At 43.5% G+C, this 60,948-nt stretch overlaps 2 protein-coding genes across 2 annotated transcripts; one reads left to right on the forward strand and one right to left on the reverse strand.

The window, feature by feature from the left end:
* Nucleotides 1–10,457: 10,457 nt before the first annotated feature.
* Nucleotides 10,458–23,595, reverse strand: PRPF6 (pre-mRNA processing factor 6). The gene is made up of 21 exons (XM_063459456.1): nucleotides 23,369–23,595; nucleotides 20,460–20,625; nucleotides 20,146–20,264; nucleotides 19,980–20,058; nucleotides 19,493–19,669; nucleotides 18,843–18,998; nucleotides 18,604–18,698; nucleotides 18,191–18,347; nucleotides 17,820–17,982; nucleotides 17,470–17,588; nucleotides 16,975–17,193; nucleotides 15,824–15,946; nucleotides 15,108–15,229; nucleotides 14,717–14,855; nucleotides 14,031–14,150; nucleotides 13,574–13,750; nucleotides 13,055–13,188; nucleotides 12,811–12,902; nucleotides 12,429–12,543; nucleotides 11,531–11,657; nucleotides 10,458–11,221 (listed from the first exon to the last, which is right to left on the reverse strand). The coding sequence occupies exons 1-21, from the start codon at nucleotides 23,533–23,535 to the stop codon at nucleotides 11,069–11,071; spliced, it is 2,919 nt and encodes a 972-aa protein (XP_063315526.1). The 5' UTR covers nucleotides 23,536–23,595; the 3' UTR covers nucleotides 10,458–11,068.
* An 18,923-nt stretch (nucleotides 23,596–42,518) lies between these two features.
* Nucleotides 42,519–60,598, forward strand: SAMD10 (sterile alpha motif domain containing 10). Its single transcript, XM_063459457.1, has 6 exons — nucleotides 42,519–42,545; nucleotides 42,806–43,076; nucleotides 48,391–48,572; nucleotides 49,968–50,136; nucleotides 59,336–59,476; nucleotides 59,556–60,598. Exons 2-6 carry the CDS (start codon nucleotides 42,992–42,994, stop codon nucleotides 59,576–59,578), a joined length of 600 nt encoding a protein of 199 aa, XP_063315527.1. The 5' UTR covers nucleotides 42,519–42,545; nucleotides 42,806–42,991; the 3' UTR covers nucleotides 59,579–60,598.
* The last annotated feature ends 350 nt before the right edge of the window (nucleotides 60,599–60,948 follow it).

The raw sequence follows: 60,948 nt of genomic DNA on the forward strand, positions 1-60,948 counted from the left end.
GTGAGGATAGAGGTGGCCACATTCTTGTGGACTGCTGTGTAGAGGGAGGCTGACGGAACTCGGACCGGTGTCAGTTGTTTTCCGTGGCCGCTGGTAGTGAGACTTACGAAAGTCGTTCTCCGAGCAGAGACACTACGGGGTTGAGGGAGGTGACTTTGGAGTAAGCACACGAGTAAAGGAAAGGGATTATTGTTGATTTCATTTGAACTGTGATGCATGCACTGTATTTCAATTGTATTGTTGTCTTGTTTGTCTAATTAGGAGTCTCATGAACTCCTGTGTCTGTCTCTAAGGATTTTCCTTGCCTTTCATCTTTTCTATACTTCCTATATTATTATACTATCCACTCCCATTCCTCTTAAAAGAGAAGTGATTGGTCACACACTTCTCACCTCGCTCCAATCCGTGTCTACCACCCCGGGTAGGCGGATTCAGTGACTAGTCTACGTTTTGGGAAGACGCACCTGAGAAAGTCCCACGGTTCTCGGGTGGCAGTCGAGCATTGTAGACGTTCTTGTTCAGTCTTCTCTCTCTCTCTCTATATCCAGGACGCTGGTATAGGGGTAAAGGGATTATGGGACAGGATTTAAGCAAGCCCAGTAAGGGCTGGTTAGCATGTGATTTGGTAGAAAACAGAGAGGGTGAGGAGATGGTTAAAGGTGTTGAAAAGATTGCAAAAGTATGTAAAATTACTGTACCAACGGGTGGAAGATTGCAACCAGAAAGTTGGCGCAAGTTACTGGCAGAAATGAAAGGCAAGCTTACAGATAATGGTTTATTAAAGACTGCTGAAGCATGGTACAGAGTAGCGAAGGCTATTCAGCTAGAAGGTTGGGTTGAGGAAGAGATAAATCACAAAGGTGTGAAATTGTTTGTGTATCATAATAACTGTGTTGCTGGGGTTTACCCTCAGCCAGCGCCCCAAAGTGGCGCCCAGGGGACGTCTATCCCCAAGGTTCAGTCAGCAGTAGGTGATAGCCAGCTGACTATGTTCCCCACTCCCAATCCTCCTAACACCCATCCCGTCACCTCCCCTGTCTGCCCGGTCCTGAATTCTGATGGATCTTTCTTTTCCCCCTCCCCGTCTCTAACATTCCCATCATCCTCATCCATCCCTACGCTACCTGCTGTACCTCCCCCTAAAATTTCACCTGCCATTCCTTCCCTACACTCTCTCTCCGTTAATGATCCCCTCCCCTCTTCCTCCGCCCAACTAACCACCTCCTCCACCCTTGCCCCGGCTCCTCCCTCTACACCCACCCCTACCAATCCCTCTCCGTTCCCTCCCATCTCCACCCCAGTTCAATACCCCACCTCCTTCCCCTCCCCAGCCTGGCCCTACCCCTTCCCATATCCCATGGCCCTGCCCTATCCCGGATATCCACTACCCATTCCCCAAGCCACTCCCCAGGTTCCGGTCATGCCCAGTCCGGCACAGTCTGCCCCGGATGTGCCCACATCCAACATGGCCGCCACTTCTTCCCTCAACCCTACTACAGTACCCTTTCCAGCCACCAGTATGGCGGCCCCCAGTACAGCCCTGATGCCAGTAATTCCCGGTGACTACCTATCTAGTTATGATCCACTAGCCACCCCTGCATCTGGGACCCCCTCTCATCCCCCGGTCCTGTCACCTTACTCGGGCCCTGCCCGAAAGAGAGCTCAGATCATAGAATTAGATGAGGGAGAAGAGGATAGGTTATCCCAGGACTCGTTGGAGGCCGCAGGAGCCGCTGCAGGAGCCTCCACTCATCGTTCTATCGATGATCCCTTTGGACACAAGGGTCGGGGAGAGCGGGCCCCTCCTAAGTATGTTGCTTTTAACCCTACCCAAGCTAGCGCGTTAATGAAATCACTCCCTGACCCAGAAAAACAGCCTATGCCTTTTTACCGAGGGATAGTTCAAATTCAAAAGACTTATTCCGCCGCATGGCGTGACTTACTGAGCATTTGTGCTATTAAAGCGGGGGATGCATATTGGCCGAGCATGGCCCGTCACCTCAGTACAGATCTGCTTTCCAGTGATGTTGATTACCCTTCCGGGGTAACCTTTTGCACCCAATTAAGAGAATGGGCTAAGGATAAACTTGCAGATCAGGCTGCTGGCCTTACTGATGTTATTCAAGATAAAGGAGAATCAGTGGAAAGGTTTCATGCAAGACTGTATCAAATGTTCACAGACTTGGGATTTGATCTTACTGACAAAATTCATTCACAAATGCTGTCAGGTGCGTTTGTCCAAGGCGTTAAAGACTCTATACGCAAGGGAATCATTGCCGCACGCCCTGAATATAAGGTTGTTCCCCTGGATACCCTGCTTTTAGTTGCTAGAGGTTTGGAATCTGTTCAGACCCCAAGAAGACCTACTTCAGCTCCTCTCATGGTATCCCGCTCCGCTCCAGCCCCAAGAGGTCCCAGACCGGAGGAGGGGGGACATTGCTTTAATTGTGGAGCAAAGGGACACTTTAGAAATGACTGTCCAGAACCTAAAAGTGAGCAAAGGGAACCCAGAAAACCACCCAAGCCTGCCCCGGCTCCCAAAGCCACCAAACAGGTTCCAATAGTTGAGGAACCCGATGAATAGGAAATTGGCAAGCCTGTGTCTGTGACCCCTGTCATGGCAGTGTCTACAGGGGACAAAGGGGGGCCACTTGCCACAGTGACTTTACCCATTGAAGGCCACCCCACCACATTTCTAGTTGACACAGGTGCAGCCCGTAGTGTTCTGCGAGAACAAGACCTGCCAGACCCATCCTTCCTGTCCAATATTGATGTCTCTTGCGTTGGAGTGGATGGTCAGCCAAGACATAGCCCTTTAACAACTCCACTACGAGTTGGCTCTAGCCTGCTTGCTCGCTTTGTGGTATCCTCCACATGCCCAATTAACCTATTAGGTGCTGATGTCCTCTCACGCCTGCAAGCATCCATCACCTTCACCCCAGACGGGCAAGTAGAAATGTTCACACCTCTATCTGTATCAGATACCTCAGCCCTGTGCTCCTTGCCTCTGATGCTGCATTTAGAAAAGCCCCGTGAGGAAGCAGCAGAATTAAGGTCCAATTTCCCAGAGGAATTAAAAACACAGGTGCCCGCCAAGTTATGGTCCTCAGGCCCAGAGGACATAGGTCACCTAAATGTTCCCCCTGTGGTGGTAAAGCTTATTCCAGGAGCTAAGTTACCAAGAAAACCACAATATCCGTTAAAACCAGCCCAGTCTGCTGCTATTTCTGTCCACATCAAGGCACTCTTGGAGAAGGGTGCCCTAGTGAAATGTAAATCTGAATGCAACACCCCATTATTTCCTGTGAAAAAGAAAACTCCAAAGGGTGAGCCAGAGAAGTACAGGATGGTTCAGGATCTCCGTGCTGTTAATGAAGCTACCGTCCTGGACACCCCTCTTGTACCAAATCCCCATACTCTGCTCTCTGGAGTCCCACCATCTGCAAAATTCTTCACAGTTATTGACCTGGCCAATGCCTTTTTTAGTGTCCCACTGGACCCATCCTGTCAATACCTGTTTGCTTTCACTCATGAGATGCAACAGTATACCTGGACTGTCATGCCCCAAGGGGCACAAAATTCTCCAAGTCAATTTGCAAAGGCCATGGGTACCATCCTTGACCCATGGCAAGCTGAGCACCCAGAAGTTGTCCTGCTTCAGTATGTGGATGATCTACTGCTGTGTGGAGATGATATTCCCACTACTGAAAGGTGTTCAATCAGTCTTCTTTCCTATTTGGCAGAACAGGGATGCAAAGCTTCACTCATCAAGCTACAATTCTGTCAATCTTCAGTGATCTTCCTTGGACATTGCCTATCTCAAGGTACCAGACATCTTACTCGGGACCGGGTAAGAGCTGTTCTGGACATTCCACCTCCAAGGACTTCAAAGTCTCTTCATGCCTTCCTAGGCCTCATTTCCTACTGCAGAGCATGGATCCCAGAAGCCTCTCTGCTTATGCAACCTCTCTATGACGCTCTTAAGTCTGACCCGTTTTGTCTGACCAATGAAGCCCTGGACAATTTCGATGCTTTAAAACGTGCCATTGCTTCAGCTCCTGCCTTGGGCCTACCTGACTACTCCAAACCTTTCAAATTATTTGTCTCTGAAAGACAAGGCCATGCAACAGGAGTTCTCACCCAAACTAATGACTTAAGAGGCCGTCAGAGGCCTATTGGATATTTCTCATGTCAACTGGACATTGTGGCCAGAGGGACCCCTTCCTGTCTCAGGGCTGTTTTTGCTGCTAGAGAGCTCATAGAAAGAACCTCGGACCTGGTCCTTGGCCACCCTCTGGTTGTTCTAGCCCCTCATGACATTTCTGCTATTATCAACCAAGTCCAGCTCAAGCACGTGTCTCCGGCCAGACACCTGCGCCTACAGTGTCATCTTCTTTTGCCTGACAACATTTCCATCCAAAGATGTCAAGTGCTTAATCCATCCACTCTTCTTCCACTCCCTGAGGGGGGTATCTATTATGGATTTATCACAGATGAAACCTACATTTATCTGCTCTGTGGATGTATCAAGAAAGTCATGCATCCACATTTGACATTTTATGAAGATGAGACACCTCTTTGTGAAGGCCCGGATTACGCCTTCTGTACCATGTGGTACAAGCCAAACATTACTCCCGAACCTTGCTATGAAGATGAGCTTTACCACTGGACCGATGTAAAGCTCACTGCACAAGACTTCTATTGTGACTCTGAAGGTAATAGCATGGTCTTGGTCCAGCTACCTCAACAACTCAACTACCTCTACCGCCATTGGGATACCGCTATCCCACATATTCCTGTTACCAAGTTGAAGACAAGGTCATGGAATGATCTTGGGCCCATGGCAAAACTATGGGCCACCATGAATGAAGAACAGCTACAGGAAAATGGTATTGCCAAATACCCAACAACTGACCTTCTAGAAGCATGGCCACGCCATTTCCTGGAAAAGGAATTTCAAGACCTGGTCATAAAGAATGATTATGACCCAGAAACACCTCATGACTGTTTTGAACAGATGAAAATGGAAACAGTGCACTTACCAACTGTGCATGAGAATCCATTACCAGATCCGGATTTTACCCTGTTTGTGGACGGATCAAGATATGCCGATGAAGGAGGAACATATCACACAGGATATGCCGTAACCACAACAGACGAAGTCATCAAATCATCATCCTTACCGCCAGCAATGTCTGCGCAAGAAGCTGAATTACAGGCTCTGACTTCAGCATGCAAAATTTCCGAAGGAAAACGTGCCAACATCTATACAGATTCAAGATATGCTCTGGGAGTGGCACATGACTTCGGCCTAATTTGGAAGACAAGAGGATTTCTTACCACCGCCGGTACACCAGTCAAACACAGCACTGCAATCAAGGAGCTAATGGATGCCCTCCTACTTCCCAAGGAAGTGGCCGTTTTGAAAGTCAAGGCCCATGGGAAATTGGATACAGATGAAGCAAAAGGCAACCATCTAGCTGATCAGGCTGCTAAGCTAGCGGCCAGGGATCTGCAGGAAGTGGATGAAGAAGTGTCCGGACAAGAAGAAGAAGAAGTTCCTATTTTTGCTCTGCAAACTCTTCCTACTGATTTACGAATTTTACAAGAACAGCAAGCTGCAGTCACTCCTGAAGAAATCCAGAAATGGAAAAAGAAAGGAGCTGTCCAAAAGGACGGAATATATTACAACAACTTCAAATTTTGTCTTCCCAGAAATTTGTATCCAGCAGTTGTCCAATGGGCACATGGGCCTGCACACCTGTCAAAAGAATTGATGGCCGCCCTCATACAGAAGTATTATGAAGCACCTGGAATCACAACATTGATCAACATCTTCTGCAAGGCCTGTGTCATTTGTGCAAAATGCAATCCAGGTAGACCAATTAAGGTACCTACGAAACACCTGGCAAAGCCCATGTACCCCTTCCAGCGAATTCAAATTGACCACATCCAAATGCCCAAGAGTGGGCCCCATGAATATGCACTAGTAATAGTGGATATGTTCTCAGGCTGGCCAGAAGCCTACCCAGTGGCCAATATCACTGCAAAAACAACCGCAAAGCGCCTACTTACAGATATTGTATGTAGATTCGGACTCCCAGAAGTCATTGAGAGTGATCAAGGCCCAGCCTTTACAGCAACTGTGACTAAAGAAATTTGGACTGCTCTAGGGGTGACTCTAGCCTTCCATACCCCTTACCACCCACAAAGTAGTGGTAAAGTGGAGCGCATGAATGGCACTCTAAAAACCAGAATGTTAAAAATGTCACAAGAAACAAAGATGCCCTGGCCAGAAAGCCTACCAATAGCTTTATTTAGTGTTAGGCACACACCTAGAGGGAAGCATTCACTGTCCCCATATGAGGTTCTATTTGGGACAGCACCCAGACTAGGTTGTTATTATCCACAGCAGTTGCAACTCCAATCAGATGTTTTAGTAGACTATGTAACTGAACTTGCAAGTGTCCTAAACAAAATACATGCCCAAGTTTTCTCTTCAATTCCAGATCCCGAATTGGATACAGGTTCCCATAGCCTACTTCCCGGAGATTGGGTCCTGGTCAAGAAGTTTGTGCGGAAAAATACCCTGGAACCAAGATTTGACGGTCCATTCCAAGTTCTCCTGATTACCGCAACCTCCGTCAAATTGGCCGGTAGGCCAAATTGGATCCACGCTTCCCACTGCAAGAAATCTCCTGCCCCAGAGGAAGCGAATATCGCACAAACATGTATCTCTGGTACTTCTTCTCCTTAATTAGCCTCATGGAGGCCCAGCAAGTAGCCATTACCAAAGACATTAGTGGGTACACCTTCTGGTATAATTCATCGTGCACCCAGGTGGCTACTTATACCTTTGACTACTGTGATATTGTAGAATGCCCATTTCCCACACCACAAATCCAGAGCATCTATAGAGATATCCCTCATTCGAAAGACCCATATGTTTGTGTAGTTGACAAGCAATGGGGGCACAATTGTGACCATTGGGGGGCGGCGGGATGGAATGCCGGGCCTGCCTGGGGTTACAAACCAAAAAGTGCCGTATCTAAAGTAGATGATCATGGTAGATCCCTCCTCCAGAGGATGACTTTGAGAAAGCCTGGGGGGAGTACACCAATGAAATTAATTCTTAACATTGAGCATCCAAGCCCAACAGATGCAGACCAGTATGTGATGGGAATGTATTGGAAAAAGGGTTCCTATAAAAAGTTAGGGCATTTTTACCTTAAAGACATGTGCAACTCTTCTGAGTGGCAAGGGGCCACCCATATGGTCCCTAACCCATTAAAACCTCATATCCAGACCTTTCAAGACATGATGGCCATTGCTAACCCCACTTTTGAAGATACCATGGCCGCTGAAACAGGTTTTAATGATGTAAATCTATGGTTAGAATGGATGAAATATAATGCCAATAAGCATAATAGAACTGCATGTTATGTGTGTGGCGGTGCCCGGCCTCACCTGGGTACCGTGCCTTTAATCCTACCAGTAGACATAGAGGAATGTGTTTTAAGCCTTTTTGCCTATCACTATAATTTTAACAGGTCCATATGTATTGCATGGACAAAGGAGTATCCTCTCCTAACCCAGGATGTCAAACCCCCAGATGGTATTACAATATATAAAGGTAATTACACTTGCTATGCCATGAACGATGGGATTGGTAAATTTGTGGGTAGATTTCCCGAAGGACATTGTGCTACATATCGAACTGTTCCTGTACGTTTACTGCAACATCACACTAGGTCATTAGGAGATATTTACTGGTTGTGTGGGGATTTACAGTTAAGATCCAGAATGGACACAGCGTGGTGGGGGGAGTGTACTTTGACTAAGGCCATTATGCCTATACACATTATCTCTGACACACACCTCAACACCCATGGGCCCAGCCACACTAAGGTTAAACGTGAAGCCCCAGTAAAAGGAAGTTTTGACCCTCACATTTACATTGATGCCATTGGGGTGCCTAGGGGGGTACCCAATGAGTTTAAAGCAAGAGATGAGGTTGCTGCAGGATTTGAATCAATTTTTACCATAGTTACCGCAAACAAGAATTTAAACTGGATAAATTATATCTATTACAACCAACAGCGTTTTGTTAATTACACCAGAGACGCCCTCCAGGGGTTGGCCGAACAGCTGCAGGCCACATCCCAAATGACTTTCCAGAATAGAATGGCCCTAGATATGATCTTAGCCGAGAAAGGAGGGGTTTGTAAAATTTTGCCCGACACCATGACATGTTGTACATATATCCCAGAAAACACAGGCCCTAATGGTAAAGTTACATTAGCCATAGAAAAATTAAATGACCTGTCTGAAGAGTTAAAAAGGAATTCTGGGATAAAAGATCCCTGGGAAAGATGGTTTGGTTGGATGACAGGATGGCAAAAGGCTTTAATGCAGATTGGTATGGCTATACTAATTTTTCTTTTTATTTTTGCTCTTCTCTTTTGTTGTGTCCTCCCATGTCTGAGAAAATCCCTCATGAAGACTGTTGACCAAACGGCACCCACTTTCACCCATCTCGAAGTTGATGACCAAGACTTCCAAGACGTCAACTCACCCTGTCTGCCGCTGCAAACAATCCCTTTCGTTGATAAAGTGCAGGAATTCTAGGAAGGGACTAGCTTAGGGACAGCATCTGTCAGTGAATGGTAAAGGCCCCGTGCGGAGAAGTGGTGGGTTAGCTACCATGGGATACCCATGGGTGTGAAGTGTTCGAGAGCCATACTGATGGATGGGTTAGCCTATTAGGGTCAGCTCTAGGGACAGACTTGCACTTTGCATTAACACCTAGCTAGCGGCCACGGGGTTTCTGTGCCTTTGGGTTAACACGTCTTCTGATACTAACATAATAAAGTTTTTATCTCTTAGAATCTAACATTTCATAGGGGGGACTGATGTGGGATTATTAAAAATCCTTATTGTACTTGTATTGAATTATTGTACTAACTCCATTTTAACTTTATACTGTGACGATCCTCCATTTTGTCCTCCTAACCTGACTTCCTCAATCCTCCATTTTGTCCTCATGACTTAACTTATTCATTTTAAAACTACATTACGTGACTGAACTTCTCAACCCAATTAGTACAGTAGACAAAGACTGTGTTTTCCTGCAAGGACAAATACCAGGAGGTGCTGGTTACTCCTTAAGACTTGCCGGCTACTCCTTAGAATTTGTAAGATAGTATAGTTTGAAGGCCACAGAACACAGTAGTAATGAAATGTTCTATTCATAAGAGACCTTGCACCTGGACATAAAGCCTGATATCATTGACCGTGTAAAATGACGCTTAGGACCCCCTTATCCCCACCCGTGTCCAGAATAATCCCACCTCTGGTGGGTGGACACGGGACTAACCTCTTAATTTTTGAACCAATAGGTAAGACACTAACACCGACACTTAACAATTAATCCAATTGATGATGTTTATTTGCTGATATTCTAATAATCAATGATGACGCAAAATGCCTCTTAAAAGGGCCTGCGCGCCCGCTTTTTCTTCACTTGCCAATAAACTTTCTCGAAGTTATTTTAACCTGAACCTTGCGTGTCAGACTTAATTACTTCAGCGTATATACGCAATTTAATTTTATTGATTTGGACAGGAACAGATAGACATTTGAACATTTTGGTTTACTTTCAAAAAGTACCATAACACACCAAGCAACTGCTGTAAGGACTATCAGTACCTGTGATACTGAGCTCCCAGTATCAGCAACAACAGATGCAATAATGCATAGTTAACACTTGAGAAATCTAGGTCTTTCACAATAGATGATAGTCTTGACAAGTGCCCTGTGCTTGGTCAGCCTAATGCCATGTCTCTCAATTGCCTAATATGTCACAGGGGTAAAGCACTAGTATACCTAGTTTGCCAAGTTATAATTCTCGCTCATGTAGCCAACACAACGTAGGATTTATTAACCGCAGGGGTAACGCATCTTTGATCATCACCTTGTTTAAACCCAAGATGAGTGTTTTATACTAATTGATACCAGCATGTTCTGCAAATATGATCTTTTCTTGACTACTATCCAGGTCATTATCATAAAAACAAAATGTGCGGTGTTTATCCATGTTATGCCTTACCGAATTAATGATTGTTCAAACGTGTGTATATGCTGTTCAGGCATTACAGACACATTTGTAACTGCTTATTCTTTGCACGCAAAAATAAAGAATTATGTTTATTAATCCCGGTATTTAACAAAGATGTATTTGTGAGGTGCGAAAATAAACTTAAAAGTAGAAATGAAACCCCTCTTAATCGTGCAGCCGGGTAGCTCCATTTTAGCTCTATCAATATAAGCTCTGTTCTTTGCGCCTGGCAGTCAGCAAAATAAAAGCACACAGAGAAGAGGCAAACAATTAAAGTTCTATTTCATTTATATAAAAGAAACCAGAGCAGGTGATAAAAAATAACAAGGTATATATAGGCGATTTTCAATGTTTTATTAAATGGTGTAAGTTACAGAGAAGTGACAGTCTCCCATAAATTACTTGTTAAAACATTGCTAAACCTTCTGTAGGTAATCTCAAGACCTTTGCAATAATGTTGCTCACAGTTTGTCATTTGCCAGAAGTCAAAGTTGTTCGTCGTCAAATTACAAGTATAAAGAAACGGTTCTTAAATGCATCATAACTTGCACTGTGCAGTGATAGAGTCCCCTTGCCGCCCCCAGGTGGCAGGCTTATGGTATTACATGAAATGACCTACACCACATCATACTTCTGTATATAGCCTGTTAGCAATTGATTGTATTGACAATGTTTTGTGCACACACGGCATTCTATGCGGTGCAGAATTTTCACAGAAAATAACATTATCTGGGCTCTGTAACAATGCACAGAACTATTACCCCTCTCTACTCAGATTTATCCAGAGCCTAAAAGACACAGATTGATGAGGACAAGAGAAGCAATCACACCATTAAAAACTATTTATAGAAACTTAAATACATGGACGTGTGGCATCTCAAGACGAGGAAGGCTTCACGACGAATAGCTTTCTCTGCAGATGGTACAATTATATATAAAAAAAAAAAAGTCTCAAAAGGTATTCTTTATCTTGGCTGCCACAAGGATGAGAATCTCGCCAATCTTTTGCTGCCAGTTTTCTATATCCTTTGATTCTTTGCACCAGAGTTCCCCGTGACGCGGTTCTGCGTTTTCACACCTTTTTTTGATTTCCTCCTGCTGTTCCTAAATGGGTGAATAGACATGTGATGGATTACGGCTAACAGACCAGACTTGGAAATCATTTTAAAAATGGTGCAATCACTCAGAAACTTGACATGCCACTCCAAATTAAGCTAAAGAAGTTTCCCCTACCCCAATATATTAAAAAAAAAATTATAATAATATACAACTGTGTTTTTTTTTTTATAGATTATCTTAATAGCAATGTACAGATCATAAACATTCCAATGGTAGTCTACAAAAAAATAAAATAACCCCACACACTACTTTTAAAGAAGTCAAATGAATGAAAATAAATTCAGTATCCTCTACCTCTGTTCCGTGCTGCAGTTCGAACTTGTAGAAGGTTGCCCAGGCATCTCCGAGATCAGAATCAATCTTTACAGTTCGGTGAAACCATTCCCGTGCCTTCGTAATTTTACGCTCACTCCAAAAAAGTCTATGTGGAAAAAAATAGGTTAGGCTAGACTAAAAATTCTGATGGGCTACACCTTCCATGGTGCTCTGTTACACATGCTGACCACTCATCACAACAATTTCGTTTGAGGATAAAAATTACCATTAAGACAAAGACTGCCTAAATACAAATAATATCAGACTAACCAATACAGCTAAATGATAAGCCTGTGCAAGGCATGTGCTCTGGGCAATTGCTGCCTCTAAAGTAAAGTTTCACAGAGCTAAACAAACCAGGAAGTAACAGGACCACTTATCTGATTGACAGTAGGAGGGGTGTAACAAGGTTAATTTATGAAGTGCCCTCAGTCCTTCCAATTTCAAGAAGTTTCCTAGAGGTATGTATGCATTTACACTATAAATTGTTGTGAAATAGAAACCAGCTAAAATAGCCAAAGCTGCAGCAGAGATTAATAGATTTCCCAACTCTGATGTTTAGAGCTGAATTTTGGAGTTTAGTAAATAAGCCCTATGGAGCATTCCAACAATAAATGAGTCCATTTAGAGCAGGGGTGGGGGACCTTCGGCCCTCCAGATGTTTTGGGCTACATCTCCCTTGATGCTTTGCAACCATTATGGCTGTAAGAGCATTATGGGAAATGTAGTCCAAAACATCTGGAGGGCTGCAGGTTTCCCACCCCTGATTTAGAGGAACACTGTGTCGACTCAAATCTTACACCACTGTAAAGAAATCAGCTGCTGAAAGTCCTGAAAAGCTAATTAAACATGGTGAACAGTTTCTGTGTAAACTTACTTGGCCACAGCCAGCAATACGTGTGGGTCGTGTTCACACTTTTTCAGGGCGTCCACACTCTTTGTCTTCCGTTGTGGCCTCGCCTCCAGAAACACTGCTTCGGCCCAGAGGATACCTGAACAAAGTAAATTGAGAGATAGGACGATTATCTCTGGAATGTTACTCAGCCAGAACTGGACACATTTTGCAGACCAGAGAGTGGCCAACCGGTAGCTCCCCTAATGACTGGCAAAGCATCATCAAAGCATAATGGCAATTATAGTTCTGCAACAGTCTTAAAGGCCGGCAAGTGTTTACTTGGCTGGCCAGGTGGACTCGACCAATCTGAGCAAGTGACAAAACCCATTGTCACTCAGATCTTTATATCAAATACTCCACTCACCTGAGTTGGGGCACTCCTGCAGAGCTTTAGCCATTAACGTGTTAGCGATGTTCTTCAGTCCAGCTCTGAATTCCAGACGCACAGACTCCAACCTGAAAACCAATGGTTTCATAACAAATTTAGTGGTGATAAAAATCACAATACCCATGAATTAATTGAAAGATAAGTAACTAAAGAGTTAAATATGGCAGGGGGTGGAGGGCAGAGGCAAAAAGATTTTGGGAAGGGAGAACAGAACACTCACCACAGCTCAGCGGTTTTGGGGTTTTTCAGACGAGATTTCTCCAAGATGGCTCTGGCCCTTGTTAGTTGCCCCACCTTTTCCTCCAGTCTGGATAACAGTAGCCACAGTGGGGTAGAATGGGGGCATTTCTTCAGCTGTTCCAAGGAAATAAGACTGATTAGAGATGAAGCAATTTCAATGCTCAACAAGAGAAACCTTACAGGATTGCGAACAAGGAAAGATGCACAAAAGCAGGGGAATATATATAAAAGTGATGGTAAGATGGCACTTCAAGTGATAGCACCAGTACTTCCTCAGTATCAGGAGCAGTTTGACTTTTTCTCTATACCACTGGTTTTACACAGTGACCTACCACCATCTAGAGAATCTGTTTTTTAAAATATTCTTCATGACATACTTAAAATATACAAGGAAAAGATAAGACATGCCAGTAGTGGTAATTGCAATTAGATACTCTCAAAAAAAAAATAATGAAGGGGGGGAGGGGAGGGGAAGAGTACAGAAGGTGCGTAGTCTTACCCCCTGATTATAAGCCTCCCGTGCATTTTCAATAAGTTCCTGCTGCTCTTCAATTTGTCCCTTCATCATCCAGAGCTTGGGGAAGTCCTCATAGTGATGTAGCGCCTCTTCACACAACTCCTGGGCTGCCTCGATATTACCCAGAACCCACTCCAGCTTCACGGATTTCATGAACACCTACAGGGCAGAGCAAAGGTTGGAAAGGTGTAGGCAGGTGGCTATAGTAACAGCAAAGTCAAAAGAGTCTCACAGGAATAACCATGCTCCGTACTCATCCTTCCTCCTCCATTGTACATCTTACTGAATGCTGCACTGTCTCCTAATTTCCACCCGCATTTTGTACTGAAGTGCGCCGCACTCTCTCCCTGCTTTGTATATTTTACTGAGCATTCCTCATTTTCTCCAACTTTAACATCGGAAAGGTTCCTAAATTAACAGATCTATAATGGCTACTTACCCTTGCCGTAGATGCGCTACTTCTTGCCTTAGCCAGCAGCCTTCTCGCTCTCTCGTATTCGTTGTTCTCAGACTCCAGTTTGACGGCAGCCAGCCAGATCTCCTCGCTGTTTGGATTGGCCTGAGTACAAAGACAGGAGAAATCCAGGTTCACACAATAAATCAAACACTGTTATTACATTATGGTTATTATTCCCACTAGCCTAACGATAACGAATGGAGTTGCAGTATATACACACAAAACTTTGAATGTACCATTTGCCATAGTTCCCTGTAGGGTTCCTTTAAAGTAGGGGTATTTTAAGTATTTTACACAAGACGTAAACTAATATTATTACGATGTTTACAATGAGCAATACATCATCTGGTTGTTTAGTTGCTGTGCAATTGCGCACAGCACACTGACCATTCGAATTGCACAGTAATGAGACGTCATGATTAACACTGTGGGTGGATGTGGATGTGCATCCAATCCACGGCAGAGACGCAGATGCACACTTCCGGTTAGTAGAACATCTAGCCTATGAGGGTTATTCACCAACATTAGAACTGTTGGGAATTCAAAGGGAATATAGTAAATGGAAAAATTCTCCAAGCAAGTTATGCCTTCAGTTCCAGTGTATGGTTTCTGCATCAGTCAAGAATGCAAGTGATTTTAATTTTGGGAGAAACTCGAGATCCTCTTACCTGGAAGGCCAATGCAAGAATACTTCTGGCCGCTGGCACATCGCCAGCCAGCCATTTTGACTTGGCTCCCATCAACCACAAAACCTCTGCTTTAGGACAATGGGCAACAGCTCGCTGCAGCAGTGTCTCCAGAGATTCCCTGAGAGTAGAAAGACCCAGTATTTAAAAACAAGTGTAGTACAAGTATATAAAACAAAAGAAAGCAAGAAAAAACAACAACTTTTTTTTTTTTTTTTTTTTTTTTTAATGTGTCTGGAAGGAAATATAAAAACCTCCCCAAACTTAAACAAGCTTAATTAATTATCTTGATGCACAAACAAAAAGGTAAGGCATCAATATTTTGTTCATAGTTCTCCCCACTTGCAGAATCTTTTTACAATCCATCACATACCTAGTTCCATGGTTCTTCTCAAAATAGGCAGCCCGGAGCCAGACACTTTTTTTGCTGGGAAAGACTTGTAGAGCGTGGGCATAAATGGCACGTGCGCACTCTAGAGCGCCGTGGGAGACACACTGCAAGATAAAAGGAAAGACCATGTAAAAATTGTCAGACACATACTGCATCTAATTCTCGGGCCAAACTCTAATTTATGGGTTTTTATTCATCAGTCATACCCAAAAGACCAGTCTAAAACACATTTCCCAACCCTTTAAAAATCATCACAACTCTACATAAATTGCTAAAGAAATGGTGCATAGGGCACCCTCTGCACTTGGAGCTCTGAAAGCGACTTAGAACTGCAGAGATTCTAAAAATAGCTGGAAACTAAATTTGCCTCTCGGCACTGTCAACCAGTACTCATATAGTCCACAACGTGGACTGAGACAGAGATAGCAACCAGGCAATGTTAAAACTGATAAAAGTATACAGACCAGTTCAACTGATATGCATAGCAGAACTGCACTTGGGATAAATTGCCTAACCCATTAATACCTGTTGGACACAGATTTATTGGACAAGGAGAGAACGACCTGCATATAACTACAGGTACACCCAGGAAACAGAGCATCAAGGGAAAGTTTGAAGTTCTTTTTTAACCCCACATTTTCCCTTTAAAAAGTTCGAGCCCACCAACAGCAGGAGGAAACCAGTCCACGCATACTCACACTTTCTGAATCTTCCATCCACGTATGTTTTCGATCCTCTTCTTCGATTCCAATGCCAATGACGGCTCTGATCACAGCATGACACGTCACCACGCTTCCTGCCTTATCACACTCTTCTGCATCCTGCACATAAAGAAAGACGAAATACAACATATAACATTTGCATAGAACAAGCTGCTCTTTTTGTGAATCATGCTCTGTGCAATGACTCTAACCCACCCACCACGTGACTCAGAAATCATTAGACTGGAAACTACATGGTTTAAATGATTTGGGCTTTAAAAAGAAAACTCAGATACTGCTTAGATAAAGCATTACTTGACTGCATTCATGGTCCATCTATATTTAGTGTAAGGGGGGGGGAATAGACACCCAGATATTAACCAGTGCAACAGACTGGGGGATATGATAGAAACATTTAAATACATAAAGGGAATCAACACAGTAAAGGAGGAGACTATATTTAAAAGAAGAAAAACTACCACAACAAAAGGACATAGTCTTAAATTAGAGGTGCAAAGGTTTAAAAATAATACCAGGAAGTATTACTTTACTGAGAGGGTAGTGGATGCATGGAATAGCCTTCCAGCTGAAGTGGTAGAGGTTAACACAGTGAGGGAGTTTAAGCATGCGTGTGATAGGCATAAAGGCTATCCTAACTATAAGATAAGGCCAGGGACTAATGAGAGTATTTCAAAAATTGGACAGACTAGATGGGCGGAATGGTTCTTATCTGCCGTCACATTCTGTTCCTACATTGATAAGAGTTGCAGTCCTACAACATTTAGGAAACCAGTGTTTGACAACCCTGCTATAACCTGACATCCATCTCCATTATACAGATACTGTGTCTCTGTTTAAACTCAAATAAATAATCTGATGCCATTAACAAAGCTTCAGGATGTCTTCCTGCAGGACTTCCAGGTGAGATCGTCTCTGCAGATCCTCCCAATGGCTCACCCGCTCTACTTTGCATTTATTGGCCACTGCATACAACCCTCCGAAACTAGCGGTCATCCACTCACAAGTGCATGACAACTCTAACTGTATTTGTTTTTCCCACAACTCAAACTAAATACAACCAAGCTCCTCTACAAGATGTTCTACAAATAAACTGAGAAAGAAGGCCATTCAAGGGATGTCGCACTCACCTGTATCCACTGCTCGCGGTTTATTTCCACCCCGTTGGCTCTCAAAGAAGTAATGGCTCTGTCAACGATCTTCTCCACCATCTGTGTGTTTCCATTGGCTTCCTCCAGCTTGGCAGCTGTGATCCAGATGTGTCTGTCTGTGGGGATGTTTTCTCGCGCTTTATTCAGGACTTTTCTGGCATTTTCATAGGTCTCCAGCCTAGCCAGGGCTAGCCACAGCTAATAAATAAAACGGCAACGTTTCAGATCTCTGTATGAAACAGTCACGACAGACTGCTAACATAATGGTTTTATACTCTACAAACAGATATCTAAAGATTTTGCTAAAGATTTACACACAAGATATTTAAACTCAGATATTAATTAAAATAGTTTTACAGCTGTCATTATTTGACACGGTGCAATATTACATTATTAGCTTCTGGGTAATGCTCTGCCACACACCATTAATAAGTTTTTACGGTTTTCTAATATTTTCCTCCACCTAGTACTCACCTCCACACTGGTTGGACAGCACTCCACAGCACGACTCAACATGATCCTGGCATCCTCTGGCTCCTCCAACTCCACGGCTGCCTTCCACAAGCGCACAGAGTTTGGAACATGCTCCAGAGCTGCCAAAAGGGAGAAGAGTTCATTTAACATTTATTCTTATCCGTAGCCTGCTATATATTGTGAAATGTCATCACCATGGAAGAACAGTTTCCCCCGTACAAAGGTTAGCAATGGGATACAGGTATCGATAAATTTGTTCACAACAGCTACTCTAGTCCCCAGTGATGGCACAATTTGTGATGTCAGGATCACTCAATGTACAGCTCTCTGTACTACTATAGGAGGTTTACCTTTCCGGAGGACTCGTTTCTTAGCTCTGAGATCTGTCTCCAGCTCTGCTGCACGGATGTAAATCCGGACAGACTGTGGGAGGTGACGAACAGCTTGAGCGACCACAGCTTTTGCAGTGTCCCCTGGCTGCAGGCGGGCAGCTTCCAGCCACACATCTTCACTCTACAAGACAAAGCAGACATTGACATGTATTTTAAAGGACTTTAGAAATGCAGGAAGGAATAAAAGAAAGGGGGGGTGGGGGGGAAACCAACCTAAATAAGATAATATATACATATATTACTATAACAGCATAGTATGCTAAATGAGTTCTCTAGGACTTTATTAGCAATGGCACTGAAAGAGCAAGTCCGCATTCTGTACTCCTTACCTTGGGACACATCTCTGTGCCTTTCATAATGAGATTTCGGGCCACCTGCAGCTTGCCAGTAACTTCCTCAAGACGAGCGGACGCGATCCAGGCAGGAGGATGATGGGGGTTCGTTTCTCGCACAGACTTCAATAGCAAACGAGCTTTCTTAATATCACTATTAAGAATGAGATACAATGAGAGAGAATTCGAATTTAGAATGATTGTGGTTTGAAGTTACCTTTTTAAGCTATATGCTGAACTAAAAGTTGAGACGAGACACAAACTTAGATAGGACATCGACAACTGAGATTGGAACGGTGGAGTTAGTGATATCAGCTTATTTGTTAAAATTGTAGTCGAGAACTGAGAAAGGCATTTTAAAGGGTGGGAGGGAGAGAGAAGAGCGGAGAGAAAAAAAACAAAAAACTCACTTTATGTCTCCTCCATGTGTTGGGATCATAGAGTTCAGATCTGTCAGGTATCCTTTAGGGTCAACCACTGTCTGGCCGCTCACAGAGTCAGAAACCTAAGCAGATAATCAAATTAGCAACTATAGCCTAAATATCATATCTAAAGGAAAATTACAACAGCAAAGTATAGAATTGCAGTATATATCTTTAAACATTATGGAAGTTGAGGATACTTTTTGATTCTTGACTTTCAGCCTCACCTGACTCAGTCTCATGTCCATCAATGTGTTTCTAGCCTGTCCAATCTTCCTCATGTCCAGTTCGCCACTGCCAGGAGTCATCAAGCCAGGAGTCATTCCTCCAGGGTATGGGGAATTGAGTCCTCCAGGAAATGGGGAGTTCAAACCTCCAAATTGCTATAAATAAAAGTGTAAAGTAGATCTATTAGTGTTAAATATAAGGCCGGAATCTAGACCACTAATTAGGGGAATAAAAAAAATCCCAGAGAGAACAATCTTCATTATAATTACACGAAACCGCGTGATGAGAATGCTGTATGACCCCAATTTAGTAAAAACACATTATATTGTGAACATTTTACAGCTGCAACTTCCCACCATTTAAAATGGGTTATTTTTCACCCCAGCTGTAATAGACTTTTTTAAAACGAAAAAAGAAGGATGAGTGAAAAAGGTGCCTGTCCGTATTGTATAAATAAAATAAAAAATTACAACCCATCCCCAGCAGGGCCATCCAACTTGTGACAGCTTGGTGCACACTAAGATATACCCTTACATAGCAAGGGTAATTTAAACATTAATATGAAAACCCTAGCCTATGTGCATTATACTATACTGTGAACATTATCTGCCCTTGTCATGTGCAATAGAAAACAATCTCGCTAACGTACCGCCTGGCGTGGGTCGACACTTGTATGGCTGTCTCCGGTCTGCAAGTGCTTGGCAAAGAAACTGTCTGGAACAGGCGTTAGCTTTTCATGACGTGGGTTTCTCTGGCGTTTATTACGTGCATCACCCACCTCAGGGATGCTCATCCATTCTTCTTCTGTTACTTCGGCCAGTTTCCTCTGACAAACCAAGAATGAGGGTTTCAGTAAAATCACTCACCACCACAGCACTAAAAACCAGCAAACAGATTTGAAATGCTATGCATTTATAACAAAGATGGTGCAAGCTGCAGAGATCAATGCTCAACGTGAGCAGCATCAGAGCAGGGTGCACAATGTATTTATTTCCACTTTAAGATCAGCTTTTACAGTACATTTAAACTGGACCGTCTACATGCACTCATTCTGCCTTTATCCATTCCTCAGTGATTGCGAATTCCGAGGGACTTCTCAATTAAACTCTGTGGCTGCACAAGCCTAACTCTCTTACCTTCAAATCTGAAAACTGCTGCTGGATTTTTGGGCGCTCCATACGATATTTCTCAATTTCTTCTTTCTCTCTCTGCTCTCTAAATAAAACAAATTCACAAATAATCATTTAATTTAAAGCAAAAATAGATTGAGTTGCGACTGATAGATTGAATGCGTCCAATCACCTTCTTTCTTTCCTCCTTTCATCCATTCGCTTATCCAGTGCAGCATATATTGCATCTGCCTCCTCGTCATCTTTCTCGTAAGGGCCACTCGAGAACAAGCTTCCAGCATAACCATTAAACTAGAGACAAGCAATGTTACAATAAAGGTAGAAGAAACATTCATATAACTAAATACTTCAACAAACATTAACCGAGCTAAGGAAATGAGACTAATTTCAGCGAAGCGTCCGTTTCACTTTAAGCTTCTCGTTATAACGTCAGTGTGGATTTTGGTTTATTTTTTTATTCAGTTGTGGATTTTGGTTTATAAGTACCTCATCATAATTGGTGTCATTCAAATCTTCATCATCATCATCCGCCTGATTTTTCTTCATCTGGTCACCAACAGTCCTCTTCCCTGGGGGAGCATGGCGATCATCAACAGGATCGTTTGCATCACGAGCAGGACCAATATCAGAACGGGTGGTGAAACCTGTGGCACTGAACAGTAACATGATATGATTTAACAGAAGTCATCAGGATTTTCTATTTAATTGCCAAGTTCCTCAATAGATGAAAGGGTCAATTCAAGCAAACAGTGCAAAAAGGTCTCCACTCCCTTTCTAAAAGATATACGCCCCTATTGGCACCTCTATCAGCTCAATAACACCACAACAAGATATATGTCCCCCTGTTCCAACACTATTACACACTGAAAGACATCTAACTTTAAAAGGGGTATTTTCACATGCCTGGAAATTACACCACTGAATAAAAAACAAACAAAATATCTCAAATGTGGGTTAACCTTTATATATTAACTGGCCATTTTCTTTTCAATGTACATATAAAAAAAATATGCCTACCATATAACCTGTCAATCTAAATACAGTCAAAATAAATAGTCAAATGTCCATTAGTTAGAAATGGAAACGTTTTCATCTGCAATGCTGTAGGAGCAGTATCTAGGCCCCAATATCACTTCATTAAGACAATGTGATTATATATATTCATGTTATAACAAACCTACAACAACCATTGAACATTCACTGCCCATTTTCACTTTTACGGCTTTTATCAGACAGCCAAAGAATTAGCCTTGGACTGAGGGGTTCAAGCCTCAAATGGGAATAATCCCAGTAGTCGACATGATGGGTAATAGCTATCAAAGATAAAATCCTGTGAAGCACAGGGAATGGAGTTAGCAACAGCCTAATTTTAAGGTTAGCCTTAGGCATGATGCAGATCAGGGTTCCTCTATCTTTTAATATGTTACCCTCTCAAGCCTATTGGAAAATAAATATTTTGTCATAGGGAATTAAACAATCAAAAATACTAAATATAATATTCTCAACGTTCCCTCTTTTTGTATTTCTATATCCCTTTCTAGCTAACTATTTGTATTGGGGGGGGTGGAAATAAAATATTGTTACTGAAATATAAATAAACTTCTGATAAATCCCCCTCCCCAGCCCCACTAATTTCCCATTTTCCTCCTTTATATTATATCTCCCCCCCCCACTTTCCTCCTTTATATTATATCCCCCCCCCCACTTTCCTCCTTTATATTATATCTCCCCCCCCCCACTTTCCTCCTTTATATTATATCTCCCCCCCCACGTTCCTCCTTTATATTATATCTCCCCCCCCCACGTTCCTCCTTTATATTATATCTCCCCCCCCCACGTTCCTCCTTTATATTATATCTCCCCCCCCACTTTCCTCCTTTATATTATATCTCCCCCCCCACTTTCCTCCTTTATATTATATCTCCCCCCCCCCACTTTCCTCCTTTATATTATATCTCCCCCCCCACTTTCCTCCTTTATATTATATCTCCCCCCCCCACTTTCCTCCTTTATATTATATCTCCCCCCCCCACTTTCCTCCTTTATATTATATCTCCCCCCCCACTTTCCTCCTTTATATTATATCTCCCCCCCCACTTTTCTCCTTTATATTATATCTCCCCCCCCACTTTCCTCCTTTATATTATATCTCCCCCCCCACTTTCCTCCTTTATATTATATCTCCCCCCCCACTTTCCTCCTTTATATTATATCTCCCCCCCCCACTTTCCTCCTTTATATTATATCTCCCCCCCCCACTTTCCTCCTTTATATTATATCTCCCCCCCCCACTTTCCTCCTTTATATTATATCTCCCCCCCCCACTTTCCTCCTTTATATTATATCCCCCCCCCCACTTTCCTCCTTTATATTATATCCCCCCCCCCACTTTCCTCCTTTATATTATATCTCCCCCCCCACTTTCCTCCTTTATATTATATCTCCCCCCCCCCCATTTCCTCCTTTATATTATATTCTCCCCCCCCCCATTTCCTCCTTTATATTATATTCTCCCCCCCCCATTTCCTCCTTTATATTATATTCTCCCCCCCATCTCCTCCTTTATATTATATTCTCCCCCCCCCATTTTCCTCCATTATATTCTCCCCCCCATTTTCCTCCTTTATATTATATTCTCCCCCCCCCCATTTCCTCCTTTATATTATATTCTCCCCCCCCCATTTCCTCCTTTATATTATATTCTCCCCCCCCCCATTTCCTCCTTTATATTATATTCTCCCCCCCATTTCCTCCTTTATATTATATTCTCCCCCCATTTCCTCCTTTATATTATATTCTCCCCCCCCCCATTTCCTCCTTTATATTATATTCTCCCCCCCCATTTCCTCCTTTATATTATATTCTCCCCCCCATCTCCTCCTTTATATTATATTCTCCCCCCCCCCATTTTCCTCCTTTATATTATATTCTCCCCCCCCCCATTTTCCTCCTTTATATTATATTCTCCCCCCCCATTTTCCTCCTTTATATTATATTCTCCCCCCCATTTTCCTCCTTTATATTATATTCTCCCCCCCCATTTTCCTCCTTTATATTATATTCGCCCCCCCCCCATTTTCCTCCTTTATATTATATTCGCCCCCCCCCCATTTTCCTCCTTTATATTATATTCGCCCCCCCCCATTTTCCTCCTTTATATTATATTCGCCCCCCCCCCCATTTTCCTCCTTTATATTATATTCTCCCCCCCCCCCATTTTCCTCCTTTATATTATATTCTCCCCCCCCCGCTTTCCTCCTTTATATTATATCCCCCCCCCAATTATATTATATCCCCCCCTCCCCCTCCCCCCATTTTCCTCCTTTAAACCCCCCCCCCCCCCGGAACACCCCCCACTTTCCTCCTTTATATTATACCCCCCACTCCTCTCTTACCCTCTGCCCAGGCCAGGTACATAGCCCAGCGGGGCAGGCATGCCCAGGAACGGCTTCTTCTTCTTGTTCATGGTGCCGGTAATGGCCGCAGTCAGACCTGAGGCTCCCGTGGGGTTCCCGGTACCGGGGCCCCCGGGGCCGCCTCCCGAGGACGAGGAAGCCGCCATGTTCGGAATAACGCAAAATGCAGCACAGATCTGGCACACACACAGCGCACACACTGACAACTTCCGGCGCACAGTAATACGTCACTGGGAGAAAAAGAAAATAATAATAAAAAAATAAAAATTAGCTTCCCAGCCGCCAGGGGGCGCGCGCTGCATCATGGCTCGATTTCAAGATTTGTCGTCGGCTGTGGAGGGTGGCAGCCATTTTGTTGGTTTCATGAGCTACATAAGGAATTTGCATATAAACTTTTTTTTTTTTTTTTTTTTAAATGGACAAAGAGGAACGCTTTAATTTTAGGGGTGTGAGTGGAAGTGTAGTTATGGGCCCTTACTAAAAATTTATGTTACTAAAATGTAATTTAGAACAAGACCTTTCTCATCGCTAAGAATTTTTAAAGTGAGTTTTCGAATTTAAAGGGACACTCAGGTCACCCTAACAACGTCAGCTAAATTAAGTTGTTATGGTGTCCGGAGGCCCTGGGCCTTCAGCACTGAACTGGCTTTGGAATCTCAGTTTCAGGAAGCGTGGATTGTCGCTGGGTATGTGCAGCGCTGACTGGCTTAGAGCGGTCAGCCGACGTTATAAGCCAATCAGTAATTCCCCGTTGATAAAAAAAGAAACGTACTTTAAAATACCTAATGTAGTAGTGTGTCTGGGGGCCTCCCAGCACCATAATAACTTCATTTAGGTGATGTTGTTATGGTGACGGGAGTGTCCCTTTAAGGGGAAAAAAAAAGCTGAACTGGAAAAATTCTCTAAGTCCACTATGCTTTTAGTTCAGCTATTTTGGTCTAGAATTTTAAATTTCACTTTCACTTTAGAGACTGACTTGTTCATGTAATGTACACTGACTTACTTTTCCAAATACATTTATTATTGTCTAAAAACAGACAGAGTATAAAGTGAGAATTCAAAGTGAATTTCAAGTTTAAGGCCAAACTGAAAGGGACACTATAAGCACCCAGACCACTTCATCTCATGGAAGTGGTCTGGGTGCAATGTCCCCGTCCCCGTAACCGTGCTTCATGGAGTTTAATTCCGTAAAACGATGCTGGATGTCCTCACGCTTTGAGGAAGGCCTAATATGTGCGTGGCACTAGCCTGAGCATGTGCAATAGGTTCCAGTTCTCATTGAGGTTGGAAGAGAAAGGCTATCACCTTTTTCTCTTTCACTAAATAGGGACTGCCCCTCCTAAATAGGGAAACATGGTAGGTATGTGATTGGCAGTCCTATAACAATACAGGAGTTTGAACACCTGGAATTTAAAAAAGTGTACACAACATCATTCGTATTCACTAAAGTACAGACTGTAGCAAACTGAAATTAGAATAGCTAAATTTTTTCAAAACCAGTCGAGATGTAGCTATTTTTTTTTCAAATTCCCTATTTTTGCCTAAATTTTGCCATTTGGATTCACTTCACACTAGGTCAGGGATAGGCAACCTTCGGCTCTCCAGATGTTGTGGACTACATCCCCCATAATGCTCTTACACACATAATGCTGGCAAAGCATCATGGGAGGTGTAGTCCAAAGCATCTGGAGAGCCGAAGGTTCCCCACCCCTGCACTAGGTTGGTGTATAACTAATTTGAGGTTTGGTGAAAAAAAAAACGATGTCTATCTCAGACACTAGGTGGCGCTAGGTGTCAGTAGGAGGCCTTCATGCTTTGTGGTCCTCATCTGTATGTGGAGTTATGACTATGCATCCATAATGTATTAAAGAAACACTATAGTGTATTCCTAACACTACAGTGTCCCTCTGCCACCGCCATCACCCCTTGCGGAAATGAAAGGGTTAAAAATCCTTTAAAAACACATTATTCCAGGGCCGAGTTCTCTCGGCACTACCTCCGTCTTTGCCTCCTTCTATGTCAGCACGAGGAGGAACCTAATGCTCATAAGCAGCGAGCGCCGCACATGCATTATGCCTTCCTCATAGGAAATTATTGAATCAATGCTTTCCTATGGGGTTTCCTAAGAAACTAGACGTCCTCATGCAAAGCGTAAGGATGTCCGCGGTCATTTTGCGGAGTTAAACTCCATGACACAGAAGGCAACTACTAAAATGTGTACATGTACATTTTTTTGCATTGTTTAGTTGCCACTAATTGTAATGAAGTGGCCGGAGGCCGGTGAGCGAGGTCTTTCATCTCTCGACCAGCCCGAGAATGCAAACAGCAAGGCTGGCTCTGCATGGGCCAGCAGGGGAGATGAAAGCATCTCCCCTGTCGTCCTCGCCCCATGGGCAACGTGGTGGGGCTCTTATGCGTGTGGGGCCACCGGGCAACTTCTCAGCATGCCCATGGGGAAAGACGGTCTTGAGCCAACAGCTTGGATTTCTTCAGTGAAGGGAGATAGATCTCTCCTTCTTGTATGTACATATACCACAAGTTGTGTAAAATTGACAAAACAAAGCAGGAAGTAACGAGTCCCTCCTTGCAACGTTAGACCTGTGGGGTTGGCTTATAGCTGGGTGATTGCGGGTCCTCTGCACCCCAATGATTAATGAGAATGTAGATGAGAACTATGTTTTCGATATTTTTTGTTTAATATTTAGAGTGCATAGTCAATCTTTTTTTTTCTGATCCTTGATCCTTTCATTTAAAAGAAACAGTATTCTTTTTTCTGTCAAACAAACCATCAGTTCGTATCACTTCTTATTTAAAGGAACATTCTTACATTACAAATAAATATATTTATTAATAATATAAGAGATATAAAACATACCCGTAATCCAGTGTCCTGTCACGACTGTTTTCCTCTCTGCACCCGCTCCATTTCCAGCTCGACAAGCGCCTCCGTGCAGGCCAAAACGTTGCTCCTTCGTTCCAAAAAATCTGCTTTTTGCAATATCCCAAGTGCCTGGACCTGACTCTCTTCCCATCTCCAGTGAAGTCATCAGTAAGGAGCGATGAATCGATGATGTTTGGCCAATTTAATGCTTATTATAGAGAAGCATTTGGAACACACGGTGCATGTTCGGTAATCTCCACACTCCATCCATCAAAGTTTTCTCCTGTTGTGCAGAATGACACCGAATTTAAAGACCTTTGATTTTCAAAATTTTTAAACTGGCTCTGTAACCTTCTGAGGTCTTTTCATATTTTGCAGTATTTTGCTATGGTGACTTTGATGCCAGCAGTGCAGTGGTCCAGGGGAGCAGGGGTAGGTAAGTTTTACTCCATGACCATCGAATGGATTCTCCTCACCTTTTGTGCTTCATCCGCCAGTGTCACAGCTAAATGCTGCACTCTTGTACATACGCAAGAGGGCAACACTGATATCTTTAAATACAATGCCTTTTTCCTCAAAGCCGTCACTAGCAATGGCTGAGGGAAATGGCAAAACCTGACAGTGGTAGATTATCTTTTTTGTCATGTGTATGAAAAATGCATTAGAAAAAGTAGTCCCTATCTTTTCACTGTGTTGAAACTTCAGTCATTGTAAGTATTTCCTAAAGATTTTACAAAATACTAATTTTTTTAGGGGACTGAGTAAAGGCATGTTCTCTGACAAATAAAACATGGCAGTTTGTCAGAAATGGCAATGTTTTACTTTCTTCAAAACAAAGGGACATCATCGATGCACCAACACTTCTACATTAATGGGACACTATAGTCACCCAGACCACTTCGGCTCAATGAAGTGGTCTAGGTTCCAGGTCCCTCAGGTTTCAACCCTTCAGATGCAAACATAGCAGTTTCAGAGAAACTGCTATGTTTATCTGGGGTTAAGCCAGCCTCTAGTGGCTGTCTTCCGGACAGCCACTAGACGCGCATCTGCGATGCTGAAGGCATATTATGCCTCCATCACGCAGAGTGTCCATAGGAAAGCATTGAGAAATGCTTTCCTATGGACACTTTGAATGCGCGCGCGGCACTGCCGCGCATGCGCATTCCGCTCCGCTGACGTCAGACGGGGGAGCTGACGGCGGGGGAGGAGAGGCAAGGGAGCCCGGCGCTGGATTAAGGTAAGTGGCTGCGGGGGTTTTACCCCTTCAGTGCCACGGGAGGGGGACCCTGAGGGTGGGGGCACCCTCAGGGTACTATAGTGTCAGGAAAACTGATTTGTTTTCATGATTAATATATTCTTTTTTATTATGTAAAGACTAAACTCACCTGTAGGAGTCACTGTTTATCCACAGTCTTCTAATTTTAGACATTTTTAAACTTTCCTAGCCATTTCGAACAATTCACTTTTAAGCAGCTCTGTCACTTCTGATAATTTCATAATGAGATAAAACATGCTGACTGCATTGGGATTTAGTTTGAATTCCAATGCAATAAAAATATATAAGACTAAGTAGGGATTGCTTTGCCCCATAGACAAAGCCAAAGTTGAAAAAACTTGACAAAAGTTATATCAAATCCTGTCATTTTGTTGACCATTATTTGTGTAGTTCTATTGAGGGTACCACAGTCTTGTGTGCTGTAGACCTCTGTAGACCTCTGTGTTGCAAAGTGAGTAAAGCAGTGATGAGGACTCCAGGCCAAAGGCAGATCCAGAACCTTAATGTTTGGAGGGGCACCACTGAATTTTGTGTACATCTTTTTTCTTTAGAAAATAGAAATATACATTTGCACAAAAACAGATATACACACTTGCAAACATAGATACTGTGAAAGATACCGTGAAAAATGCAACTACATGCACACAGATTCATATGACCAAACACAAATATCTCTACCCACATACAGACACACAGACATATGCAACCACATAGACAGATATGCAGATACCTACATACAACATGGCCACAGGTATTTGGAGGGGAGTGTTCATTAATCCAGACCAACCTGCTAGCTAGACAAAAATGCCTCTGATTTCTTAGAAAGAGGATTTGCCCTGCTGCCCCCCTCCCTGGATCTGCCACTGCTCCTGGTAGGTAAAGGAGTGGAAGGTGGACCCTGTAATGAAGGTTGCGGTGCCGACAGAGGAAGCTTCAGCTATGGGCTTTTCTTGTTCATTCCTTCGACATCAAGCACCCTCAAATCGACCAGTTCCATATGGGGGGTTAACACAGTTGAATTATAAGCTCAGTCATACTAGTACAGCCAGGCACATGAAGCATTTCAAAAGGTTTTTAGCATACCTCACAAGTGTCCCTATTTAGGAGGAACAGTCTCTATGCTGGAACCAAATGTCCCTCTTTTGGACCCAAATGGCTATCTTTTCTAGGAGCTCCATATTGTTGGTGTGTCTGAGTGTATCACAGAGCTCCACAGCAATAATACTCCCAGTAATGTGTCTGAGTGTATAACAGAGCCCCACAGCAATAATACTCCCAGTAATGTGTCTGGGTGTATAACAGAGCTCCACAGCAATAATACTCCCAGTAATGTGTCTGTGTGTATCACAGAGCTCCACAGCAATAATACTCCCAGTAATGTGTCTGAGTGTATAACAGAGCTCCACAGCAATAATACTCCCAGTAATGTGTCTGAGTGTATAACAGAGCTCCACAGCAATAATACTCCCAGTAATGTGTCTGAGTGTATAACAGAGCTCCACAGCAATAATACTCCCAGTAATGTGTCTGAGTGTATAACAGAGCTCCACAGCAATAATACTCCCAGTAATGTGTCTGAGTGTATAACAGAGCTCCACAGCAATAATACTCCCAGTAATGTGTCTGAGTGTATAACAGAGCTCCACAGCAATAATACTCCCAGTAATGTGTCTGAGTGTATAACAGAGCTCCACAGCAATAATACTCCCAGTAATATGTCTGAGTGTATAACAGAGCTCCACAGCAATAATACTCCCAGTAATGTGTCTGAGTGTATAACAGAGCTCCACAGCAATAATACTCCCAGTAATGTGTCTGAGTGTATAACAGAGCTCCACAGTAATAATACTCCCAGTAATGTGTCTGAGTGTATAACAGAGCTCCACAGCAATAATACTCCCAGTAATGTGTCTGAGTGTATAACAGAGCTCCACAGTAATAATACTCCCAGTAATGTGTCTGAGCGTATAACAGAGCTCCACAGCAATAATACTCCCAGTAATGTGTCTGAGTGTATAACAGAGCTCCACAGCAATAATACTCCCAGTAATGTGTCTGAGTGTATAACAGAGCCCCACAGCAATAATACTCCCAGTAATGTGTCTGAGTGTATAACAGAGCTCCACAGCAATAATACTCCCAGTAATGTGTCTGAGTGTATAACAGAGCTCCACAGCAATAATACTCCCAGTAATGTGTCTAAGTATATAACAGAGCTCCACAGCAATAATACTCCCAGTAATGTGTCTGAGTGTATCACAGAGCTCCACAGCAATAATACTCCCAGTAATGTGTCTGAGTGTATAACAGAGCTCCACAGTAATAATACTCCCAGTAATGTGTCTGAGTGTATAACAGAGCTCCACAGCAATAATACTCCCAGTAATGTGTCTGAGTGTATAACAGAGCTCCACAGCAATAATACTCCCAGTAATGTGTCTGAGTGTATAACAGAGCTCCACAGCAATAATACTCCCAGTAATGTGTCTAAGTATATAACAGAGCTCCACAGCAATAATACTCCCAGTAATGTGTCTGAGTGTATCACAGAGCTCCACAGCAATAATACTCCCAGTAATGTGTCTGAGTGTATAACGGAGCTCCACAGCAATAATACTCCCAGTAATGTGTCTGGGTGTGTAACAGAGCTCCACAGCAATAATACTCCCAGTAATGTGTCTGAGCGTATAACAGAGCTCCACAGCAATAATACTCCCAGTAATGTGTCTGAGCGTATAACAGAGCTCCACAGCAATAATACTCCCAGTAATGTGTCTGAGTGTATAACAGAGCTCCACAGCAATAATACTCCCAGTAATGTGTCTGAGTGTATAACGGAGCTCCACAGCAATAATACTCCCAGTAATGTGTCTGGGTGTGTAACAGAGCTCCACAGCAATAATACTCCCAGTAATGTGTCTGAGCGTATAACAGAGCTCCACAGCAATAATACTCCCAGTAATGTGTCTTAGTGTATAACAGAGCTCCACAGCAATAATACTCCCAGTAATGTGTCTTAGTGTATAACAGAGCTCCACAGCAATAATACTCCCAGTAATGTGTCTGAGTGTATAACAGAGCTCCACAGCAATAATACTCCCAGTAATGTGTCTGAGTGTATAACAGAGCTCCACAGCAATAATACTCCCAGTAATGTGTCTGAGTGTATAACAGAGCTCCACAGCAATAATACTCCCAGTAATGTGTCTGAGTTAATAACAGAGCTCCACAGCAATAATACTCCCAGTAATGTGTCTGAGTGTATAACAGAGCTCCACAGCAATAATACTCCCAGTAATGTGTCTGAGTGTATAACAGAGCTCCACAGCAATAATACTCCCAGTAATGTGTCTGAGTGTATAACAGAGCTCCACAGCAATAATACTCCCAGTAATGTGTCTGAGTGTATAACCGAGCCCCACAGCAATGATACTCCCAGTAATGTGTCTGAGTTAATAACAGAGCTCCACGGCAATAATACTCCCAGTAATGTGTCTGAGTGTATAACAGAGCTCCACAGAAAAAATACTCCCAGTAATGTGTCTGAGTGTATAACAGAGCTCCACAGCAATAATACTCCCAGTAACGTGTCTGAATGTATAACAGAGCTCCACAGCAATAATACTCCCAGTAATGTGTCTGAGTGTATAACAGAGCTCCACAGCAATGATACTCCCAGTAATGTGTCTGAGTGTATAACAGAGCTCCACAGCAATAACACTCCCAGTAATGTGTCTGAGTGTATAACAGAGCTCCACAGCAATAATACTCCCAGTAATGTGTCTGAGTGTATAACAGAGCTCCACAGCAATAATACTCCCAGTAATGTGTCTGAGTGTATAACATAGCCCCACAGCAATAATACTCCCAGTAATGTGTCTGAGTGTATAACAGAGCTCAACAGTAATAATACTCCCAGTAATGTGTCTGAGTGTATAGCAGAGCTCCACAGCAATAATACTCCCAGTAATGTGTCTGAGTGTATAACAGAGCTCCACAGAAAAAATACTCCCAGTAATGTGTCTGAGTGTATCACAGAGCTCCACAGCAATAATACTCCCAGTAATGTGTCTGAGTGTATAACAGAGCTCCACAGCAATGATACTCCCAGTAATGTGTCTGAGTGTATAACAGAGCTCCACAGCAATAATACTCCCAGTAATGTGTCTGAGTGTATAACAGAGCTCCACAGCAATGATACTCCCAGTAATGTGTCTGAGTGTATAACAGAGCTCCACAGCAATAACACTCCCAGTAATGTGTCTGAGTGTATCACAGAGCTCCACAGAAAAAATACTCCCAGTAATGTGTCTGAGTGTATAACAGAGCTCCACAGCAATAATACTCCCAGTAATGTGTCTGAGTGTATAACAGAGCTCCACAGCAATAATACTCCCAGTAATGTGTCTGAGTGTATAACAGAGCTCCACAGCAATAATACTCCCAGTAATGTGTCTGAGTGTATAACAGAGCTCCACAGCAATAATACTCCCAGTAATGTGTCTGGGTGTGTAACAGAGCTCCACAGCAATAATACTCCCAGTAATGTGTCTGAGCGTATAACAGAGCTCCACAACAATAATACTCCCAGTAATGTCTGTGTATAACAGAGCTCCACAGCAATAATACTCCCAGTAATGTGTCTGAGTGTATAACAGAGCTCCACAGCAATAACACTCCCAGTAATGTGTCTGAGTGTATAACAGAGCTCCACAGCAATGATACTCCCAGTAATGTGTCTGAGTGTATAACAGAGCTCCACAGCAATAACACTCCCAGTAATGTGTCTGAGTGTATAAAAGAGCTCCACAGCAATAATACTCCCAGTAATGTGTCTGAGTGTATCACAGAGCTCCACAGAAAAAATACTCCCAGTAATGTGTCTGAGTGTATAACAGAGCTCCACAGCAATAATACTCCCAGTAATGTGTCTGAGTGTATAACAGAGCTCCACAGCAATAATACTCCCAGTAATGTGTCTGAGTGTATAACAGAGCTCCACAGCAATAATACTCCCAGTAATGTGTCTGAGTGTATAACAGAGCTCCACAGCAATAATACTCCCAGTAATGTGTCTGGGTGTGTAACAGAGCTCCACAGCAATAATACTCCCAGGAATGTGTCTGAGCGTATAACAGAGCTCCACAACAATAATACTCCCAGTAATGTCTGTGTATAACAGAGCTCCACAGCAATAATACTCCCAGTAATGTGTCTGAGTGTATAACAGAGCTCCACAGCAATAATACTCCCAGTAATGTGTCTGAGTGTATAACAGAGATCCACAGCAATAATACTCCCAGTAATGTGTCTTTAAACTACAATAAATGTGTTTAGAACTCAGGCTGTGTAAATAAGATACATTGTTCTTGTTTTTAAATGCACTCAGTTCAATTAAAGTAACACTTACAAAGAAATGTATCATTTGCAAGCCAGTTTAGAAAATGGGGAGTCACTAATATCAGCAGCGCCCCTGCCCGGCGGCACTCTGCACTTTCTGAATCTGAACATTCGGAAGCCACCAGGGGAGGAGGGGAGATCAGAGCTGTAGGCAACTTAGGGGTTAAACCGTTCAAGAACGGAATAACCCCTTGAAGTAAGAGTGTCCCCCAGAGGCCTCCTGGCACCTTAACTACTTCACTTAGATGAAGTTGTTTTGGTACCTGGAGTGTCCCTTTAAATTTCCCTGATGTTCTCTGTACTGACAGATTGCAGACTGTGAAATGAAATGTGTGACTTTGAAGATAATTTTACACAATCTGGTTTCTATAATAACACCTAGGGTATCTCAGGAAATGTAGCTGGCACATGTTGTACTCTTGTCCTCCAGGACGGTACATTTGTTAACCTCTTGATGTAAAAATATCTCTGTAATTGTTCCATTACTCCTTAGTTGCCCATGTGTGGTAATTCACTATAGGGGACCTGGGCGAATTAACAAGGAAATCTCACATTTTAATCCAAACTAGTCATGCTGGAAAAAGCAAACAAACAGCTGTTTTGGAGAATTTCACAATTTAGTTATGTTGGCTTAAACTTTGCATTCCTTTCTCCGTAATTCCCAATTTGGTGAATAAACCCGGTAAATATATTCCATTTAATAAAGTCTCTATAAAGTCCGTAGGGTAGCCCTCCTATAAACTATGATAGGAGGGCTACCCTATAGGTACCTACAGGAATCTCTACCATTAGAAAAGGAATGACTTAATCCATACGGATACATGCAGGTGTTTCTGTAATTTACTGAACAAGTAACTCGTCTGCACTAAAACAATATCTATCAAGAAACTCTGTCTCAACAGCAGGTCCTAAGGAATGGGTGTCGGACACTGCGCTATGGTATATACCTAGTTACCATGGCAACCCTGTATTGTATGCCCATGCTGTGATCTATAGGATCCTAGTTCTACGAGGATCAGAACTCTCCCCTTGTTTTTAACGGAAATAGCCTTTATAATTAATAAACATGGGAAGACACCATCAGGACTGTCCCTACTGACTTCATCATACTGAATATAAAGACATGGGGCATGTCAGTGATGGCCAAAATGGTGTTCCCACCCAGAAAGGGGGCAGAGCCACCTAGAAGGGAGGTGTGCAAACTGGCGGTCAATGCAGGCCAGACTGACTGACAGTCTCCCGGATAGCCCTGCTCTGCAAAGACCACACAGAGACCATGCTGAAGCAATATGGTACAAAGAAAAAGCAATATGTATATATATATATATATGATACCTCAAATTGTATTACAATGGTATCTAGATATACTTATCTGATATATTCAATATGGTGTCTGGCAGTAAAACCAGGGCTCCAACTGTCCCGCTTTTAGGAAAGAAATTACAATGTCAGGGTCCTGTCTCCCTTTCCTGATTTAGTTCCCTGTTGGACCATGACCGGGGAGCTGTCCCCAGTCCCCAAGCAGCACATTTAATTATTAGATGTACTCACGCTGTGCAGAAGGCACTAACACCATGCAGAGAGCACTTCAGCAGTAATCTCTGCATGGCTCTGTATGTTGGGGGTCAGCTGGGAGGCCATATGTCAGTCTGGTGTGCTTGACACCAGGTCGACACTTCCATTCATTACAGAGTGAGCCTGTCCACTAAGTGTGTCACCAGTGATGCAAGGTAGGTCGTGGGGGTACATACTGTATCCATTTACTTCCTAGGTCAGAGCAGCTTAACTCCCCAAATACAACACAAGAAGAAGACTGACCCCACAGGTCAGAACAGACATGAAAATCTATTCCCTCATGGTTAAAATGGTAAAATTTCATACTTGTTGTATTTAAAGAGTTGGTGAGTTATAGAATGGTTATTCTTCATTTTTGTTCTTCTCGAAAAAGCTTTTATATGATAGTGTAATCATACCCCAAATATGATTAAAAGGGTAAAATGGGTCAGGCCAGTGACGCGAATCATATCACTGCCACCGCCCATAGGGAGCAGACCCACCCGGAAAGGGGGTAGGCCCACCCAGAGTATTGGAAGGTCAGTAAGTGTGAATGCAAGCCAGACTGTCTGCCAATCAAGTAGGCACTGCCCACCAAGAGCAGCCCGCTAAGGGAGAACTGTTTCAATGCTCTCTGCTGGGTCCTAGTGCGTGATCATAGCCGTAATGACACACACACTTTATGCTTTCTGTGGACAGTTCCCTGGTACCTCCAAAAGCGGACACCAGGGAACAAAGTGGGGACGGCAGGACAGATCCCTGAAATCGTGACTGTCCCACCAAAATCAGGAATGTTGGGAGGCATGGTGTAATTGTGTATCTGTATAAACACTTAGCAACATTTCAACCCTACAAGACGTCTTGGTGGAATTAATTAATGAATACAGCTTGCGACTGGTGTTTAAAATGTTTATTTTCTGAGTGCCAATCCAATACTGGGAAGGCATCCCTTCGGACTTACATCCACAACCTGCAACATAGTGCTGTCTTTTTCCATCCCTAAAAATCTGCTGAATTCAGAATTGCTGGCAGGTATGCATGACCAATAATTTAACTTCCCAAAATATGCAATTCCCAGGACATGTCACCGAAATTATTCTCCGCTTCTACAGACACTGTGCCAGTGATCTTTCGAAGACACTCTAAATTAAACAAGGATTTCGATTCCCCTTGACGCGATTGTGTAATTACTGTGCCTGTCTGTATTTAAATAGGTTATTTGGGTTTCCATTGTGTATCAGGCTTAAAGAATCTGCCCACGTGGTCTCGGAAGCTTGCACTCTAATACAATCCAGTTATCCAAGATAAGCATAATCTTCTTTAAGTCAACTCTTTCTCATGTCTCTACGTCCACCACCAAATCTCTGTGTCTTGATTCACTGCCTAGGGGGAGTGTTAGAATCCCCTTATCTTCTATAGAGAAGAAAGGCTTCTACTTAGGATATTTTTTCTGCCTTTGTGTGCGATCTCCTTGATGTATATATGTGTATTTTGGATAGGAGGGGTCTTGTTCTGCGGAGGCCTAATAAGCTCCCTTAATGGTGATTTAGCAGACGTGATTGTTGCAATGTTGGTTTAAAACCTAGCGGAAACACCTCAATAATTTCCATTGAAGTGTTTTAGCGATCTATAAATATGCAGCAGCTGTCTGCTTATTATAAGATGCACTTCAAAGGCAAGATAAGGGCACCTCTCTGAGAAGGGCAGAGGAATTGAATGTAATAGATTTTTTTTTCTCCCCATCGCTTTGTACTCCTTGCTTACGTTTGATAGGTCATTCTGCTACTCTCTTGTTTTCTAGCAATCATGGTAATTAGATGTTTAACCTTTTGAGTTCCCAGGGTGTGCAAACAGCCTAGATAGACATGCACACAAACACAGATCTGTAAGTTAAAGGGACACTGCACTGCCCAATTCCAACAAAAATAAAAACAGCTTTTCAGTAGATATACCCCTTATAAAATAAAGCATGCTTTGAATTATGCATTATTTAATTGAGGCATATCTAAAATAGCTTGCAAAAGCTGCAGATCTCTAGTCTGCAATCTTTGTAAGCCCTCCCCTTCTAACCCCGCCCAGGCTTTCTGTGACTGTCCAATCACAGACTTCCCAATGCAGCTCAATGAGAAGCCTTTTCAAGGCAGGTGCTCTGGGCAATTGCTGCCTCTTGAGTTTAGCTCCACTGAGCTAACCAAACCAAGGAAGTAACAGGACCACTTATCTGATTCACAGCTGTGGGGGTGTGCCAATGTTAATTTATAAAAGTGCCAAATTCTATTGAAATCTGCACTTTTTGTAAAATGAAAAAAAGAGCTAGCACTGAAGTAATTTAGAGGTTTGGAGTTTCTCTTTAAGCATGTGCAGCGACTTAATATTGGTTTGGGTAACTTCAAGTCATGTCTGTGCTGATATTTGACCTAACCCCCAATTATGTCTTCCCTGACATTGGACCTAACTCTCCAGCCATGTCTGCCCTAGCATTAGGCCTACCTCTCTGTCTTGTCTAACCTGAACTAGCTCCAGTCATGCCTACCATGACCTAGCTTCCAGTTATGTCTACCCTGCTCTAGCTCCCAATCATGTCTACCCTGACCTAGCTCCCAATCATGTCTACCCTGACCTAGCTCCCAATCATGTCTACCCTGACCTAGCTCCCAATCATGTCTACCATGACCTAGCTCCCAGTTATGTATACCCTGCTCTAGCTCCCAATCATGTCTACCCTGCTCTAGCTCCCAATCATGTCTACCCTGACCTAGCTCCCAATCATGTCTACCCTGACCTAGCTCCCAGTTATGTCTACCCTGCTCTAGCTCCCAGTCATGTCTACCCTGACCTAGCTCCCAGTTATGTCTACCCTGCTCTAGCTCCCAATCATGTCTACCCTGACCTAGCTCTCAATCATGTCTACCATGACCTAGCTCCCAATCATGTCTACCCTGACCTAGCTCCCAGTTATGTCTACCCTGCTCTAGCTCCCAATCATGTCTACCCTGCTCTAGCTCTCAATCATGTCTACCCTGACCTAGCTCCCAATCATGTCTACCCTGCTCTAGCTCCCAATCATGTCTACCCTGACCTAGCTCCCAATCATGTCTACCCTGACCTAGCTCCCAATCATGTCTACCCTGACCTAGCTCCCAATCATGTCTACCCTGACCTAGCTCCCAATCATGTCTACCATGACCAGGCACCCAGTCATATCTACCCCAATATTAGACCAACCTCCCTATCATGTCTATCCTAATCATTCCAGTGATTGCTTTAGACATCTTTTTAACACCATTGCCTGGTTCTTCACACTGGTTTTGAATGCTATCTATAAAAACCCACTGGACACAAGAGCTATAATGTCTCGAGGGTAGCGATTCACTGTATCTGTGTGAACCAATGACACAATCTCCATTACTTGAAAGAACAGGGCTAGGACTGAGAGCTGGTCAGGTGGCTAATATTGCTAATATTAATATTATCTCCCTTAGTCAGGGTCTCAGACTCGTACGCCACCTCCCTCCTCTCTCACATAGAAACCACTCTGCCCAGCCGCAAATCCTGGCACACAGGGACAGGCAAGGATTATATCCAGTCCCCACACGCAGATTTCTTATTCCTCTAAGTCTCTTTGAAGTGTCTATAAATAACTAAATCTATTTATTCTGCCTTCCAATTGAAATTTTACCGAGGAAATCCAGATGATGGGGATTTGTTTATTAACAGGGGAAATTTGCTAAAGCAAGAATTCAAAGACATGTTTAAATTTAAGGCCTAAATAGGTGAATTGGAAAAAAGCTGTGCTTCTAATTAAACTACTTTCTCCTTAAATTTTAAATATATACTATTTCTATATATATACAAATACGTATTATATCATTAGGATTTTAAAGAACCATTTAGTTGGTTTTATCTGTAATAAACGGTGCAGTGCTTTAAATGTGTGTGTGTGTGTGTGTAATAAATTTTAAGTCATGAGAAATCAGTGTGTGCAGTGTAAGAATTTAGTGTGACACGGTGCAGTGTGAGTTAGTGTGTATGAGTGTCTATGAATCAGCATGATGGTGTTGTGTATGTGAATGCAGAATTTGTGTATATGTGCACTGTGTGTGCGAATGCAATGTGTTTGTGAATTTAATGTGTTGTGTATAAAGGTGCCGTGTGTATAAATGCAATGTGTGTGAATGTAGTGTATGTGTCCCCACTATGTGATTCTGAGGATGCATTCAATATGAGAGAGTGTAGTGTGTGTTTTAATATATAGTGTGTGTCTGTGTATGAGAATGAATGTAATGTACTACTTGAACGTACTTGGTATGTAATTATTTTTAGGGTGCCCTCTACATATAAAGGGGGGGTGTATGCATTGTGTGTTTCGGGGTGCAGTGTGTTTTTGTGTGTGAGTATACTGTATATGAATGTAGTGTATAAGTACCCAATATATCTTTTTGATAGAATTCTTTATATATGAGGGTTTTATGTGTGTATGCAGTTGTAGTGTATGTGTGTGAATGTGCTGTGTAAGTATGCAGCGTGTGTTGCTGAGTGTGCACTGTATATTTGAGGATGTTGAGTGCGAAGGCTAGATGCATTATTCTCTTATTTCCGATTCTTGTCTTTTTACTCAAATTAACATTCCCTCTGGAGACCCAGCAAAGATTTCAGACACAGGGCACAGTGAGAAGGGACAATGCCAGGATTGTGGCCATTCTGCAGAGGTCACTGAGTGTTGTGGGTCTCTGCCAGGCCTAACTCTCACAGACATACCACAGAATTAGCAGGGCTCAATGCCAGGCAGCCTTAACCCACTAGGGGATGGGTAGCCATGCCTATACATTTGTATCTGCAGTTAAGTGTGTAGGTGCAGAGCAATACTTAGCATATCTGTGCAGAGCGTTATGCAGCTGCAGAACGGCATCTCTGATTCTGTACTTTGTATCAGAGCAAGACGTGTGATATAATTCACCTTGTCAGTGGTATGATTGTTGGCGCCAGATGTGAGAGGGCATCTCAGAGACATCCTTTGGATTTGTATGCATTAGTCTTGACTTTGCAGGGAATAGAGCGATAAACAAAAAATATCCAGCGACCAGCAGATCTGGGGACGAAAACACCTGATTAATGAGAAAAGGTTACAGAGCCGGCAGAAAGGCCCAAAATACTCAATCACTCTTTATAGGAGGCGCATGCACTGCAAATGGAAATCTCTAGATGTACAACACATTGAACGCAGAAGCAGATGCAATTCATTTGGTTTTTCAAATTAGTCCCAGCCAAGATCAAGAATATAAAGTTAGAGTGATTCCCAAAACTGTACACCTTAAAAATGACATCACCTGGTCAAACAATCTCCATTTTGTTGTAACATGGTTACTGCGATGAGCATGTATATAGGTATATTGGATAATTAATATCTATTCAAGTACAACAGGTAATACATACCTGTATATGAGTGCATGTGGCAAAGGTGTACCTTGGTATATTGCTACATTGGGTAATACATACCTGTATATGGCTATATTGGGTAGTAAACGCTCGTGGGGGCACTGGGCGATATTGTCAAATATATCAGTTTATGGGTACATTTGGTAATACATACCTGTTGTACATACCTGCATACTACACAGGTATATAAATGTATTTGGTAATACAATATGTATATTGGCACATTGGGTATTACACACCTATAGATGTTTACAATGGGTAATACACATCTATATACATTTACATTGGGCAATACACACCTGTATATGTTTACTTTGAGTAATGCACACCTGTATAGGTTTACATTGGGTAATGCACACCTGTAGATGTTTACATTGGGTAATACACAACTGTATATGTTTACATTGGGCAATACACACCTGTATATGTATACATTGGGTAATGCACACCTGCATATGTTTACATTGGGTAATATACATCTGTATATGTTTACATTGGGTAATGCACACCTGTGTATGTTTACATTGGGTAATATACATATGTATATGTTTACATTGGGTATTGCACACCTGTGTATGTTTACATTGGGTAATATACATCTGTATATGTTTACATTGGGTATTGCACACCTGTGTATGTTTACATTGTGTAATATACATCTGTATATGTTTACATTGGGTATTGCACACCTGTAGATGTTTACATTGGATAATACACACCTGTAGATGTATACAATAGGTAATACGCACCTGTATACGTTTACACTGGGTAATACACACTTGTATATGTTTACACTGGGTTATAAACACCTGTATACGTTTACACTGGGTAATAAACACTGCATATATTATATTTGGTGACACATGCATGATGCAGACGTGTATATGCATGTACTTAATAAAATACACCGGTATATTTGCACTGAGTGATAAACACTGGTATAATGGTAGATGTCATAAACAGCACCTGTGTATAAGTATGTTGGGTGATACACACCTGTGTATAAGTATAATGGGTAATATCATCTGGAAATTGTGTATGGTTGTTTATTTTCATGTAACGTGCGTGCCCTGCCAGATTGTCCTCGACACGTCTCCACTCAGGCCTCAGGGCACAGGGCTAATGCAACAGACGTGACTCCCCTCCCCCAGCCTCAAACATTGAGCCCCCACAGAGCTCTGCATTGACACAGCGATCTGCGAGCAGGGGGCGAATTAACCTCCTGTAGCAAGATCTCTATCAGCACAGGATATGGATTGATCACATATTTTGGAACTGTGCATTTTGGAGCTTGCAGGAGTCATTTGGGCACTCCATAGGATGTGAGTTACTTTAGAGTAAGGGGTATAATGACCTTATGACACTGCAACGAATCCTACTCAAAGTCTGGGACCCTGCAATAAATCCCACTCCACGGTCTCCGCTCAGGAGTGCAACTTACATTCCCTGAACAGAACATACACCCCAGCCTATTAACGCCAATAGTGGTTTTCGATGGAGACTTTAAATTATATAAATAAATCCTAATCATAGATTAATTTTTTGGCTGGTTTGTATATAACCAAAGTCTCCTAAGTGAAAAGTGTACCCCAGACGTGGACCCCTTTCTCCCTGTGCCAAGAAGGGTATTCGCTACACCTCACTGACAAGGCCCAATGAAAGCAAAAATGGCTGTCAGTGGTTCCTGCATCTCTCGTTCTGGCATTTCAAATATGGACTGCTCCTGTAGGTGAGATCAGTCTTATAAGCAAGTTCTATGGGCTCTCTCCGTAATGAGACCTGAGTGGGAACTAACCAATGAGAAAGCTACTTAGTTTTTGGCCATTCTCAGTGTTCTCATAAATTCTGTTTTTTGACTCCATTTAATGTTAATTCCTGGAGCATGGCAAATTGCTCCACATAATGTTAGTCTCACTTAGGCAAGCAAAATGTGGTTCACTCATAAAGGAACCGAATCATCGAGATAAAACAAAACTGGAAAGTTTAATTCTCACTTGAATGAATGAATTTGCTTTTATTTTCAAGATGAATTGGTTAGTTCAGTTGTGGATTAGGAAACTTTCATTCATGCACTGAGCAGTTAATGTAGACAGAAAGACAGAACATGTCACCCATGTGCGAAGCAGAGCATTTCACGTAAAGACACTGAGCAGAGCACTCCATGTAAACACACAGAGAAGAACATTCCATGTAAACAAACAGAGCAGAGCATTTCATGTAAACAAACAGAGCAGAGCATTTCATGTAAACAAACAGAGCAGGGCATTTCATGTAAACAGAGCAGAGCAACCCATGTAAACACACAGAGCAGAGCAACTCATGTAAACACACAGAGCAGAGCAACTCATGTAAACACACAGAGCAGAGCATTCCATGTAAACACGCAAAGCAGAGCATCTCATGTAAACAAACAGAGCAGAGCATTCCATGTAAACACAGAGCAGAGCAACTCATGTAAACACACAGAGCAGAGCATTCCATGTAAACAAAGCAGAGCAAAGCATCTCATTTAAATAGAGGGGCAGCCTCTCATTCATGCACTAAACAGAGCATCTCATCTAGAGAGACCCCCTCAGCCATGAACTGAGCAGAGCATCTGATATAGGCAGGTCATCTCATCTAGAGAGACCCTCTCACCCATGCACTTAGCAGAGCATCTCCTGTAGGCAGAGCAGAGCATCTTCTGTAGACAGAGCATGTCATGTAGGCAGAGCAGAGCATCTGATGTAGGCAGACCATCTAATCTAGAAAGACCCTGTCACCCATGCACTGAGCAGAGCATCTCCTGTAGACAGAGCAGAGAATCTTGTGTAGGCAGAGCAGAGCATTTTGAGTAGACAGAGCAGCACATCTGATATAGGCAAAGCAGAGCATTTTGTGTAGGCAGAGCAGAGCATTTTGTATAGGCAGAGCAGAGCATGTGCCCAGTGGTGTCGGTGGACACAGCCAGAGCCAGCCGGGGCCCCGGAGAGCACTCACAGCCGGTGTCTCCCTCCCTCCCTTTGCCCTCGGTGTGAGCTGGAGGAGGCACCGCGCAGCCTCCCCTCCCTGCCCGATGTTCGCTGACCTTGGAGCCCGAATCAGTGAGAGGGAGCCGGCCAGGAGACCGGACTACAGCCCGGAGAGGGGCACCATGGAGGGTGAGTGTGTATGGCACGGGGTATGGGAGTGTGAGTGTGTATGGCAGGGGGTATGGGAGTGTGAGTGTGTATGGCAGGGGGTATGGGAGTGTGAGCAGAGGGTATGGGAGTGTGTATGGCAGGGGGCATGGGAGTGTGAACAAAGTGTGAGTGTGTACGGCAGGGGGTATGGGAGTGTGAGCAGAGGGTATGGGAGTGTGTATGGCAGGGGGTATGGGAGTGTGAGCAGAGGATGAGTGTGTATGGCAGGGGGTATGGGAGTGTGAGCAGAGGATGAGTGTGTGTCTATGGCATTGTGTGAGTATGAGCAGAGGGTGAGTGCGTGTTTATGGCATTGTGTGAGTGTGAGCAGAGGGTGAGTGTGTGTTTATGGCATTGTGTGAGTATGAGCAGAGGGTGAGTGTGTGTTTATGGCATTGTGTGAGTGTGAGCAGAGGGTGAGTGTGTGTCTATGGCATTGTGTGAGTGTGTGTTTATGGCATTGTGTGAGTGTGAGCAGAGGGTGAGTGTGTCTATGGCTTTGTGTGAGTGTGAGCAGAGGGTGAGTGTGTGTTTATGACATTGTGTGAGTGTGAGCAGGGGGCAAAGTGAGAGCAGGCAAAATTGTGTATATATGGCATAGTGTGAGCAGAGTGTAATTGTGTAGCAGAGGGTAAGTGTGAGCAGGGGGTTGTGTGTGTTTATGGCAGAGGGTGAGTGTGAGCAGGTGGTAGTGTGTTATTTATAGTATTGTGTAAGTGTGAGCAGAGGTAGTGTGTTATTTATAGTATTTTGTAAGTGTGAGCAGAGGTAGTGTGTTATTTATAGTATTGTGTAAGCAGGGGTAGTGTGTTATTTATAGTATTGTGTAAGCAGGGGTAGTGTGTTATTTATAGTATTGTGTAAGTGTGAGCAGGGGTAGTGTGTTTATTATGGTATTGTGTGAGTGTGAGCAGGGGTAATGTGTGTTTATGGCATTGTGTAAGTGTGAGCAGAGGGCATTCTGTGAGTGTGAGCAGTGTGTGATTGTGTGAGCAAGGGGCAGAGTGTGAACAGGTGAAAGCTTGTATTAATGACAGTTTGAGTGTGAGCAGAGTGTGATTGTGTGAGCATAGAGTGAGTGTAACAGTGGTGGTGTGTGTTTGTTGGCATTATGTGAGTGTGAGCTGGTGGTATTATAGGATGGATGTGCACAGGGCAGTGTGTATTTATGGCATTGTGTGAGGAGGAGGTAGTGTGTAAGTGTGAACAGAGGCCAGTGTGTCATTTTAAGCAAGTGGTGGGTAGTGTGTGTTTATGGCATTGTGTGAATGTAAACAGAGATAGTGTGTGTGTGTGTGTTTATAGAAATATATGAGTGTGAGCAGATGGCAGTTTGTGCTATTGCATTGCCTGAGTTTAGTATGTGTTTATGTCAATAGGTGAGTGTAAGCAGGTGGCAGTGTGTTATTTATGTTATTGTGTGAGTGTGAGCAGAGGCAATGTGAGTTTATGGCTGAGTGTGAGCAGAGGGCAGGCTGAGTGTGAGCAGAAGGCAGTGTGGGAGTGTGAGCATTATGTGAGCTGAAAACATCAGGTAACAGTGTGTGAGCTCGGTGTGTAAACTCAGTGTGTGAGCTCGTTGTGTGAGCTCAGTGTGTAAGCTCGGTGTGTGTGTGTGAGCTCAGTGTGTGTGTGAGCTCGGTGTGTGTGTGTGAGCTTGGTGTGTGTGTGTGAGCTCGGTGTGTGTGAGCTCGGTGTTTGTGAGCTTGGTGTTTGTTTGAGCTCAGTGTGTGTGAGCTCGGTGTGTGAGCTCAGTGTGTAAGCTCGGTGTGTGTGTGTGAGCTCGGTGTGTGTGTGTGTGAGCTCGGTGTGTGTGTGTGAGCTCAGTGTGTGTGAGCTCGGTGTTTGTGAGCTTGGTGTTTGTTTGAGCTCAGTGTGTGTGAGCTCGGTGTGTAAACTAAGTGTGTGTGAACTCTGTGTGTGTAAGCAGAGGGTAGTGTGTTTCAGGTGACAATGGTTCAGCGGCCAGTAGCTGTTTGTCACAACACCTCTCATGCTAGCGAATGAGGCCTAGTGCATCTATACAAAAGGTGTGTACTATAGCGTTAATCCAAAAATCGAAAATGTGCTATCACCAAGAGTGTACCTCACTCACTCAGCAATACAGAATACAAAAGCAAACAAAAGCAAATAAGGCTATACAAGCGATATAAGCTAAAAGGGAGGGATAGCACATCAAAGAGAATACAACCTTAAAACGGGCCGGGATCTTTCCAGATCTAAAACATAAATACAGTAAAATATGGTGAAGTATGAATGGACAAGGGGGTGGGTGTCCAGGAGGTAGAGAACTTACAAAAGGTATAGGTTTTCTGCGCTTATCTCCCTTTCGGGTGTTTGTAGCCAATCAATGTGTAGAACAAACGATAGATTTTCCTCCAAAATGGTAAAATCCTCAGTATGGACAGAAAAGAGAGATATACATAGAGTAGTACTGTATAAAAATATCAAAATTTAATCACACTGATTGCACTTACATTCAGGTAACAATCAGCAAGCATGTCTCCACTAACAAGTGGACCGAGATGTCAAATAGGATCAATGATGCAGATGATGAAACAACTGGTCGTACCATATGAAGTGCTAAAACAAATACATACAATAATAAAATAATATAATGAGAATACTCAGTTCAAGTCCTTATCCCTGAAGAAGTCTACACAAGACGAAACGCGTTGGACTGAGTATTCTCATTATATTATTTTATTATTGTATGTATTTGTTTTAGCACTTCATATGGTACGACCAGTTGTTTCATCATCTGCATCATTGATCCTATTTGACATCTCGGTCCACTTGTTAGTGGAGACATGCTTGCTGATTGTTACCTGAATGTAAGTGCAATCAGTGTGATTAAATTTTGATATTTTTATACAGTACTACTCTATGTATATCTCTCTTTTCTGTCCATACTGAGGATTTTACCATTTTGGAGGAAAATCTATCGTTTGTTCTACACATTGATTGGCTACAAACACCCGAAAGGGAGATAAGCGCAGAAAATCTATACCTTTTGTAAGTTCTCTACCTCCTGGACACCCACCCCCTTGTCCATTCATACTTCACCATATTTTACTGTATTTATGTTTTAGATCTGGAAAGATCCCGGCCCGTTTTAAGGTTGTATTCTCTTTGATGTGCTATCCCTCCCTTTTAGCTTATATCGCTTGTATAGCCTTATTTGCTTTTGTTTGCTTTTGTATTCTCTAGTGCATCTATGGCACATGTACTGGACGAGGAGAATGCAATTTTATTTGCAAATTTTTTAACCCAATTTCCATGCAAAGCAACTAGTTGTCCCATTCCCTTCAACGAGAAAACACCATATATGGGGATTATGGGAGCAGTACAACTGCACACTTCCTGGTAGATTGACACTCTATTCCTCTTGAAACAAGGGGTGGAGCTAAGGACCTAGATCATTTTGTATATTTTAATTCCTGAGCAGAGTTTTGTGTGGTTTTTGGACTGTGTGTGAGCTGCGAGTGGTGTACTGGACGGACAGTGTTTAAGCAGCTGTTAGTGTGTAGTGGGCACAGTTTGTAGGCATCGGGTAGTGAGCGCAGAATGCTGGTGTCTTTGAACTGGGGCGAGCACAGTAAGAACCAGATGAGTTGCGCACAGATTGATATGTCACTGGGCGGCTGTGAGTGTGCTGCGAGCGATCGTTACAACCAGTGTGCACGAACAGTGATTTTCTGCTTTCTGACAGCGTTTGCTCTGTGTATAAACATTTCTAAGTGTTTTGCACAAATAAAAATGACAATATGTCTTGTAGGATTGCATTTGTGTTTCTGTTGACAGCATACCGTGGGATATATCTCTTTGCATTTGTCTTCGTTTACTAAATACCATAGCAAATAAAAGACCATCGTTTGTAGTGACCTCCCTCATACAAGGGCCTTGATTTCATTTTTGTGGATAAGCTTTTTAAAGGATTTTTACCACATTTTAGAATATTTATCATATGTAAAAGATATATCAATAAATGAAAAAAAATAAAAAAATCTTTTTCAAAATATTAAATCATCTGAAGAGCTTATCCAAAATTATTAAATTATGTAACTTTGTCAGCATTGTAATACTGACGTCGCTAATTTAAGAACATAACCATTTATTGTTATGTTATGCGACCTGATTCATATAATAATGACATAACCATATTAGCAGTGACCTCAAACATGTAGTGATGGTATATCTGCTTTGTGCATGGTGACCTCACACATGTGTTAAAGATTTATCCATATGTGCATTGTGCATAGTGACCTGAGCAATGTTTATATGACGTGTTTATTAGTGATGTCATCAGTGCATATAGTGACCTCAAACATGTAATGATTACTTAACTGTGTCAGCATCCTATATTGTATCATCCTATATAGTGACCTCACACATATAATGCTTACTTAACTGTACCAGCATTGTATATAGTGACCTCATACATGTAGTGATTACTTAACTGTATCAGGATCCTATATAGTGACCTCACAAGTGTAATGATTACTAAGCTGTACCAGCATTCTGTATAGTGACCTCATACATGTAGTGATTACTTAACTTTACCAGCATTGTGTAAAGTGATCTCACTCATTTAGCGATTACTTAACCGTATCAGCATTGTATATAGTGACCTCACATATGTAATGATTACTTAGCTGTATCAGTATTGTATATAGTGACCTCACACATGTAGTGAAGTCATGATCATACCACCACTTTATAGAATAACAATTTAAATGTACCACATCTTTATGCAATGACCTCATAATGTTACTAGTTATTTTGCATGTGCTGGATATACGCAAAATCACTTATATAAATAGCAACACTGTATGATGTCATAAGTTAACTTTTATCACCATCATTTATGACCTCATAAGTGGCGCCATTTAACCTAATAAATCGAGAGATGTCATAACCATTTGGCCACCATATATTGACCTCGAGCATATAGTGATGTCCGTACCATACGGTCTAGTGATGTCATAACCATATTACCACCATACAGTGACCTCAATATATTATTGACCTTACATATTATTCCATGACACGTCATAACAAGTGGGAATCGGTGGGATTTATCCGCTATACTTCGCATATTAGCAAGTTATAATCCCAATTGCAGAATTGTGGACTTAATAGCCAATCTATGGACATTTTCCATTTCATATACAGTCACAGATTGCCTGTCTATACTTTAAATATGCAATCCGATTTTCAGTACATGGCAATTCTGTCTTTGGTGAATAACCCCTACTATATTGTGAGGCATTATTTTTTTTCCCCATTGCAGCCACCGCTCACTTCAGATTTTGCCGAAACCTTCTCGAGCACACGGTGTCGGCTGAGAACTTAAACCATCGCTTGAGACGGGAAATGGGCAGCAGCTTAACCTGGCACGATGGCAGAGGTCAAAGGGCGACAGGAGGGAGGGTCATCAAACTTCTTAAACAGCCAGGAACAGAAGTTACCCAGGTATTAAATCCTTATTGCCTGTTTGAGGTTTTCCAGGGATTTGTTGATAAAAATTCAAACTACGTCACATTCGATAATACATTGGCACTGACATAATGAGGGAAATTCATGGAAGTATTCTATTCTAAAAAGTGGTAAACAATTAGGGCGGTCTACTTTGATTAGAAGTCCATATTTCCCATAATGTACCTGGCTGCCTCTCCCTGGTTGGCTAACTCTTTAAATTCACATTTAAAGCACCAATACTGCAAAACGCTGTTCTAGTGTTTGAAATGTCCATTTAAAGGGGCCAAGCACTCCTCAGTGATTTGAAGTGGTCACAGTGCATGGAGTCTGTATGGGCGGTGTTATTCTTTGAAATGCTGCACGTACTGAGTTTAACCCCTCTTCTCCTGGAGTGTAACTCCACCTCTGGTAGCGTCACGGGGGGGGGGGGGGGTCATTAGTCAGCCCAGAACAAGAGTTTCTGGTGGTAAATGTGCATTCTGTGCATTTGGACATCTGACGTCAGACAAACAGAATACTGGTGGCAGGTGTCCAAAAATGCCCCCGTCTTCCTCCCCTCAGCCTGCCTTCCTTGGCATCTATCCTACTGCAGCAAGGACTTGGTCTTGGCACTAAAACAGAACTGAGTTTTATCTTTATTTTATCTTTTCTTTAAATTTAATTGGGGGAGGACAGACCAGCACAGTAAGGGTTATTCTAACCAAAAACAGTGTTTTATGAAAACACTATTTTTATGGTTGGAGTAACACTTTACGTTTGACAAAGCATCATGGGAGTTTTTGTCTTGGTTTAACGTGAGAAGTACCTAAAATGCACTTTGAGTATCACCAGTTAGACATCAGATACCTAGAACAGCACACCCAGTGCTTGGAATTATTATGCGGCTGTCCTGCAGACCCCTTCATGTGTGACCTTCTTGGGTAGTCAGACTAATTGGGAATTGTTATCAGCGGGACTCAGTAACCCTTGTAAATCTGCAGTAATTGCTCTTCTTGGGCATTACGATTGGGCTGCTCTGTAATAAAGAACAATTATCAGCCTGCAGTTACTGTGTCTACAAAACAGCGCTGCTGTGCAGGAGATATACGGGCAGGTCACAAAGCACTGCGGGAAATAACATTTCAAGGTGCAATGCTCTGCATTCATTTAGCCAAGTAGCAAATCTCCCATAGAGAAATGTCATGGTGCGGTCCACTGGATCATTTATTAAAAGGTGGAATGATGTGCATTGACTTAACACAGTTGAGTGTCTAGGAAAGTCAGGTAATGGTACTGCCGTTTGGGAAGAGAACATCTGCAGTTCTGTAGAAGGCACTAGGTTTCTTATCACAGAGGGCTTTAACTAATTAGGAGTGAGCTTTATTGGTGACCATAATTCTCTCCAAACAGGTCAGGTCCAATGATCAGTATGGCATCTACCATACCAGCCCATCCTTCAGCTGTCTCTCCAAACCGGTTGTGCTGTGGACCCAACAGGATGTGTGCAAGTGGTTAAAGAAGTATTGTCCACACAATTATCTCACGTACGTCGAAGCTTTCTCCCATCATGCAATTACAGGTACGTGGCCAATAGATGATTAATGTATCCGTTCTCTCCTCTGTGTGTTACCGAATTGCAAACATTCTCTTAATCAGATTTTTTTCCAGCATGGCTATTTTAAATTTCAACTCCCATTTTCCAAAAATTCTGATTTTTAGTGCACAAACCTTTCTGTTTGTCTTCTGGCCCAATTTATCCACTAATGCCACCAATGTCCTTAAACAATATGTTAATCACATTGCCGCACATACTGGCAAAGCAAAAAGGCCTTTTCTTATCCGTTCCTGAACATTTATCATTCTTTGCGTTTTTCTCGTGCTGTCTTGCATGTAATTTACAGAGTTTCACTCTATCAGCAGTATATATGGAAAAAAACATGCCGTGACAGAGTGTTAAAGTAAGTACTGCAGTGGGCTGATAGAACCTAAGATGTTAGGTGAGATCTTGTTAACGGTGAGAAAAAAAAACGATTTATAATCTGCCGGAGAATTTGGAGATCAAGTAACAAACACATTTATCATAAGCGAGCCAGTTTTATTTCTCTCCTGTATCACATGCTCGGAGATGGAAAGAGAACATATTGTTTTTAAGAATATCCTTTCTGTGCACTGTCCTCCTTAATACACACACCAGCATGAAAATCAGCCCCTGGAGCTACGCAGACTAAAAGACTTAATGTACGGCGCAGCTAAAGCACAGAGAGAAGGGAATTCACCCCCTGGGGGAAAGGAGACGGATAGAGAAGAGGGGGGCTGGGAGGAGAATGAAGGATGGGAGGGAGAGACACCAAGAAAGAGAGAATGGGGTATTGCAATCATCTCCCAATGCTGACAGTTGCGTGTGTGTCTGTAAAATACTGTCTGTAAAATACTGCTGTTTGTTTGATTACAGTGAGTGTTGTCTGATTACAATGAGTGCTGTCTGTCTGTTTACATTGAGTGCTGTCTGATTACAATGAGTGCTGTATGTCTGATTTGATGTCTGTATGTCTGAATGCATTAGCCTCATACACATCCTGAGCATTTTTCAATTCTGTTACTGTGTTAGCCTTATACACATCCCGAGCATTCTTCAATTCCTTTACTGTGTTAGCCTTATACACATCCCCAGCATTCTTTAATTCCTTTACTGTGTTAGCCTTATACACATCCTGAGCATTCTTCAATTCCTTTACTGCGCCAGCCTTAAACACATCCCGAGCATTCAATTCCTTTACTGTGTTAGCCTTATACACATCTCCAGCATTCTTTAATTCCTTTACTGTGTTAGCCTTATACACATCCTGAGCATTCTTCAATTCCTTTACTGCGCCAGCCTTATACACATCCCGAGCATTCTTCAATTCTTTTACTGTGTTAGCCTTATAAACATCCCAAGCATTCTTCGATTCCTTTACTGCGTTAATCTTATACATATCCTGAGCATTCTTTAATTCCTTTACTGTGTTAGCCTTATACACATCCCCAGCATTCTTTAGTTCCTTTACTGTGTTAGCCTTATACACATCCAGATCATTCTTTAATTCCTTTACTGTGTTAGCCTTATACACATCCCCAGCATTCTTTAATTCCTTTACTGTGTTAGCCTTATACACATCCCGAGCATTCTTTAATTCCTTTACTGTGTTAGCCTTATACACATCCCCAGCATTCTTTAATTCCTTTACTGTGTTAGCCTTATACACATCCCCAGCATTCTTTAATTCCTTTACTGTGTTAGCCTTATACACATCCTGAGCATTCTTCAATTCCTTTAGTGCATTTACTTCTATAAGGGTTGCGTAAAAACCCAACATGCAGTATGTAAACCCACAGAACACCTAAAAACGTATTGCCGATCCCTAGAATGTCCGGTCTAACGTAGTCAGAAAAGAGTAGTCAGGGAATAGCCAAAAGTCAGGATGCCAGAGATCAGTAGAGCGATACAGGAATAGCCGGGTCAGGATACCAGAAAGGAGAAAAATCAAGATACAAGCCGAGTCAAGAAACCAGAGAACAGAAGAGTCAATAGCCAAGCCGAGTCAAGTGACAATATACCAAGAAATCGCAGAGAATTATCAAGTAGCATCATAGGGCACACTAGGAACCACAATAGGGAGAAGAACAAAGCAAAAGGTGTCCTTTCTATAAGGGAGCGTCTTTTGCTTTAAGGCCACGCCCCTAAAACGTTCTGGGCCGGTACAGATGAGGCAGGATCGCATCATCGACATAATGACTGTAGCGGATTGGTACCGGCTGTCCCACGACATGTATGAGAATAAGTGTATTTGGTCATATGGCTGGTTTAATGTGTATGTACATGTATAGAAAGCATGGTATCCGGGTATAATGACAGTTAAATGTATGTAAAGAATTGTATTCCTCTAGTTGTTCGGTAGAATCATTCAAATAAAACAAGGGAATGAAACTACCGAACAACCAGACCACCCAGGAATGAGTGTGCCTCCAATTACCGTTTGCAACAATGTTGCAAACAGGTAATTGGCAATCAGTGCAGTGTGGTCTTTGTCCTCTGGGTGGCCGCCATTCGGGAAACAAACACGTGGCGGCGGCCATCTTAAACTACCGAACAGCTGTGTTTTGCCGTCGAGTGTCTGGAACTAAAATCGGACACTTGACTAGGCAAACACCGCTGAGACCTCCATACTTCCAGAAATTCGTATGGAAACTACCGAATGACCCGCCGTTCGGTAGAAAGAGCCCCATAAACAAGGGAATTCATTCAAACCCTCTCCAGGCTCTATAACACAGGCAATTCGCCTGTTTTCATTCCCTTGTTTGTGACCGACCGCAGGGCCAAAATGCATGGAACTGTTTTCGGATACTTTACCCATGCGGTCGGTCAAATCTTTGGAACCCCATATCTCACGAACCATTCATCCGAATGGGCTAATTTTTAAGTATGTTGGTCCCCCAGAATAGAGCTATCTGGGGATGTTGGATTTGTGGATGTACCCCAAGTATTTAGGGTACATCCAAAACTCGGGGAAAACTGTGTACACAATAAGGGGATTATGATGCTAGAGGAGGGGAGGAGATCTGTGGGAGGTTACTACTTAGAGATTGGATAATGTCTTAAGTGTTAGAACCTCCTCCCTTGCATGGGAGAGGGCTTTATAAGGAACTGTGGAATAAAGCTTGTCAGTCTACTCCTGAAACTGTGTGTCGTCCAGTTATTGGGATTGCGATGGGGATACTGCTGTATTACTTTACCTGCTGGAAACCTTGCCTATGGACTTAACATCACCTTGTTCCTGAGCCTCACTGGAATCTCTAGTGGAGAATAGCTGTGCAAGATCGGCTCTCCGCTACATTGGTTGGCAGCGCTGGGATCCAAACTCACAGAGGAACAAGCGTAAATGGAGTACGGATGGAGATTGATTTTTCTGCGCTAAAGCGCTCCACGCTAAAGGACCTCCTAGAGGCAAGGGGTATACAAGCCAGCAATAAGAAGAAAGCAGTACTTGTTACAGAACTCATGGCAGAGTACAGAATGGAGGGCGATTCAGTTCCGGCACAGAGGGAGCCGGGAGGAACACCACAAGGATCGGAATTCCAGAGGCAGGTTCAGTTCAGGCTATCCTTTTATGGGGAAAACCCCCCAACAGAAATTGTTACCAGGACAATGGCCGAGGTACAAGAATTCATCCTAAGGACACAGGCACCAGAACAAAGCTCTGCAATTAATGTGCCACAGGAAGGTAAGCCTAAAATACCATACCAGGCTTTTAAAACATATGTGGAGGCAGAGGAAGATATAGACGCTTTCCTGCAAGACTTTGAAAGACTGTGTGCACTGCATAAAATTAACGCAGAGGACTGGGTACCTATTTTGGCCGGAAGGTTAACCGGGAGGGCAGCAGAGGCATATCGGACTGTACCTAATGACGAAATAAGGAATTACAGTAAAGTGAAAGAAATTATACTCGCCAGGTATGCTATAACACCCGAGGCATACCGGCGGAGGTTCCGGGATCTAAAGAAAACAGAGAAGGACTCGCACACAGAGTGGGCATGCCGATTACAGGGGGCAGCGCTCGGGTGGGTGCAAGCTAGCAAGGCACGTTCTATGGAGGATGTAATACAAATGTTGCTGATGGAGCAGTTCTATGAGGGAGTAACCAATGAGGTCCAGGAATGGGTAAGGGACAGAAACCCTACTTCCCTTACCGAGGCGGCTAGGAAAGCGGATGACTACCTGGATGCACGCAGGTCACAAAAACCTGCAGCTCCAAAAGCAACCTTTAAAACATTCGGGGGAAACAACTACACCCCAGCTCCACCGAGACCGCTACCACCACCTCCACCACCCGCTGCACAGCCCCGGTTCCGACAACCCACCGCTGGCCCCTGTCATCACTGCCAGAAGTGGGGACATTATAAAAGGGAATGCCCACAGCTACGGGACCGTTCCACCTGGATTCGTCCAGGCCCACCTCCACCCAGGGCGGCCGCAGCCCACCACTACCAGGACCTAGTCACCACCCCATATGGTTCCGCAGTCCCCATTACTACTGTGGAACAATGGGAGGTACTGCACGAGGCAGATCCGGTCCAGGCCAATGTGGATAATCTACGGCACCATCGACAGACGGTATATCTGAATGGTACAGCAGTCCGGGGATTACGAGATTCGGGAGCCACCATCACTTTGGTACAGAGCCACCTGATTTCAGATCAGGCAAAACTGAACAAAACTGTTGCCGTCCGGGTAGCTGGGGGAGCAGTGTACCGGCTACCTACAGCAAGGGTACATTTACATTGGGGAGCGGGGGCAGGGGAAGTGGAGGTGGGGTTGATGCCACATTTACCGGCGGAGGTTTTATTGGGGAACGATCTGGGGAGGCTCACTTCTGCTTTTGAGCCCCAGTCACCCACCACAGGAGAGGTCAACCCTGTAGTCACCCGACAACAGGCCCGCACCCAGGACCACAACACACTGCCGGAGGTCCAGGTAAGCAACCCTACCCCCCCTCTAGAATGTGTCCCCTGGGCTCCACCTAATGAATTTGTAGCTGAAGTCGCAACAGACCCCACGCTTCAGGTGTATAGGGACAAGGTTGGCACGGGTTCCCCCGGGGCGGAGGAAGAGAAGTTTATCTGGGATAAACAACTTTTATACAGGGAAACAACCAAACAGATTACGGGGTTAGACCCGATAGCGAGGAGACAATTAGTGGTACCACAGCGGTACCGGGCTGAATTACTCCGGATAGCGCATGATATTCCGCTAACTTGACATCTAGGGGTTAGTCGCACCAGGTACAGACTAACCCAGAGTTTCTTCTGGCCAGGGATTAGCCAGGAAGTACGCAGATATTGCACGACTTGCGATACCTGCCAGAGAGTGGGAAAAAGGGGGGATCGCAGGAAGGCTAAACTTCACCCCTTACCCATAATAGAGGAACCTTTTAGCCGAATAGCGGTGGATCTGATAGGCCCCCTCAATAAAGTTAGCCCGTCAGGAAAACGGTATATTTTAACGGTCGTAGATTATGCCACCAGGTATCCAGAAGCAGTGGCTCTGACCAACATCCACGCTGAGACGGTCGCGGATGCCCTCATGCGGATATTCTCCCGGATGGGATTACCCAGGGAGATTATCTCGGATCAGGGTACCCAGTTTACCGCAGAATTCACCCAACACCTCTGGAGGATCTGTGGCATTAAGCCTATTATCAGCGCCCCTTACCACCCCCAGACGAACGGGCTCTGCGAACGATTCAATGGTACCTTGAAGCAGATGCTCCGAACCTTCGCAGAGACCCACAAGGACTGGGAACGATTCCTGCCGCACCTCCTATTTGCATACCGGGAGGTGCCGCAGGAATCCACAGGGTTCTCCCCGTTTGAATTATTGTTTGGAAGGAGGGTCCGAGGCCCATTGGATCTTATTAGAGAGCATTGGGAGGGAGACCGGAGCACAGATGGCACTCCCATCCTACCATATGTGTTGGCCTTTCGGGACCGCCTAGAAGCGTTGACCAAGACGGTACGGGAAAACCTTCAGGAGGCCCAGACCCGCCAGCGTACATGGTATGATCGGGGAGCCAGGGACCGTAGCTTTCAGGTCGGGCAGAAGGTAGTAATTTTAAAACCTGTCCGACATGATAAGTTACAGGCCGCCTGGCAGGGCCCATATAATGTGGTGGAGCAAAGATGCGATACCACCTATATTATCGGCCCCTGCACAGGGACTGGGGGGCGACGCATGCTCCATGTGAACATGCTGAAGCCCTACCACGAGCGTACTGAGGAGGTAACCGCCATCTGTGCCCCTAACACGGAAGAGTTTGACAGCTTACCCCTCCCCGATTTGCTGGGGGATGGGCAGCTGTCCGGAGATTTAGGGGAGGTTACGCTGGGAGATCGGCTGAGCCCACAGGAGCGGATCGAGGTACAGCAACTATTGGAAGAGAAACGCGACACGTTCTCTAATGTACCTGGATACACGCCTCTGGCAACTCACCGGGTCGAGACCCCAGGGCAACTACCCATGCGCCAGACACCATACCGCATTCCAGAAGCGGTACGGGAAAACATGCGTAAGGAGATCGACGAAATGCTCCAACTGGGGGTGATTGAACCCTCAGACAGTCCTTGGGCATCTCCTGTAGTCCTCGTACCAAAGCGAGACGGTACGACCCGCTTCTGCGTGGACTATAGGAGATTGAACGAGAAGACTGTATCTGACGCCTATCCGATGCCCCGGATAGACGAGTTACTGGACAGAATGGCCAGGGGCCAATACCTCACCACTATTGACTTGTGTAAAGGGTATTGGCAAATCCCCCTGGCCCCAGACGCCATCCCGAAGTCGGCCTTTGTCACCCCATTTGGCTTGTACCAGTTTAAGGTCATGCCATTTGGGATGAAAAACGCCCCAGCCACCTTCCAAAGGATGGTGGATCGACTCCTAGATGGATTCCAGGACTATACATGTGCCTACCTGGACGATATTGCTATTTTTAGCAATACGTGGCAGGAACACTTAGCTCACATCGGAGCTGTACTAGATAGGATAAGGGAAGCAGGTCTGACCTTGAAGCCGGCCAAGTGTAGTATCGGCATGGCTGAGGTACAATACCTGGGACATAGAGTAGGGTGCGGTAAACAAAAACCCGAACCCGCCAAAGTAGAGGCTGTAGCCCAGTGGCCCACCCCTAGGACTAAGACCCAGGTTTTAGCGTTTCTAGGGACAGCAGGGTATTACCGGAAGTTTGTTCCCAATTATAGCGCCCTGGCCAAACCCCTCACTGACCTGACCCGTAAGAACCTTCCCCGCCAAGTAAACTGGACCCCGGAGTGTGAGCAGGCATTCCAACAATTGAAAAATGCACTGATAAATGCCCCTGTCTTGGCAGCTCCCAATCCAACTAAACGTTTTCTTGTTCACACAGACGCTTCTATGTTTGGATTGGGGGCAGTACTGAGTCAAGTCGGGGCCGATGGCGGGGAACATCCAGTGGCTTACATCAGTCGCAAACTGTTACCTCGAGAAGTAAGCTACGCCGCCATCGAAAAGGAATGCCTGGCTGTGGTGTGGGCCCTAAAGAAGCTACAACCCTATTTATATGGACAGCCCTTTTCCTTGCTCACGGATCACAACCCGTTAGTCTGGCTGAACCGGGTGGCTGGAGACAACGCCAGGCTGCTGCGCTGGAGTTTGGCGCTACAGCCTTTTGACTTTAATATCCAGTACCGGCCGGGTAAGCAGAATGGAAATGCTGACGGGTTGTCAAGACAAACTGACTTAGAGAAATGATCCGTGAGCCCCCGGACATCCCCAAGCCGATCCGTGTTGGATCAGACTGTGTATGCCGGCTTGTGGGCAAGGGGGAGCAGTGTAGCGGATTGGTACCGGCTGTCCCACGACATGTATGAGAATAAGTGTATTTGGTCATATGGCTGGTTTAATGTGTATGTACATGTATAGAAAGCATGGTATCCGGGTATAATGACAGTTAAATGTATGTAAAGAATTGTATTCCTCTAGTTGTTCGGTAGAATCATTCAAATAAAACAAGGGAATTAAACTACCGAACAACCAGACCACCCAGGAATGAGTGTGCCTCCAATTACCGTTTGCAACAATGTTGCAAACAGGTAATTGGCAATCAGTGCAGTGTGGTCTTTGTCCTCTGGGTGGCCGCCATTCGGGAAACAAACACGTGGCGGCGGCCATCTTAAACTACCGAACAGCGGTGTTTTGCCGTCGAGTGTCTGGAACTAAAATCGGACACTTGACTAGGCAAACACCGCTGAGACCTCCATACTTCCAGAAATTCGTATGGAAACTACCGAATGACCCGCCGTTCGGTAGAAAGAGCCCCATAAACAAGGGAATTCATTCAAACCCTCTCCAGGCTCTATAACACAGGCAATTCGCCTGTTTTCATTCCCTTGTTTGTGACCAACCGCAGGGCCAAAATGCATGGAACTGTTTTCGGATACTTTACCCATGCGGTCGGTCAAATCTTTGGAACCCCATATCTCACGAACCATTCATCCGAATGGGCTAATTTTTAAGTATGTTGGTCCCCCAGAATAGAGCTATCTGGGGATGTTGGATTTGTGGATGTACCCCAAGTATTTAGGGTACATCCAAAACTCGGGGAAAACTGTGTACACAATAAGGGGATTATGATGCTAGAGGAGGGGAGGAGATCTGTGGGAGGTTACTACTTAGAGATTGGATAATGTCTTAAGTGTTAGAACCTCCTCCCTTGCATGGGAGAGGGCTTTATAAGGAACTGTGGAATAAAGCTTGTCAGTCTACTCCTGAAACTGTGTGTCGTCCAGTTATTGGGATTGCGATGGGGATACTGCTGTATTACTTTACCTGCTGGAAACCTTGCCTATGGACTTAACATCACCTTGTTCCTGAGCCTCACTGGAATCTCTAGTGGAGAATAGCTGTGCAAGATCGGCTCTCCGCTACAATGACATCAGCACGTATGCATTGCGTCATCAAAGGGGGCGTGCCGGCGTGGGACATGCGATCTGCCTTTGAGAGGAGTCAGCGTTGAGTGCCGCACCACGTGGGCGTGCTGGAGAGAGGTAACATATCTTGACAACTTCCTTTTGCTCTAATTTAAACTCAACATTGAAGGTCATGAAAAGTGGTTTAACCTTTATACGCTGTCTTTGAGGGGTTGGCTATGTTAAGAGCATTGATTAGATCAAACCGTTGCACTCAGTCTCTGAATCTATTTCAGGCCGAGCTCTGCTAAGGCTGAATGCTGAGAAGCTGCAACGTATGGGAATTATCCACGAGTCGCAAAGACAGGAAGTGTTACAGCAAGTTCTGCAGCTTCAGGTGCGAGAAGAGGTTCGGAACTTGCAACTACTCAGTCAAGGTAACGAGAAAGCAAACCTTTCTTTCTTGCTCTGCTTTTCCAACATTTCACTTCTCACCCCTCTCTCCCTTCCTTTCAGCTTCCTTCGGGAACTTCTCGTAGAGACGGTTCGTCAAACACTGTGATGGGCATACCCAAGACCTCTTGGGGACCCTCTGACTTGCTCCAACTCATGCACCTAATGTGGCAGAGGTGAAGTTTGGGTTTAGATTAAGACACCTCAACTCCACCATCTATCAACGGGAGTTCCATGACTAGTCACTGTGGACTTTCCTGCGTGGGTGGGTTATAGCAGGATGGGCTATGCACTCCATTCATCTCAAAGCCACTACAAACATGGGAACATAGAACGCCATGGAAAGCTATTTCATAAGTTCAGCTGCTTACCTTCGTGAGAGACACATAAGTATAACATTCATAATTAATATAATTATCCCTATCCGGGCAGATCGTCATCCACTGGTGCTGAAGACCTTCACCAGATGTGATTCAGACTCTTTTATTTTAAAAAAGGGACAAAAATGGTGATCATATGGTCTTAAGACATCACTGCCTGCTGGTCCAGAGCGCTATACAACTATATCATATGTACTAACATGAACATTTCATTGGATATTATACACTAAATAAGCCACGGAAACACAAATATCTTAAAAATCACCTGTTAGCAATACAAAGATATAATCAATATATATGTATAAAAAAAGTGAAAGGGATACATTGTATATACAATAATGCGTACAATATTTATTGCAGGGGGAGTCATTGGTCACTGCTTGTTACAGCTGGACCTTATTTTACATATTATATAATTTATTCTGTAGATATAACCCAATGTTTTAGGCCATGCTAAATATAATATAATATAAGTATTTAGTACATGGGTACATATGTTATAATCGAACAATGCAATATACTGTAGGTCTGTAAATAATTTATGTGTTGGTGATACGCACAAATGCTGATTTTTTCATTAAACAGGAAGTTGTGAATTGACAGTGGAAATTTATAAATTAGACCAACGTGGCTGTCAACCCACCACAACTTGCTGTTTAGTGTCACCATCAGGGATATTTAATGAAGTTTGAATTGTCAGAAATCGAAAATGGATTTTAGGAGAATAACCTAAAATGTAAAAATTCTCAGCTACGTTCTCAGTTTTGCCGAAAATGTGAAATTCCCTGTGACATCACCCTGAATCCCGACAGTTCACAGTTTAGTGAATTATGCTGTATGTGTAATATTTAGGCCGTGTATCAAATGCCAATATTCTTCCATGATTTGACTGGTCATTCTGTTGACTACCGGAACAGCTTTACGCAAAGTGGAAAAGACATAGAAAAAACATTGAATCACAAATAGGTAGTAGTTTAGGATAGCATTAAAAGTTTTTTTTATAATCTTAAAAATGTAACGTGAAGATGGAAAAGATTTCTTTTCATTAAATCAGGAATTGCGAAATACTGATTTGG

This window comes from Pelobates fuscus, chromosome 6 (genome assembly GCF_036172605.1).
Source record: "Pelobates fuscus isolate aPelFus1 chromosome 6, aPelFus1.pri, whole genome shotgun sequence".
In the NCBI taxonomy this organism is placed as follows: domain Eukaryota; kingdom Metazoa; phylum Chordata; class Amphibia; order Anura; family Pelobatidae; genus Pelobates; species Pelobates fuscus.

What these genes read in the sequence shown, in the direction of transcription:
- PRPF6 (XM_063459456.1), bottom strand. Translation starts at nt 23,535, where the DNA reads ATGGCGGCTTCCTCGTCCTCGGGAGGCGGCCCCGGGGGCCCCGGTACC. An exon ending in CCCAAAACCGCTGAGCTGTG is followed by an intron (nt 12,903 to 13,054) that starts GTGAGTGTTCTG and finishes ATTGGTTTTCAG; the next exon opens with GTTGGAGTCTGTGCGTCTGG. An exon ending in GCAGGAGTGCCCCAACTCAG is followed by an intron (nt 12,544 to 12,810) that starts GTGAGTGGAGTA and finishes TACTTTGTTCAG; the next exon opens with GTATCCTCTGGGCCGAAGCA.
- SAMD10 (XM_063459457.1), top strand. Translation starts at nt 42,992, where the DNA reads ATGTTCGCTGACCTTGGAGCCCGAATCAGTGAGAGGGAGCCGGCCAGG. An exon ending in CAGGAACAGAAGTTACCCAG is followed by an intron (nt 48,573 to 49,967) that starts GTATTAAATCCT and finishes CTCTCCAAACAG; the next exon opens with GTCAGGTCCAATGATCAGTA. An exon ending in CTTGCAACTACTCAGTCAAG is followed by an intron (nt 59,477 to 59,555) that starts GTAACGAGAAAG and finishes CCTTCCTTTCAG; the next exon opens with CTTCCTTCGGGAACTTCTCG.